Source organism: Aricia agestis, chromosome 12 (assembly GCF_905147365.1).
Source record: "Aricia agestis chromosome 12, ilAriAges1.1, whole genome shotgun sequence".
NCBI lineage: Eukaryota > Metazoa > Arthropoda > Insecta > Lepidoptera > Lycaenidae > Aricia > Aricia agestis.
The window spans coordinates 1,615,069-1,687,157 of NC_056417.1; the positions used below are offsets into that span (position 1 = coordinate 1,615,069).

General features: G+C 37.4%; 1 long non-coding RNA gene and 1 other non-coding gene across 2 annotated transcripts; both read right to left on the minus strand.

Moving 5' to 3' along the window:
- Nucleotides 1-14,622: 14,622 nt before the first annotated feature.
- Trnav-cac lies at nucleotides 14,623-14,695 on the minus strand. The gene has a single exon. It is a non-coding gene; the product is annotated as a tRNA-Val (tRNA).
- Nucleotides 14,696-20,408: 5,713 nt separating this feature from the next.
- On the minus strand, nucleotides 20,409-45,836 carry LOC121732336. Its single transcript, XR_006036355.1, has 4 exons — nucleotides 45,414-45,836; nucleotides 29,660-29,665; nucleotides 24,909-24,915; nucleotides 20,409-20,418 (listed from the first exon to the last, which is right to left on the minus strand). It is a non-coding gene; the product is annotated as an uncharacterized LOC121732336 (long non-coding RNA).
- Between the last annotated feature and the right edge of the window lie 26,253 nt (nucleotides 45,837-72,089).

Here is a 72,089-nt window from a genome sequence, read left to right on the forward strand (position 1 = left end):
GCGTCACATCACACTAGCTTTGTCCACATTGTGCCTTTTCTGTTCGTCAAGGGCATGCGTTATATCGCAGTCAACAGCGAACGTGAGGCATGCCCGCAACGCATGCCCTCTGACCGTATGCAAAACTTCAAAAATGACAATATTGGCGTTGCGTTCCTTGACGCATTCAATTATTGAATGCGCCAATATGAAAGTTGATGACGAAAATTGAAGATGAAAGTGCACAGTGTCGACATAGCTATTGACATACAGATTCGCCATAATTACAGTGTCATACTTACACTGTAAACCGAGTAAATTTCGAATCGCTCGAAAAAATGGGAGGTAAAGGCAAAATGTTCGATTTTTCGGTTGATTTAGATAAAAAATTAGCGGGGTGGATACTGGGTAGTGGGTACCCTTGCCAACAGCCCCCTCCCCTGAATTTGCCCATACAATAAAAAGAAAGAAAAAATTATAACCTCTATTTCCCTCCAAGTTAACGAAACGGCCATCTTATAAAATCAATAGGCCACGTGGAGTATAAACAGGCGTAAATCACGCGCGTATTCGACGGCGAATTACGCGACAAGGGAACCCTTTTAACTGTAATATATGTCGCGCGCGCGACTTCACTCGGACTTACAGCTTAGCTGCTCGTTTACTATAATATCATTTACGTTTTAACATCCGAATTCTTAGTAATCATTATACTCCTTTAATAACGAAAAGTTGCTCTATTTTAATTTTAAAATGTAGCAAGTGGTCATTTCTCACACTTATAATCCTCAACTTTGTCTTGAGGCTTTCTTAAAAATTGCCACAAAACATAATGCCCGCTAAACTGTGTCACTTAGCAGCAGCTGCGACGAGCGCTCGTTAACACGAGTACTGTCGCCCACATAATAACTTTTATGTTTTAAAAGCCTGCTGTATTTTGTATGAAATCATAATGATGATAATGGTCTAGCGATTGATGATGATGAACAAATAACCCAATTTTAAATACGTTTTGTTGTATATAATATTGCTACATTTTAAATCTCGCCAAACTAATTGTTTGACGGCGAGAAGTTCACTAGTGCTCATTGCCAAGCCACTATAATAATCCATACTAATATTATAAATGAAAAGTGTGTCTGTCTGTCTGTTACCTCTTCACGCCCAAACCGCTGAACGTAGTAGTAAAGTATTGAATAGCTATGCAATATTTTGCTTGGCTCCTTTACATATTTTCATGTTTTTGGTGGGATTATATTATTATTAAGGGGAGTTAATTTTAGTCATTAGAAATATTGAGTACTGGACAGTGAAATAGACTGAATTCGACTTGCAGAGGCGGCGTAAGGCGTGGGCGACGTGTACCACCGCCTACGGCCTCGCGAGGATCTTTTTTAGGATTTACGAGTTTTGATATATCTACGTATCTACTCTTATAATATAATAAACACGTAAAGTTTGTTTTTTTGTTGTAGGAGGTAATCTCTGATACTTACCACTGGTCTGGTTGCATAACACCGATAGAAAGCTGGTGTGTTCCTGAGTGACATAGGCGATATGAAAGTCGTTTTTATTTTCCTGAAATTATGTCGTTCTTAGGATTCCACGGGGGTGCTTCACCATGGGGGTGTTGTAGGCAAAAGTTTTTTTTATAAATAAAAATTTCAGTATCAAAATATTAAAGACTCCCATCAAAGCCTGTCTTATGACATCCATCAGGGGCTCAGGATTCCACGCGGGCGAAGCCGTAGGCAAAATCAATTTTTTATGAATAAGAATTTCAATATCAAAAAGTTATTTCTCCCATCAAAGCCTGTCGTCTTGTGGCCTCGCAAAAGATATCTCGCCCACATAAAATTTAGGTCTCGCTACGCCACTGTCGACTTGTGCGCCTAAGTTACCGACATACACTTCCTGGCACCACATTATCTTTTATGCCAAATTTCATTAAAATCGTGAAGAGGTTACAAAGTAACAGACAGACTAAATGAAATTATTTTATATTTTTGAACACCAACTATTTTTACAATATACTAATTTCCCATTAATTATTAAGATTTAATTATTATTTCATCTCCATCAAGATTTCAAACCTCACCAAGACAAACTAAGATTTACTAAAAATACATTGACATTAAAGTAAAGTTAAATAAATTGTAATTTAACTGAAAATTGTTATCCAAACAGTGTTTCTATTTTATGGATTCCTAGTATTTCTTTTGGTTATTTCTTGCTCGTTGAAAGCCTTCGTGGTACTAAGTTTAGATTGTGGCTCACTTGGATGACGGGTTCGATTTCTGGATTTTAAAAATTAAATTTGATTAGGACAATGCATGCTGATCATACGATAGTCTGACAAAAAAGCTTGGTTGCATGTAAAAAGTAGTTTTTGCTTCTGATTTCTAGCCTGTCTTCCATCTCATTGGGTTTTGAGGGTAAGGGTCCGTTTCACCACTTTCTGATAAAGTGCCGAATAGGTTATTCACAGCTTTGTGCTCATGCCGTGTTATTGTGAATTTCCTTTATTTCATGCTTTGTATAATATTTTGAGCACAATAAAGCATATTCATTCATTCATTAATTTTTTGACAGATTCTCCATACTTCATCTGTCAAGTTAAGTGGTGAATAGCCTATTCGACACTTATCAGGAAGTGGTGAAACAGGCCCTAAAAGAAGAAATATTTCTCTTATGTACTGCGCTGACACTTGGACACTGTCTGGTTCAACAAGACTGGCTTAGGGCCGGGACGCAAAAACACGATACGACGTCGTGTCATATCATGACGCGACGTCGTTTCACGATGCAACGTCGTGTCGTGAGAATCTACGACGCGCGTCGTAAAAATCTACGACACGACATCGTACGACGTCGTGCGACGTCGCGTCGTAGAAACTCACGTAGAAATTCAATGACGAGTTTCATTAGAGCCCTACATTATGTTAATACATTTAACATAACATAATGTCTCGACATTATGTTATTTCTTGATGACTTTTTCCATCAAAATTAACAAAAACGGGAGTAGAATGCCATCGAAATGTTTTTAAGCTTAGCTCAGTAAATCAAAAGCCAGGCTAGCTAACATATCCTTATAGTAAAACTTTGAAACTCTACGGTAAAATACTAAAAGGAGTACCTTTTTGAGAAATTCGCCACTTGATTCCGAACCAAGTTTCAGTGTTTTTATCTACCGAGAGTCCGTACCTTTGGAGCTATCGATTGCATGGTACCTTTTAGGGAGATCGCAGACGGCACACTTTTTGTGTGATCGAGTCTGCGGCGGCCATGCAGATTGTATGTGCGCCGCAGACTCGATCACACAAAAAGTGTGCCGTCTGCGATCTCCCTTAAAGAAAAAGAAATACGAGTGGCTCTCGGGGACTGCCGTGCATTTTTATTAATTTATTCAATTATAATTCGCATGACGTTTTACTCTAAATAGTAGGCCGAAAGTTCGGTTTCGGTTTCGGTTTCGGCTGAAAAATCAGTTTCGGTCGGACACTAGTATGAAGTAACTCTTATTCTTGATTAGCGCCTTTTTCGAAATTCGACTAAACCTCAACCAATTCGGTTCTCAATTTTCATTCGTTTGAAATCGGTACCAGCCCAGAACTGAGATACTTGACATAGAACTTAGCCAGTACCGACTTCAAAAGAATGAAAAATGAGAACAGAATTGGTTGAGGTTTAGTCGAATTTCGAAAAAGGCGCTAATCGAGAATAAGAGTTATTTTATACTTTTTAGATCATATTTTTACGAATATTGTTTTTACCTTGGAAGTCGGTTTCAATTTTTTGTTAAAAAATAATAATTTTACTCTTTTTAGTTATCTACAAGATAAGGCTTCGTGCGTAAATAACCACTACGAATGTTAACTGCATATTCACATTCTCTTACTGTAAGGCGTAAGCGGAATTGTCGGATCAAGAGCCACCTTTTTTTGAATTTGCACTTATTTGTAACATATTATGTTTAAGTTGCTAGAAACCACTTCTTAACCACCATTTGATTTTTAATAAATTTCAAGGATTTACCTCGACTACTCATAGATCCCATCATAAGATCACTTTCGTAATTGTTATACAAAATTTAGATTATATACAACTATACAACACCGTGCCGAACTGAAATGATGCACGCAACGCTGCACCGACGGGAGATATTAAGTTTTTTCGTTATGGAATTTTTTGATTCGGTCGCCGCGCTATGCACAAAAGCTATGCAGCGGCTTAAAATGTTTTGGCTAAGTAGACGAAGAAATAAGTAGCCAGATTGTAAGCTATTTAATCTGCGAGTCAAGTCAACTAAAAGGACCTCTTACTATCCTAAGCTACGAAGAAATCAAGTATATTTTTATGTGTGCACACTGTACAACAATTAGCGGAATTACATATTTTGTTTTGTTTCTATCCAATCAATTTCCCATAAATTAACAGTAAAATAATATTCACATGCATCATAAAATTCCAATACGATAAAAAATATTTAGGGTTTTAACCAATCAGAACGCAAACATTATTTTGTAGCTTTTAAAATATAATATCGGACTTTTTTTAAATTAAATGATGGGGCAAACGAGCAAACGGGTCACCTGATGGTAAGCAACTACCGTCGCCCATGGACACTCGCAACATCAGAAGAGCTGCAGGTGCGTTGCCGGCCTTTTAAGAGGGAATACGCTCTTTTCTTGAAGGTTTGCAGGTCGTATAGGTCCGGAAATACTGCTGGTGACAGTTCGTTCCAGAGTTTTACAGTGCGCGGCAGAAAGTTACGCGAAAAACGCACTGTGGAAGACTGCCACTCATCAAGGTGATGAGGATGGTATGTTTTTCGCGTGGGACGATGTCGAAAAGTTGCAGGTGGTATGATTTCGAACAATTCCTCAGAGCACTCCCCGTGATACAACCGATAGAGGATGCAGAGTGAAGCTACATCTCGGCGTAATTCCAGGGGGTCCAAGCTGTTTGAAACACTATGGCAGTCAACAATTCGAGCGGCCCTTCGTTGGATACGATCCAGAGGGAGCAGTTGGTATTTTGGCGCCCCTGCCCAGAGATGAGAACAATATTCCATATGAGGCCGAACCTGCGCCTTGTAGAGTTGTAGGCGCTGGTCCGGACTGAAGTACAGTCTCGCTCTGTTAAGAACACCAAGCTTCTTCGAGGCTAATTTGGCCTTACCCTCTAGATGATACCGGAACGGCAGATTTCGTCCCTGGTTTGGTTCATCCCCCAAAAAAGCTTCTCGCCGGAAGCAGGAGGCTTACCAATCCTGGGCCAACGCAGTGTCTGCTCGGGATTTAAATACCAACTCATATAAAAAGGAGTACAACCTTGCCTCTAGGTCCCTCAAGAAAGAGATTACTCGGGCAAAGCAACAGCACATCAATAGAATTGGCAAGAGACTTAAGCGCCTCCCCTCAGGAACCCGTGCATTCTGGTCTCTGGCCAAAGCTATTGAAGGAAATTTCTGCAAACCAACCCTACCATCCCTACACGTAGGAAATGGATCGTTGGCCCAGGACGCAAAAGACAAAGCCGATCTTCTGGGCAAGCTCTTTGCGTCAGATTCGACCCTGGATGACGGGGGGCAGAAACCGCCGACTATAGTCCGACGGGTGCAAAGTAAAAAAAGTCATCTGCAATTTTGAGTTTTTCGTTTTTTTGTAGAAACTAGCTTAAAATATCATGTTCTACAACATAACAAAAACAAAAATTCAAATATCACCTTATTTCTGGTACTTTTGTCACGTAAAAGAAGACATCTACTCCTGTTTTGTGAAATTGCACGACGTAGATGCGGATAACTACCGCTGATCGTCTATACGCGGGACGCGCGGGGTTAATGTTATGCGGCATAAGCGGCTATCTGCCATATAGCTTTTTCTACGTTGCGATTGTGATTTAGATGTCTCAATTTACTTTTGTAAATTAGTATTGTTTGTTATGCTTATGAGTACCTTTCTATGTTAATTCTTATTGTTATTATATTAATTGACTTCTAATTTCTTTCTGTTATTTTTTACTGTTGTTTCATGTTCAAAAAGTCCAAAACAACTTTTTAAAGAAGTTGAAAGTTTCCAGAACATAAACGATAGATTTATCGAGCAAAATACTGTGTTGCCCGATGAAGAATTTTTGAACTTCTATAGAAAACCTTGATGTATCAGCGATGAATACAAATGAATATAAGTTAACTTCGTAAGATAAGTCCCCATGATCTGAATACTCTGGGCCAGTCACACCAGTTCACTCTCAGTCTAAAATATAAAATGATTTTGAAAATTTGGATGTCGATCTAAGCAAATTATTAAATACGCCAACGCCCTCAGAATACAATTCATCACTTCAAGTCCGCCGCGTCCATTATCAGTATTGGATCAAAATATTATGTCTTTTTTATTAAACAGATAGTTTGATCTCATATAATCTATGACCTGCTTGAGTTTATTAACTCATATATCGAGCCATCGAGTATATTATCCCTCTCAAACTGTGAATCTTCTAAAGACAACAACATTGATACTTCTTCGACAGTGGAGGCATCAAGTGAATATTCTACGCCTTCCTCGTTAAACGTTAGAAAAAGACGTCAGTTCAATATTGATCTAAAGAAAAGGCGATTGAGAAATAAAGACACGTGTATTGACACGAGACGTAAATTACGACAAAATTTAGGTAAACAATTACATCAGTCCAGAAATGGGAAATTGCAACCTGCAAAACATCATATTCCGGCATTTGCAAGTTTAACTGTAGCGCAAAAATATCTCGCGAAGTTTTCCTTTTAACTTATCTTTGACCGGTTTTAGGATCTCTGTGATCATGAAAAGCAATTGAGAAATCGTTGAAATAAAATTTCATTTTGTGTTCTAAATCGTATACATTCCTCCGATGGTATAAAACGTCCGGCGATGCTTATGATGTTATAATGAACCCATCATGATCACAATTCACAAGTGCCAAGTACAAAGACTTACTCGTAATAAGCCTCTGCCTAAATTATAATAATTTACAACATAGTTCCTGTACTGATAATGATACTGAATACTTTTTAAATTAGTTTTAAAGTAATTAAAGTATTGACACAGAATTTCATTTTTGTTGTGAGAAATTACGATTTATACGAAAGTAAATGAAGGATTCCTAAGTATATCCAAACTAATATTAAAATGGGAAAGTATGTTTGTTTATTTATTTATTTGTTTGTTTGTCCTTCCTTCACGCTCTAACTAAGAAACTAATCGTATTGTTTTTTGGCATAAGCTTATTTGAAAAGATGAAACCGCCTATGTTACTAGGCTACTTTTGGTCTTGGAATAACATCATGTTTCTAAGGGAGCTTACAGGAATATTTGCATTTTACGCGATTTTCAAATTCCACGCGAGCGAAGCCGCGAGCAAAAGCTAGTATTTCATATTTTAACTTCCTTCTAAATCGTGCACCTTCCACCGAATCGACAACGTAGAAAACGATATCTACGCAATTATGTTCTGAACTTGGTGTTTTTAAGGTGTAAAACGGGCATTAACTACATATTTTAATAATATAAAGTGTTACACTTTACGTAGGTACTGATAATCGCACTAGTAATCGGTAAAAATACTTTAATAAATATAATTTTTAATTCCCACGTAGAAACGACCAAGTGGTAGTTAACTCAGTTGTCATATTTTCAAGCGCAATGTAGATGCAGACAACTACAATATCTCGTAAATTAAACATAAATAGAAGAAATTAAATATACATGTAGATTAATTTATAAATAATTAAACAACGATGAAAATTTCAATAAATTTGATTGGAAATTGACAAAATGGGAGCATTTTTTCCTATTATGCGCTCTCCTGAAAAGTAGCTGTTTTGTAGATGACTCTTTTTACTTTGCACCCGTCGATACCGTGATGCACGAGCATCATGTCGGATATTCGGTTTCATCAGCGCTTAGTGCGAAAAGCCCTCCGTTCCCTTGATATCCAAAAATCGAGTGGGCCTGACGGAATCCCCCCTATTGTGTTGAAAAATTCTGCTCCAGAGTTGGCTCCGGTCTTGACGCGTATTTTTCGGCTCTCCTATTCAACTGGCATTGTCCCGGCTTCCTGGAAGACAGCCTTGGTGCACCCGATCCTCAAAAAAGGTGATCGCTCAAATCTTTCCAACTATAGACCAATCGCTATAACCTCTCTCTTCTCGAAGATAATGGAATCCATTATCAATAGCCAGCTTCTTCGATACTTGGACGGCCAGGGATTGCTAAGCGACAAACAATACGGGTTCCGTAAGGGTCGCTCGGCTGGTGATCTCTTGGCATACCTGACTCATCGTTGGGCTCAGGCAATTATAATAATATCTATGGACGCTTCACACCACGTCAGTCTGGCCCCGTGGTAAGTACCTGAAGGACTTGAGTTACAGGTACAACGGATATATATTTAATACTTTTTATACTATACATATATTTAAGATTTTTATTATATGATACACATATTTAATACACATCCATGACCCAGGAACTTTGAAAAACTTTTTGTTCCGTCGGCGGGATTCGAACCCGCGACCCCCGCCTTGAGCTACCAACGCGCTCAACACTGAGCCACAGAGGTCGTCAAAAAATTGAGTCGAAGGGAGAGGCATTGGCTGTTAGTTTGGACATTGCGAAGGCCTTTGATCGGGTTTGGCATAAAGCGCTGCTATCAAAGCTTCCATCATACGGGCTGCCCGAGAAATTATGTAAGTGGGTCACTAGTTTCTTAGCAGACAGAAGCATAAAGGTCGTAGTTGACGGCGAATGCTCGGAAACTCAGTCTGTTGATACTGGTGTCCCTCAGGGCTGTGTGCTATCGCCTACTCTATTCATACTGCATATCAATGACATGTTACAAACCAACGACATTAATTGCTATGCGGGTGATAGTACAGGTAATGCTGTATATACCGGATCCCCTAATATTTCTCGGCAAAATGTCACTGAGAGTCGAAACGAACTTGTGTTGGAGAGTTGATGGAGAATTCATTGGAGAAGGTCTCTGAATGGGGTAGACGTAACTTGGTCCAATTCAACCCCGCCAAGACACAAGTCTGCGCGTTTACCACTAAAAAGTCACCAATGGTCGTATATCTTCGTTTCAAGGGCACATCTTTAACCATCTCCCCTAGCATTGAGATACTTGGCGTCAACATATCGAGCGAAGTCCAGTTCCGATATCATCTAGAGGGTAAGGCCAAATTAGCCTCGAAGAAGCTTGGTGTTCTTAACAGAGCGAGACAGTACTTCAGTCCGGAACAACGCCTACAACTCTACAAGGCGCAGGTTCGGCCTCATATGGAATATTGTTCTCATCTCTGGGCAGGGGCGCCAAAATACCAACTGCTCCCTTTGGATCGTATCCAACGAAGGGCCGCTCGAATTGTTGACTGCCATAGTATTTCAAACAGCTTGGACCCCTTGGAATTGGAGATGTAACTTCACTCTGCATTATCTATCGGTTGTATCACGGGGAGTGCTCTGAGGAATTGTTCGGAATCATACCACCTGCAACTTTTCGCTATCGTCCCAAGCGAAAAACATACCATCCTCATCACCTTTATGAGTGGCATTATTCCACAGTGCGTTTTTCGCGTAACTTTCTGCCGCGCACTGTAAAACTCTGGAACGAACTGTCACCAGCAGTATTTCCGGACCTATACGACCTGCAAACCTTCAAGAAAAGAGCGTATTCCCTCTTAAAAGGCCGGCAACGCATCTGCAGCTCTTCTGATGTTGCGAGTGTCCATGGGCGACGGTTGTTGCTTACCATCAGGTGACCCGTTTGCTCGTTTGCCCCCGTTATTTAATAAAAAAAAATAAAAAAAAACTGGACTTCGCTCGATATATTGACGCCAAGTATCTCAATGCTAGGGAGGATGGTTAAAGGGACTACATCGAAACCATATCAAAACACAATATTATAAGATAACTAGCTGTCCCGGCAAACGTTTCTTTGCCATATAAAGTATTTCGCCCGTATTATATTATTGAAGTGACTAAATAAGTTCATACGTGGGAGAGCCATGCTTCGGCACGAATGGGCCGGCTCGTCCGGAGAAATACCACGTTCTCACAGGAAACCGGCGTGAAACAGCGCTTGCGCTGTGTTTCGCCGAGTGAGTGAGTTTACCGGAGGCCCAATCCCCTACCCTATTTCCTTCCCTACCCACCCCTATTCCCTTCCCTTCCCATCCCTACCCTCCCCTATTACCCTATTACCTCTTAAAAGGCCGGCAACGCACGCGCAGCTCTTCTGATGCTGCGAGTGTCCATGGGCGACGGAAGTTGCTTTCCATCAGGTGACCCGTTTGCTCGTTTGCCCCCTAAAAAAAACATGGCAACGTCCATCGCTATCCCGTCGCACAAACTCGAGTTGTAATAATTTACTATTATTTATTCAACAAATGCACTTATCAATATAACAAGTAACCAGTAGCCGATTTTCAGACCCACTGAATATACAAGATTATAAATGCGAAAATGTATAGTTGTTTATTACATCTACACGCCCAAACCGCTGAACAGATTTTGCTGTTTGGTATGGTGATACTTTGAGTCCCAGGAAAGGACATAGAATACTTTTCCCGGAAAAATGTACGGTTCCCACGCGAAAAACGAATTTTGGCGCGACGGTTTGTGGGAGACAATATCTAGTACGTAATATTATGTTTTTAATTAGTACCAATAAACCTTTACTATTAGTTGGTACAACTAATATAATTATGATGAGTTATCAACAAACCCCACCACAACGGAGTATGTAAGGAAGAAGCTGTAGTCGACTTCGGTGAATTTGAACTGGTACCCTGTGAACCACTAAGTCATCTGCCCCTTTATTTCAAACGAAACATCTATTAGTGAGTGAGCCATTATACAGTGTGTTTGTGTAAACACCGTTATCCTTGAAACCGTCAAAATGAACAACTTTTTCTATGAGAACAATGCTGGGAACTCAAAAAAATCCGTCTTCATACCCATACAAATTGCCGATCCGGGCATCGATATGGGTATGAAGACGGCATTTTTTTTTTGAGTTCTCGGCATTGTTTTCATAGAAGAAGGTGTTCATTTTGACGGTCTCATTTGATGGTTTCAACTTTCAAGGATAACGGTGTTAAAAAGAATAGCTACTTGTGTAATTTACTCACACAAGCTATCATTATACGTGGGAGAGCCATGCTTCGGCACCAATGGGCCGGCTCGACCGGAGAAATACCACGTTCTCACAGAAAACCGGCGTGAAACAGCACTTGCACTGTGTTTCGTCGAGTGAGTGAGTTTACCGGAGGCCCAATCCCCTACCCTATTCCCCTCTCTTCCCTCCCCTATTCCATTCCTTTCCTTACTATATTATCATATTCCCTCTTAAAAAGCCGGCAACGCACTTGCAGCTCTTCTGATGCTGCGAGTGTCCATGGGCGACGGAAGTTGCTTTCCATCAGGTGACCCGTTTGCTCGTTTGCCCCCTTATTTCATAAAAAAAAAAAAACAATCAAACACACTGTATTCTGTGCTATTAGACATTAGTGGTTAAAACCCCCCTATTAATGACTTTAAAATACCTCTAATTAGCATGTCCAAACAGTTTGGTGCGATCTGTAAACCGATACAGGGGGATCGGCAAACGTGTGGGATCACAAACATCGCACTGTACATACAGGGTGTTAAACGGATGTAGAGTATAACGGTCTTTGTGTATTTTAGCCGTTTTCTAATTTTCCTTTTCTGATAAATTCCTTTTTGTAGTAAATAAAGAAGGGATGGATTTTTTGTAAATTGCATTGCAATTTAAATAATAATAAATTAAAAATAAAATAAAAATCTTGCGATTAAAAATACACGCAAATAATAATACGTACATTTTTCCGGGATAAAAAGTACCCTATGTCCTTTCCCCGAACTCAAAGTACCTCCATACCAAATTACAAGAAAATCGGTTCAGCGGTTTGGGCGTCTTTACTGTCTGTCTGTTCTCTTTAGGTAACAGTTACCTCTTTAGGTAACAGACAGACACATTTTCTTATAAATAATATTAGTATTAAAGTAATAATATATGGAATTATGATTGTAAAATATTTACTATGTAAAATATTATGATTGTAAAAAAAAATCAAAAAATCTAAATATTTAATCCTAAATAGGTTAACAAAGTTAACACTTTTAGAACGTCGCGTCAACATGAGGCCTACCACCGGTTCGGGAACTAACCCGGCGAGAAGAACCGGCGTAAAAAACTCGCACGGGGCAACCTTTTACCAAAAAGGTTAAAAATAACAATGATAGCTTGTGTAAGTAAATTAGACAATTAGTAGCTATTCTTTTACCACCATAGGTCGATGACGGAATAAAAGTTCAATGGACATTGGATAGCTTATTACGTCGTTTAAACCGGTAAATCAAAATGGAGGTTAGATTTTTTTACATTCAAAATATAAAACATTCTAAACATTTTGCTCCACTTTAAAAACAGTGCAATTCAGTCAAATAGTCAACCTATTTTCATACATAAAAATATTCAAAACTGCTTCTAACAATGGAAATTATTTGAATATGTTCCGGTACACAACTATGTAGAAAATTCATGTTTTAGAACGGTTTTTATGTTAAAATTGCCTTTTCATAAAAACCATCAGCCTGTATAAGCCAGGTCGCGGCGTATTGTCACTATGGCGCTTTGTATACAGAGTGTGCTATTTATTCTACCTTATAATATTTATTTTCATACCGTATGCGATTAAAAATGGGCTATTTTAAACGTAAAAATAAATATTCCAATCAATTTAATTACAATAAAAAGCAAAATGCAAAGCTAATGTCGTACTCTATTTTCGTGTACTATCGAGATAGTGGATTCCTAGGCAGATGGGGAACCTAAGTAGTTTGGCCGCGATAGGGTCAGGCCACAACACTGGGTTGCGGCGTCGCATCGCTAAAAACTACATTGCTTTTCAAAGGTTGTTTTTGCGATACGACGCCGCAACGCACTGTTGTGGCCTGGCCCTTACGTCAAACCCAGCCGACAGATCACAATTAACATTAAATTGACATGATCCGACCAAATGACGTTGGTCTGCCAATTGCCTAGGAATCAATTTCCTTGATGGTACCTAATCCTATTGTCACTCTCAAAACAAAGGGTGAGTTTACATTGCAACGTCGCGAGGCAAACGTTTTAATTAATCAGCGATTCAAAATTGGAACTTGCAACCCACGCCAAAGAAGACAAGTCTGTCAATTCAATGTGTAAATTCTTGTGTAGAAAAATAAGTTTAAGCAATACTCAATTGCAATATGAACTGACTCTTAGTCATCAGAATAATTCCGTTCCTCTGTTATTAGAGCTTATTACAGACACAACTCTTTTATTCAATAAACAAAGTGAATGCGCTGAAAAGATCCAAAGTTTTCAGCTAAATAGGTAAAATCCATTGTCTTGAACCATTGAAAAGTTGAATCGGCCACATAAAGGATTCTAGAGAATGCACTTCTCATTTTTCTCTCAGTTGATAAATTGCGAGAAAGACTTTCATAGAAAACAATACGTAAAAAAGACTCCGATTCGAAAGTTTGTGATTTATTCTTTCGCTACTTCTTTGGAGGAATTGAAAATCGATTGTTGGGTATGGCGTAAGACGAATTGCCGGCGACTGGCGTTCTTGTTGCCAGCTTTGTTTGGGCTAATACGTGACTAAGTTTAGTTTTGTTTTTTGATACAGCCATTTTTCATGCCATTTGTAGAAGTTGTCATTATTAAAATGTCTTAAAAATATATCCATATCTATACTAATATTCTAAATGCGAAAGTGTGTCAGTCAGTCTATCTGTATGTCTGGTACTTTTTCACGGCCAAACCGCTGAACCGAGTTGGAAAGTATGGAGGTACTCTGAGTCCCGGGATAGGACATAGGATACTTTTTATCCCGGAAAAATGTACGGTTTCCGCGCGATAATATTATTATTTCATTCGTCATCTAGTAATAACATTATTATTTAATAATAATTATGTTACGATGTATACAAACCTTATTAGTTGGATTAGGATAACATAACAACAGTGGAGATAATTTTGCATCTCGTATTAACATAAATCCCCATTATGTTAATTGTTGCAAGAGAACACAGGTATAAGCTGACTGCAGCCAAGTAAATTGTCTTAGCGAAGGTAAGATGTTTAGCCAGATAAAGTATTTATGTTTAAGTAGGTTAATATGAAATATGTTTTCAGGACAAATGTTTGTAGACATTTTTCCAAAATTTTCTCTTGTTTTTTGTATCAATTATCCTTTGTCAAAAATATCAAAAACATATTTTACTGCCAACCAAATTTTATTAAAATCAGTTTAGTGGTTTAAGTAGGATTTGAAAATAGTAAGGATTAATATTTAAATTATGTTTATGATCTTAGGTACATAAACATAATAATGATTAAATTATTATGTTTATGTACCTATAAACATCATATTAATGATTAATTGATTATGTTCTTAGTATGATGCGTATTTTGTTTACGCTAACAATAAAAAATAATTGAAAATTACATTATGATTTATAATAATTAATTAAAAATTATGCCGCCAAACAATTCATTGGAAGAAGGTGCAAAAAGAACCGCTGTTTCCGCCCGGGATCGAACCGGGGGCCTTGTGCGTGTGAAGCACACGTGATAACCACTACACTACGGAAACTTGAGAACATGTCGCGAAATTATCAATCTAATACCAAAGTAATTAATCTAGCAAAAAGCGTATTATAAGTGATTTGCGAAATAACAATATTTTTTAAATTTAAATTTTATCTTTCAATTGATAAGCCCTAATCTGGGTCATTTTGTCAAAGTATCGTGCCTTCTCTTTCAAATATATTATGAAGAATGAGAGAGACAACCTTACCATTCATTTTAATCTACGAATAATAAAAACTAAGGAATCGTAACTCCCATACTATTACCGCTTTAAATTTGGTTCCTTTTGATCTGTCATGTAACGTCAGCCTAGTGCCGCTCAAGGTCACCTAAATATTGCAAATGTATTGAAATGTGTACCTAAGGTGCACTTTTTTGACAAGTATTGTGGAGCATGTTTTTTGACGGAGTTACTTTCCCTTAGTTTTTATTATTCGTAGACTTTAATCCAGTTTTTATAATCAATTTCTTATCTTCCTATAAATATTTCTTATTACAATAGCAATAAAAACCAAAATTGCATTTTTGAACCGTAATATTATACAAGCCTAAATTACGGTTTCGAGTACCTACCTACTTGTATATTGAAAGTGGATCACACCAAATATCACCAATACGTTCCACTAATTGGCTTTTTACCCGACAACTATTGAATAATATCGGCGAAGTGCGAGTCGAACTCGCGCACGAAGGGGTACCGTTATTGAGCAAAAATAGCCCAAAAATTGTGTTTTTTGTATGGGACCCTTTATTATTAAGTTTAATTTTATTTTATTAATAAGGCAAGTGCGCAATCCATACTTTTTCGACGACCTCTGTGGCTCAGTGGTGAGTGCGTCGGTAGCTCAAGCCGGAGGTCGCGGGTTCGAATCCCGCCGACGGAACAAAAAAAGTTTTCAATGTTCCTGGGTCTGGATGTGTATTAAATATGTGTATGATATAATAAAAAAAATATCTTAAATATATGTATAGTATAAAAGTATTAAATATATTTCCGTTGTCTGGTGCCTGTAACACAAGTCCTTTAGGTACTTAGCACGGGGCCAGACTGACGTGGTGTGAAGCGTCCATCGATATTATTATACTTAAATAAGTATTATTATTATAAGTCATTGAGATATATGCATGTTATAAGCATGTGCTATTATATATACGGAAGTCCGTCTGTCTGTTACATCTTCATACTTTTTATCCCGGAAAAATGTACGGTTCCTTTGAGACGAATTTAGGCGCATCGGAGTTGCGGGCGTCATCTAGTAATAATTCCATAATGCTGATTGGAAATCTCCACTCACTATACGCATTTCCTTACAATTTAACACCTCTATTTCCTGTATTTCCTCCTAAAACAGGTATTTATTTCTCCAATAGCACCACACAGTGTGCCAAATACTGCTGGCAGAATAATTATTTGACCAATCCTCCTACAAGATAAAGCTTTTAACTTTATCAATCTCTTGGCATTCGCAGTGTTACTTTTTGTTGGAATAGACTTTAAAATATTTTCTGGAGCCTTCTTCTACAGGGGTTAAAGTAGGTCCTCTGAGGTATTATACAGGATGTAACAAAACTAAGTTATAATACTTTAGGGTGTGTATGTTCGCGCTGCTACTTTCACAGTGAGAGTTCACTGTGAAAGTAGCAGCGCTGAAAGACCATTTTTTTCACTTTTGTATGGGAAAGCTTGTGACGCTTGGGCGCTTGCCCATACAAATCACAAAAAAACAATCTTTCAGGGCTGTTACTTTCACATTGAACTAAAAGGAACTCATACAAACCCCAAAATATTATTACTTAGTTCTGTAATCTGTTACACCCTGTAGAGGTAAAGTCAGGGCTATCCAAAAATATTTATTAGTCTTACGATTCATTTTTATTGCATTTTATGTTATAACATTTTTATATTATGTTTTTAATGTTTGTTTTGGCTATGAGCGCATACACATACACTGCCAATAATTATTATATTCTTTCTGACTTCGCTGCAATTGTGATAAAATTGACAAACTTGAATCTAATAGCCGTAACTCGTACTTAAAGAAATTCAATAATTACTGAATATTAAGTTAATAAAGCGTTTGACCGAAAATGTATGAAATTTATGTCAAATCTATATATATATATATATATATATATATATATATATATATATATATATATATATATATGTATATAACGGATTTTGATGATTATATCCGTGTTAGATAGCCCATTTATCGAGGAAGGTTATAGGCTATATTTTATCACGCTAAGACTAATAGAAGCGAAGAAGTAGAGGAAAATGTGGAAAAAAAAGTGGGGAAAATTATTTGAAAGGGCTAACTTGAACGCGCTAATCTCAGGAACTATTGGTCCGATTTGAAAAATTATTTCTGTTTTAGATAGCCCATTTATTGAGGAAGGCTATATGTTATATTTTATGACGCTAAGACCAATAGGAGAACGTGGAAAAAACGGGGGAAATTATTTTAAAGGGCTTATCTCGCGAACTACTGGAGCAATTTTAATGGTTTTTGGCACAGATAAGAAGTAGACTACGTGAAGGATCCATGGGCGTATATAAGGGGAGTGTCCTGGGGGTCTGGACCCCCCCATCTTACTTGTCCAATTTCGACAATGATATATTATGTACCTCGCCGATTAAAATCGGTGCGGTACATGTATAAAAACAATATTTTTGATTTCCTAAACACGTTGCCTATTTGCTGCTGCGGAACCCTTCATGGGCGATTCCAACTCGCACTTGGCCGCGTTTTTACGTTAGAGATCCCCCCCTTATCAAAGCTATATATACGCCCGTGGAACGATCACAGGCTATCGATTTTAATCATTTTTTCAGTGGCTTTATATTTTTACCCGTGCGACGCCGGGGCGGGTCGCTAGTCATATTATAAATCTCTCTGAGTGTGGCTGTAGACTTCAATAGATACTGCAAGCTATACTTACTCAAGCACTCTACGAACAAACCTCCCCACAACTTCTGTATTCCTGGTACAATTAAATTGGCATCGATCTGCACTATCAGGTGGGCGTCAAAGTGTTTGCGACCACAAAGACCTAAGGAGATTACGATATCGATTGAGGGCGTCTATTACATAACTCCGTCTTCCGTACTGTGAGACTAATGCAATAATATGACGTTATTGTTTTACGGCAAAATTGTAACGCTGCCTAATATGTAAATGAATCCATACTTCCATACTAATATTATAAATGTGAAAGTGTGTCTGTCTGTTTTTTTTCTTCACAACTTTTCCATTTTTATCTTTTTCTTTTCTTTTTTTATGTAATTTTTCTTTTACTACTTTCTTTCTTACATGGCTATTATATCGCATTGCCTTTTTAACATAATTCTTTGGTTTTCTTATTTTACATTGTGTCAGATAGCCTATGTAATATAATAATTTCTAATGTTATAACTTCTACTCTGTCTGTCTGTTATCTCTTCACGCTAAAACTGTTGAACCGATTTTGCTGTTTGGCATGGATATACTTTGAGTCTCGGGAAAGGACTTTTATCCCGGAAAATGTACGGTTGCCGCGCGATAAATGAATTTTGGTCCAACAGGGCATCATCTAGTTATAATATAATATGCATATCAGTGTGTATTTCTGTTTTTTTTTGTCAAATTTTGAATACAAATTATACTTTTAACACAACGCCCTTTCTCCAGCAAATTTGTTCCTTTCTTTCAAAGGTTGAATGGAAGAACTTGCTGTTAGTAATAAGACCGCCTTTGTGTAAGCTATCTTTATTTTATGCTACGTTTTCATTTTATGTGTAATGGAACTGTGATTGTGCACAATATAGTACATTACGCACCTAGGGCAGGAAAATAAGAAATGTGGCAGATCATATGTAATTGTTGGCCGAGGCGAAGCCGAAGTCAACAAACATGTGATCTGAGGCTTTCTTATTTACTGCCCATGGTGCGTATACTATTTTTCTCATCGACGGAGGCGGAAAACGACAACATCGGTGAAAGCAGCGGGAAGAAAGTTGACGTTTTCCGCCCGGAGGTGTACTATTTAATTCATTATGACATTTTTATGAACACAGCAGAACTTACAGAACCAACAAGTATCAAAATAGTTTATGATATCTCTAGGCTCAAATTTGATCAGGCTTTTATGCTCTTGCTAGAACCAAAGGAAAATACTAGAAGAACATTTCCCTTCTTTGACGTATTTGGGTAATTACCCTAAAGCCCGTCACAGACTTAGCTATAATATATATTAATATACCGTACTTTAATATATATTTGAGTAGTTACCAGAAATATATTATAGCTGAGTGTGCGGTCGCGCGAAAATTAGTATAGAAAATATATAGTAATATGCCTAGCTATAAAAATATTAATATATATCGACCTATGCAAAGAACAAAGTTTTATTTGAAAATATTACCAAAGTATTTTTATTGCATTTTTTACGGTCAACGGACCTCTACATTTCACAAAAAAAATGAAAATTTAAAAATGTTACGTAGTTCCAAAGATAGCAGTCGAACAAAATCCTATTTAGTTTGGCTGTCCGAAAAACAACGTCCCAGCTCCATATGTGTCGTTAACCTCTGTCCGGTGCGGCGCGAACGCAGCGCGCGGGGTGGGGGACATCGATAGTTGTGAGTATGTTCTATGGAGAGAAGGACGCGCGCACGCTTCTGCGAAAATTAGCTGCTTACGCATTTATAACTATATTTAATTATTTAAAATGAAACCAACACGCTCGAAACGCATGCTAAATATGCTATTTAACTCGCTTAATGATAATATTAACCGTGTTACGACAAACTCCGCTGGGATAAATAATGGAGAAATCAATATTCCTGGTAAGTAAATTAAACTTTAGTTATTTAGATTAATAGTTGAATTACATACATATATATTGATTATTCTAAAAAAAAATTGTGATATTTCTTGCATAGATATTTTTTAAATCCAAAATAGTCAGATGCACGGTTCCATATTCAAATAGAACTTTTTTCTATGGAAATATTAGCTTTTATTGAAAAGCATAAAAAAAGAAAATTTCAATTCATTCAGTCTTTAAAAAATTATATTAAATAACATGATAATCAATAAGTTTTGTGTATTTTTATATGCTTGTTACTTTATTAGTCGGAAGTTATGTATAAAATATAGGGTCTATATGCAAATGTTACTTTGTTTGAGGGAACTCGTTTTAAAATCGAGAGGTCTATTTGTAAATGAAATCTTGTTCTTGGTTATTATATTAAGATAAGCCTTTGTTCTACTTAAAAACTGTTTAAATCTCAATAAATATTTATATTTTTTATATGAAATATTAATATGCAAAAATTTATATCCATTTGCACTTTTTTGTTTTGTTATTTGTAACGATGTTTTATTTTCATACATTTTTGTTTTCAGAAAATGATCCTGAAGCTGCTTCAACGTCGTGTCATCAAGCACGGTCATTTTCTGTTTCACCACTACCGCAGGGGGCTATACGAATGGCGTTTGCTAGTTCGCTGGGCGAAATGTACAGATTATCCTTATGAAGTCCGAAATATGACACAAAATAAATTTTTTGAACTAAAAATGCATGTCAATAATAAATTTTGGGATAAAAACACAGAAGGAGTTAAAGTGTCGTGGAATAGTTTAAGAGAAGTATTCGTGGATAATTCAGAACCTAACAAGCTGTTGTATAAATATGATCTTAACGAAATAGACTACAAAACGATTTTAATATGCTCTAATACTCGCCGCAATGCCGTTTCTTCTGTACCAATCTTACAGCAAGCTTACAAAAAGCCATTAAATTTATCTGAAGATAAACACAAGGATCTGATAAGTTTACTTGATTCGGGAATTATACCTGCTCAATATGCGAATTATTTCCGATCTCTCCCTTATTCAGGCGACAATAATAACGCTAATGATAATATAAGTAGTGATAGTGAAGAAGACTGATATATTTTGATTACTTTTTTGACCTATAATTTTATTGGTACTTAATTACGTTGTGAAGAAACAATTTTTATTTGTATTTTTAATTATTTTTTGACCTTCAGCTGTGTCATTTATTGATTGCATTTTCTAAGAAGGAGCTAAGCATAATAATAATAATTATGTTAACGTTTTGATCTCATAAAATATATTGATCTCATAAAATAATGTTAATTAGTAAAGATTTTTAGCAATATTTATAATTTTTATGTCATTTTTATACTACCCTACCTAGCCTACCTAGCCTACCTACCATACCTACCCTGCCTACCCTTCCTAGCTTACCTACCCTACCTACCAACCCTTCCTACCTTACCTACCCTACCTACCAACCCTTCCTACCTTACCTACCCTACCTACTCTACCTACCCTACCTACCTTACCTACCCTACCTACCCTACCTACCCTACCTACCCTACCTACTCCACTTACCCTGCCTACCCTAGCTAAACCGTGCCCCTAAAAATGTCGTGACCCAGGGAAATACCATTTTTTATAATTATGTACCTAATTAGTTAAAGCTCGTTGATTTTTTAGTTCCTTTGAGATTAGGTAATATCCTAAGATTTTTTTATATAAAAATAATGTTATACTTACACGACATTCAGTGTTATTTTGTTGATTATTATTATAATATAATATTTTATGTAACATGGTGTTATAAAAACAATTAAAAAATTTAATTACCTATGATTATTATGTTGCATACTGTGATTACTTAATAAATGTTTATTTTTTCATTTCTTTGTGTCTTTTTATGCCCTTTAACAAATAAAACCTCTTAGCGCTCAGAATTTACTAAGAACAAAGTTTTAATTACACTTGGTACCAGCACCTACCAGCACTCTTTCCAAGAACAAGGTTTCATTTGCATATATGACACACATTTGTACAGTGATTTCCGCAAGAAATGGTCATATGTGCATATATAAACTACTATTTTTTAAAATATTGGATTTCAATTTATTGTTTTGATAAGAATCAATGCATAATACTATTATATACGTATTTTAAAAGAATCAAGTATAAAGAACTAGTGGAAAAAAAGTTGTAGCTAAATTTGAGTAAGACAAACTTTATATTGCTCTCCTGAAAAGTAGAGAGTTTGCAAATGTGACTTTGTTCTTTGCATAGGTCGATATTATAGCTAAGTCTGTGACGAGCTTTACATCCTATCAATGTTTTCACGTATGGTATTTAGGATAGTATTGTAGTGGTTGACTACAATACATAGTATTTTTATTTCACAAAATTTTCAACAGCATTGGCAGAATGTATATTCTTTTTCTATTCTGAATTAAATAAATCTAAAAAATATTCCGACTACAACTCAAAACGGAGCTTTGTTAAAGCAAAAAATGGAGAGAATGCGGTTAAATATTTGAAGTCCGACTCGTATTGAGAATCGGGCCGCACTACGATCCGTTTATTAACAATTCAGCGATTTTAAATAGAATCGAAAACGTGCCAACTTGCCCGTAGCTTGTACAGCGAGATGTCATATTATATTAATGTTGGCGCCCTATTCTGGGTGGGATCTCGATGGTAACGCGATGTAGGGGGTGAGAAATGTTAGCCGCGTAAAGGAGTAAGCCCATTGAGACGGGCCGTGCCGGGGCTCAGCGTGCCGGGGCTCATCGCAAAAATCCGCCTCCATAAATTTTGTATGGAAGCGAATGCACGTATCGCAAAATGTGTCGAGGCGCAGCGGATTTCCGTCAATGCGGCAAGGCCCGACAACCCGCTGCGCCCCGGCAACAGTGTGACCACACTTCACATAGATTTCCATTTTTGGTAGATTTGAGGTCAAATGAATGACGATTTAGTAGTCCAAATTTTTTTGTAAATTTTAGTAGAAGATAGATATTTTATAACAAATAATATAAAAATTTAAAATGCATAATGAAGACAGTCCATATAAACATTTTAGTTTTATTTTAGTTTCAACCACGTAGAATACATTTATTAATAACGGCAGATTTTCGGTAGAAGCTAAAACACGGTCTAGTAGATTTTAGTAGAATATAGCAACGTTTTTGATATATCGAGTCACGAGTGATTTAAGAGTGGTCACACTGGAGCTATCCAAAGTACTCAAAATCCGTCAATGCGATTTATTATCGCATTGACGGATTTTGTGTGCTATAGCGCATTTTGCGCTGCGCTGAGCCCCGATCCACCCCGGTGAGCCCCGGCACGCGCCGACAAACTGTGCGCGTACCTTAATATTACTAGACTACAAGCCCATGAAGAAAATTAACGGGTGATATGAACCAACGTGAATATCGCTTAGAAGGCTGTTATTATGTATGCAAATAACGCCGTACATTTTTTCTAGCGCAGTGGCTGAAACCTCTGGGTCGCAACCACAGAAATCAAGATAGAACGGCTAAGCGGGTGGAGTACGCGTGTTTCAATCTTGCACAAGTGAGCAAGATTTGTTGAAAGTTCATTTAGTCAGCGCGCACGTCTCGACTTGATTACACCGAAGCGGTTGCGTAAAAATGCCTCATTGTGCAGTGTCTAATTGTAAAAACAGAAGTACGAAAGTGGTTCGGTCAAAAGGAGGTATTTCTTTCCACGGGTTAATTATTTGTTCTAACTAAAAGCAAAGCAAAATTGACACGATCGATTCCTTAGCAACGCACGTGCGTCGCCGTTCTATCTTGATTTATTTTTGTGGTCGCAACCCTATAAGGCAACCCTCACCGCGTACTACCTGTACCGCTCAGAAATTACGACATAGTGCTTAGAGTTATTTTAAGACAAAGTAACAGCCTCCTTTTAATCGATATTGTCATTGGTTCATTTCACCTGTTAATTTTCTTTATGGGCTTGCAGCTAGCTTGTAGTCTACAACTTTATTGAGCTAACAAATTCTATATTGGAGTTGTGTTCTTTTTTGGGATGTTTAAAAATGTCAAACTTGTGTTTAAATATATTATGCGTTTGAGGCGCACAATGCTTAAAAAGCATAATTATTATCAAAAAATAAATCATACAACATAAACTTCTAATTTCAACGTCTTACAAAATACATTCATTTCCGAGCGTCTTTACAAACTAACTCGACGCTCTCGTATCTTCATTACGTTCGAGCTAACAGAATAAGCTCCCACGTCTTACATATGAACGTGCGACGTGCCGGAGTCTGCTGGCCATAAATTTAAAAATGTATGCTGCTAGGTGTAGTTTTAGTGCTGGCGATTTACACCTAGCTCACCCGGCTACTGAAATTGTATACTGGGCACGGGATAAGAATCTACCCTTGTATCGATGACTTAGATCCCTAAGGGCCTATTTCACCACTTACTGATAAGTGTCGGATAGGCTATCCACAACTTATCTGACAGACTCTATACTCCATCTGTCCTGTCTGTCAGATAAGTCCGGCACTTATCAGTAAGTGGTGAAACAGGCCCTTAGTGTATAAAGAGTTAAATGTAACACATTATATTTTGTGTTACATAACACTGTTTTTTGATCCTACAGTCGTTATCATTTATCTCCTGTACCAAACTCTTAGGGCCTCTTTCACCACTTCCTCATAAAGTGCCGAATAGGCTATTCACAACTGTTTTGACAGATTCTCCATACTTGATCTGTCAAGTTAATCAGGAAGTGGTGAGACAGGCCCTTACAATTTTATAGTCCAATCTTATATTTTAATTTGTCGTGTCCCGATATTTGTTGCCAAACTTCATCTTGCTGAGTCGATTTTGTTGAATTTTATGAGCTTGTCGGGTAAGTCTGAAGGCAGCTCTGACGGTGCATATTACCCATCTGGATAGATTCATTTAACAATACAAGAGTGAAAGAGAGCAGACGGCCTGTGCTATCACAGCAGGAAGCTAGCCCCAGAAGACATACCCGAAATAACGGGCTTTAGAACAGGCACTGCAATTTAATATGTTGACTGTTTCGGGTCAGATATAATTATAAGTAAATAAGAAAAACTGATGTAGACATAATATATAAATAAACTGTAGAAGTCAGATAATGTGAAGATTAATCTCAGAGCTGCTATTCAGAACCGAAAATATAAAAGTTACTATAACGTACTCAGGCGTCATATTAAAAAAGTCCCCGGGCGAGCTATTTGAGTGTAAAAGTCTGGATTATCATATAATTACAAAGTTTATAATGCGGCGAAGTTTGAAGGAGGTGATGTGTCCCGACTCCCCGCCCTGCGACCTAATGTGTTGCGCGCGTTATCTAGCGATGGGCCATCCCAGGTGACACTTTTCAACTTTACCCCGTGTGCCCAGGAAAATGGCGGATGCTGTTGAACGAGGCAATATAATTTTCTTTATCTTCAGAGATGAGCAGAGATAGTGTTAAGCATCACTATCTCTGCATCACCCTAAAGTTTGGCTGGAAGAAAATGCCACGAGGCATGTGCAAGAATTTTAAACAAAAATAAATTAATAAGTAATGCACTCGGTTTCAGTGACGGTTGTCAGTTCTTACAATGAAACAGGTAACTGCAGAAATACAAACCAAAACGCGGGAATGATTTAATAGCGCCCAAGTGTGTACGCAATACAAGAGTGCACCTTCTCCCTTTGAGACCCAATGGAATGGTTATAAAGATAGAGAGAGTAGGTTTATTCAAAATATGAAATTAATTTGAATTAAATGAATAAAAATATAAAATAAAATGCGTGGAAGATTTTATAAAAAAGGACAATATCTAGTTCTTACAAGTTTATAATATATTTTTAAAAAACACCAAGCATCTGATTTCATTATAATTTAACCCTAAGGGTGGGTTGCACCAGAGGCGTGGTTAAAGTTAAAAATATGGTCATAGTTATGGTTATAGTTAAGGCTAATTTTAACTTTAACCTTAACTTTGACCACAGAATTTGACAGATGACAGCTAGTCCGACAAGGCTTGAAATGAACGTGGGCGGGGGCGCTGCTGGCTGTGTATAAAAACTGGCCAAAGTATATTTGGCCACTCGAAATGTATAGACAGAGTTTTGTAGACAATACAGTAAGGCTGGTACAAATAGTCAGGACTTAAGATGTGAGTCTCGAGACGCGGTTTGGCTCAGCTGTGATTGGTCAAAATTTTGACAGCCAACCAATCACAGAGCCTGAACCGTGTCTTGAGAACGAGATGCATCTTGAGTACTGACTATTTATACCAGCCTAAGAGTATTTTTTAGTGAGGCAAAGTAGCGTAGTTTTATACATGTGTGCGTAAGCGCGTGAAGAGGCTTTATGTTCGTCAGGTTCATCACAACCATTTCAATATATTTTGCTTTGAGACAGGAGGACATTTTAATTTTATATATTTTCTTATTATTTTTCATTTCATCGTATTTTCATATATTTTCATTTCATAGCCTTATACTCGTATAACACGAAAATTATTAGGTACTTACTATTTAGTAAGAACGTATTAAGCTCCTAGTACATTTACTTGTTACAATTATTGTTTTCTTATGGATAATTTATGGTGGTATAAAATATTAAGTATATTTTCAACGTAATAGCCCCTAAATAAGCTGCAACCCTTCTGCGCTCGTAAAATGTTTATCAAGGATGGAATTTTATTACTGCAAGATTATTATCAAAATATAGCTGGTATGGTGTTTACACATAAAAATATTATGCAGTCAGTAGTAAGATGCAAAATAAAATTATTAATTTATTTACCTAAACTGTCCCACTGCTGGGCAAAGGCCTCCCCCAAAGACTTCTCTCTCTGCGCCACCGCTGGCCAGCCTGGCTGGTATTTTTTTAACGGGCTTTGGCCCACCACACATTCTCACCACTGTATCTCCTGTGTCGCCAGGATCGACAGCGGTATCCAACCACAAAAACCATTTGATATGATCTCAGGGAGCCCGAGGGACATGCTAAACTGTCTTGGGAGTTGAGACCCGCAACGAAATTAATCAGAAGAAAATAGGAGGAGTAGGAAGATTCTAGTTTCCCTCCCCATGAAAGCGGGAGACAGCACAAAGTTGCAATGACCGAAAGTTAAAGAACTTAAGGGGGACCACGGAAATAAGGTTAATAATTGTGACTCCTAAGCTATGCCTCCAACTCATCACGCCATCTTTTTCTAGGCCAGCCTCGGCGTCCGTCTTAAGGTGCCCACTCTGTTGAGATTCTTGCCCAGCGGTCGAAATGCATACGGCCAACGTGACCCGCCCAATCCCAATTCAGCTGTGCAGCTTTGACACATCCTTGATACCTGTTAGAGCGCAGTGTGGTATTACTTATTTTGTCCAGAAGTTATACTCCTAACATACCGCGCTCCGTTGCTCTTTGACAAACCCCGAGTTGGGACTTTTGTGAATCGGTCAACGACCAAGTTTGTGCACCGTAGGTTAGGACAGGCATAATGCACAACCTAACCTCTGGCAACAACGGTGGTGTCGATGAACAAAATACGTATATGTGGCAAGACTTAAAGGAAGATCTTCCGAGTTTTGTGCTATTCTCAGTCAGGCCGAAGTCCTGTAGGTATTTCAGACGTGATTTACGCTAATTTTTCCGCCTGATCTGCTAATATAGCTGTAAAATTTACTCTCAATAACGTACACTGAAATAATAAAACCGGATCAAAATCAGTTCATCAGTTTTGGAGGGTGTAACACTGTACATAAAATTATACTTTCCTACTTTTAGAACAAACAATATTTTTGAAGTCTCATTTTCAAATATAATTAGTTAATGACACCACTTAGAATAGGAACCCCTAATTTAGAGCATATTAAAAGTGGAATAAAATCTTGAACGTAAAAAAGTTCTTATTGTCAGTAATAAATTTTGTGGGCCGTTCCTTCTTTTATATCCTTTTCGTTGATGTAAAAAACAAAGTAAACTTTTTAATCTAAGACACATTCCACAAATAGATAGCGATTTCGTCACAATGGAACAAGTTATAACGTTTTATAATACACATAGTAAAAGGGGCAAACTACCCAATCGTTGGCAGAAATCCTATTAATATTGGTACCTTAGGTTATATTATATGTGCTTAAAATAACCTGCAAAAAAATTATAAGTACACTGAGAAGTGGAATTAAATGTTTGCATTGTGCTTCGCTGAGTGAGTTCAAACCTGGCCCTGTAGACAAGTGGCAAGCGATTATCGTAAACGGCAACAAAATGTATAGGATTTGACATTAGTACTCGCTAGCGAAGCGATTACTTATGTTAAATCGCATACATTTTGTTGGCGTTTACGATAGGCGCTTGCCATTTGACTAGTAGGTCTTGTCAGTTGTTACCTACAAATTATCATCAGGGAAATTATAAGCAGACTCCGCATTTACGCCCTTTAGTTGGGTAATATTATTTCTACGTGCGAAAACAACATAATTGTGTATCTTCTTGCTATGTATTTATTCATATTGTCACTAAATTACTAGTTTCCGGAATAAAATAAACAAATAAAATAAATAAATATTAAGTCAATGATGACTAAACGTAAACTGAAACAATGAGTGTCAAATAGACATATTATTATCATGACACACGACAGCTATATCGTGACATATGATAGCAGTTTGACACGATAGACCCGACGGCTATATCGCGGTACCTGCCCTAGTACTCCTAGTAGACAAGTGGCAAGCGATTATCGTAAACGCTCACAAAATGTAGGATTTGACATTAGTATTCGCTAGCGAAGCGATGACTTATGTCAAATCGCATACATTTTGTTGGCGTATACGATAATCGCTTGCCACTTGTCTACTAGGGCTGGTGGCAAAAAAATTTCAACAACCCTCATTATATGAGTATTTCAACTGCTCTATTAGAACAAAGACGAAATACTATTATTACTAGGTAAAGCATGAAAAGGTCACATATTAGTTAACACAGCAGACCTTACCATTAGTAGCAAAACTAGCTGTCCCGGTGAACTTCACTTTAAAACGACTTCTACGAATATTTTAAGACTAAAATTAGCCCAATCCGTTCAGCCTTTTTCGAGTTTTAGCGTTACTAACACAATTGAAAATCTATTTTTATATATTATATAGATATGGAAAGAGCTATTGAGTCGCTCCTCTCGTGGCCACACTGGTAACTTTTCGTTATTTTCCGTTGACACGTCGAGTTCAGACGTCGGGGCCCCCGGGTGTTTTTACCGACTTTGCTTCACAGCGGCCGCCGGCCGGTCAGATGACGGTGTGAAAGCTAAAATAGTTTTCACATTATTCAGATTATGATGATAGTTTTTGTTGGAATTTTTTTGCTAATAACAGATATTTTCGTTGTTATTTTTGTTATTAATAAAGTTATTCTAAACAAAATGTTACCCGCTTTCTTAATCGGAAACATGTTATTCGGTAGGATGAACCTATTTTATGCCCTTTGACCTTTCCCGGAGTCTTGAAGTATTCTTTTTACCAAATTTTATCAAAAACTATTAAGCGGGTTAAGCGTAAAAGGTTACAGATCGGAAATTAGTCCATAATTTAAGTTTTGGATCTAAAACATTAGAGAATAATTATAAAGACTATGAACCGTTATAAAAAGCATTTTCAAATCAATTTATATAATGTAAGGAAAATTCGCTTCCAGTCCGGCGGCCATTTTGCGAGTTATTCAATCTAATCATGAATTCTTAAAAGGCCCGGTTGGATGATCGATTTAAAATAAAACAAACACTCAATTTCGCCTGCGATAAAAGGCAGCACTAACTCGACATAGCGATTAAATTTGCTGGCCGCAAGCTCTGGTCTAGGTTACAGGCGGAAAGAACGTTTACATTTTAAAACCTGGGTACTGGATTCCGCGATTGCAAGAGTAATAGCAGGTAATGCACTATTACCTGCTATTACTCTTGCATTACCTGCTATTACTCTTGAAATCGCGAAAATATGTTGAGATTGTTTTATGACTCTCATAGAAAATACTTTATGTGCCATGTTTGTGGATAATTTAAATACATCTACAACTTTGGTCTAAGTTACCCTAACCGAGAAAACTATAAAAACCTTTTGACCTTCAATAATGACAATTAACTTTTAGGTCTTAGGGCCGCGCCACACTAGAATGGCAGCGGCGCGGCGAGCACTTTCAGTGTCATATTTTAAACTATACTGAAAGTGCTCGCCGCGCCGCTGCCATTCCGGTATGGCGCGGCAATTACGGTATCGATGGGGGCTTTTGAAGCATTATTATTCTGACGGAAAATAAAGTCTTGGCTGTGTCCAATTTTTGCTCTTTGACCAATACACTATTAATGTTTAACTTGATTGATTGATGACTGGATTACTAAGAGATTGTGATTTATTACCGTTTTGTTTCATATGTGTAAATAAAAATAAACTTATCATATTAACCAGTTTATCGCTCTCGCATGCACCTTGGACCACACAGAAACACTCACTCGGAGTAAATAAGATTTCCTACAAAAAGTCCCCCCGAGATTCCCACTTGAATTAATCTTCAATGGTTACCATCTCCTCTCATTAAATAAACGATCTGCAAAGTAATTAGAGGTAAGATTGTTAGACTAATGACGTATATAACGTGTAACAATACTAAGAGATAATACTTTAGGGTGTGTATGTGTCCCTTGTATAGAGTTGACCGTGAAAGTAGGTGAAATAGCAACTTTTTTGTCATTTGCGTCATGAATTTTTCTATACAAAAGAAAAAACAATTACTCTTCTAGCGTTGCTACTTTCACAGCGAACTGTATACAGGAAACCCATACACATATCACTTAGTTTTGTTACACCCTGTAAAACCCAAAAAGCATTAAATAATAATGGTTTGCACTCTGGTAGTGCTAGCAAACCTAAAAAAAAACAAAAACAGTACAGCAGCGCGCGTTGTGCTTTTTTTGGAATGGTTGAAAATGTTAAACTCACGTCTAGACAAGGCCCTATTCTCGTGACTAAAATATCGCCATCAAATTCATTTGAGTCATGAGAATAGGCCCTTAACCAAAAATTCGTAAGACTGAGGAAGATTAGAGAACACATTATTCCTTTGATTCGTTTCTGTGTTCTTCCTACTCCTCCTAATTTCTTCTGATTAATTTAGACGACCTCTGTTTCACACACACACACGCACACATACAGACACACACACACCTACATTGTAGTCCATTGTTGAATACGTCAGCTTAAAATACTTTCTTTAAAAATGATTTGTATTTGTTTTTTATTTCTAATTATTGTTTTTCTTTCCTTTTTATTTTGCAACTGCATTTTTTATTAGCATTAAGTTTCTCAAATATGTATTCATTGGAGGGATGAGCGAGACAACCCCAACACAAATTACTAACTTAATGGGGAGGTCTCATGTTTTGATGTAATGGCTATTTTGAGAAAATAAAGATATTTTTTTTTTCTGTGGCTCAATTGGTTGAGTGTGTGGCAGCTCAAGCCGAGTGTCGCGTGTTCGAAACCCGCCGACGGAACAAAAAGTTTTCAATGTTCCCGGGTCTGGTTGTGTATTAAATATGTGTATGATATAATACAAATCTTAAATATATGTATAGTACAAAAGTATTAAATATATTTCCGTTGTCTGGTATCTGTAACACAAGTCCTTCAGGTACTTAGCAGGGCCAGACTGACGTGGCGTGAAGCGTCCATAGATGATATTATTATTATTAATTTCGTTGCGGGTCCCAAGACAGTTTTAGCATGTCCCTCGGGCATGACATCATATCACAGGGTTTTCGTGGTTGGATACCGCTGTCGATCCTGGCGACATAGGAGATACAGTGGTGGGAATGTGTAATGGGCCAAAGCCCGTTAAAAAAAAGATAAGAGAAGAAGTCATATCCCCACTCTATTTTAATCGCAATGTAAATGTATTCCTGCGCCTGCTACTTCGTTTTCACTTCTGTGGCAACTCTGGGAGTTCATCTCGTTTTTTTTTTAAATTAAATCTTACGTTAGTTAGCTGGCTTGAGACACATATCCGAAATTAAATTCAAAGAGGTTAAGGAAAGTTTTAGACGCTATTTACTGAGGAGCTCGCTGAACGCACGTTCGTACCCGCCTTATGTGTACTACAGAGTAATGAGCGTTGAGAGACTACTAAAGTTACAAAGAAAGCGTCTCTCGTTAAAGTTATCTGGCTACATCAGGGTTATAAAGGTTTTTCAGTGAGCTGAAAGGTTTATGAAATTGAATGAGCTGTGTGGCTGAGTGTGAGAGTTCGTCAGTTCGATTCCCACGTCCAAAATGTTATCATTTCGCTGAGGACAATGCAGGTGCTAGTTATCTGCTTGTATGACAATAATTTATTTATTCATAATTTATTGCGCACAGGAAAACATTACAATAATACAACAGTTTACATAGAAAGACGACATAAAGGATCTGCTTATTTCTAAAAAGAAATCTCTTGCAGCAGCCCTACGGAGAGAGATAGGATAAAAATAGCAGATAGGACGTGCACGAAAACATACAATAATAGTATATTATTATGCTCGTTAAAAGTAAAACTAATACTATACTAAAACGACAAAAGATAATAGAATATACAAAAAAAAAACATAAATACTAAATATCAATGTAATTTAAAATAATAGTCTGGTCATGTCGGTCATCTGTCCCAGTGGATTACGAGAGTAAAGGCAGAAAGAGTACTCTTGTGTACTGAGCTGGCATGATTTCAATGAAACCAGCCATCGTCTGAAACCAGCGTCGTAGACTTAATTAAACAGGGTGTAAAAAATAAGTTATAATATTTTAGGGTGTGTATGTGTTCCTTGAAGAGAGTTAAAAGTAAAAGTAGCAGCACTGAAAGACTTATTTTTGACTTCTATGAGAACCGCGCCAACATCCTACATTTGCTCATATAGTCTTTCAGCGCTGCTAGTTTCATTGTCAATTTCTCATATGCACACCCTAAAGTGATATCACTTTTTTTGTTACATCTTGTATATTATACAAGGTGTAACAAAAAAAGTAAAGCGACCATAATTATGGTCAAGCATTTGTGTACTAACCCACAGCTTTTTTGTTGAATTTTGAATGCAGTCTTGTTCCGAATGATCTAAAGAAAATATTAACTGCATTTATAGCTCAATACGTTTTTTGTGAGTGATGGTACATGAATGCTTAACAGCGCCCATGTAAGGGACATGTACACGCCCTAAAGTATTATAACTTATAGCCCGTATAGTCTGTGCGCGTCTACTCTGTAACGCTGCAAGTGGTTACGCTTCGTTACGTCAGTTTTTGCGACAGACGATCTGCACTTGTGCTGGTGTTCTCGTGTTTGACGCCGCTAATTATGTGTGCAGTGCAGTGCAGAACAATGGAATAAGGACGTTGCTTGGAGATTAGTTTCTATATTTAAGCGATACTAATATTCTAAATGTAAATGAGTCTTTGTATGTCAATATATCATCATCGTCATATCAGCCTATATTCGTCCACTGCTGGACATAGGCCTCTCTCAATGAACGCCAAGATGCTCTCGCATCCAATCTCCTGCTACTCGCATCCAACATGGGCCCGCAACTAAACGGAGATCGTCGTCCCACCTAGTTGGAGGTCAACCTACACCCCGTTTACCCAGCCTTGGTCTCCATTCCAGAGTAAGTTTGCTCCAGCGATCGTCTGTTCTTCGAGCTACGTTACCAGCCCAGTTCCACTTCAGCGTACTGATTCTCTGCACTATGTCGGTGACTTTAAAGGGGTGACAGACGTGCGAGTAAGTACGCGGAATTATGACTTGACGATCTTAATCGCCTGTGTGTCATCTAAAAACCGCGTACTGAAAGATTGCCGCGCAAGTTCGCCATCTTGAAATTTTACTCGTAGCTCGTCTCGGCTCATATGTCTGGCAAGACTGCGAGCCGAAAAGATGTTTGTGTGTATATTGTAGTGTGTGTAATGTTTTATTTGTTAAAAAAATTATGATAAAATCATAATCTCAAAATAATATTAGCTTGATGCACTCCATCACCATATAAACTATAACAGTGCAAAATTTCATTCGCCTACGTTTCCGCATTTTTTGTCCAAAGGGATCCAAAATTTTTCGCTCGCGTACAACGAATAACAAAAACAAGTATTAATAAATTATATATGATGATGAATGATGATATTCACTATTTATTAATTTTCGTTATTTTTAGTTGTAGTACGTAGTCAATAACATATCTTGCTAATTTCTCAAACAGATATAAAAGCACAATTTTAATTACGATAGTCTACCGTGAATAGGTTGGGAACTTAACAATAGGACAATTTATGCAAAAACCTTACCGTTGGATTCTCTAGAGTCACATTATACACAATACCCAGTATTATCACATTCAAATATTGTAAGGATACAACCTTTTGAAGTTGCGTTATGCTACGGTGATTTAATTAATCACTCACGATACACGTATCACTTTTCAGCATTGCTAATAATAATTCGGATTTCCAAAAGTCGGATTCTAAAAGCCTTTAATTATTATGATGATGCTATGACATCATATTTCATGACTAAAATTAGCCAAATCAGCTAAGCCATTTTCGAAGTTTAGCGAGACTAACAAAATTTAAAACCGAGTGCGCGCACGTACACACTTACATACACAGACACACACAACTGTCTGTATCACTGCATTGCAAATTCAAGAGAGCGACTAAGTTACACTACTGTTTAAATTTATACTGTACCAACCCTTTGTCCCAAGGGCAACACTAAAATGCAAAATACACTATAAAAGTGTCACACGCAAACTGTCGGACGACGTAAATCTCCGGGGATATGGAAGGGGCAAAAAACTGTCAAATTGACGGACCGGCCTTAAAAGATGGCTGGCGATGGGCCAACTTACAGTCCGATTCCAATTATATTGGTCAATCAGATAGTTTTTATCTGGAATGGATAGATCACCTGTTGAATAGGCTACTAAATAACTGTAGCAAAAATCACAGGCCGAGGCAATTTCATGATATCCATACTAATATTATATGCGAAAGTGTATGTCTGTCTGTCTGTTACCTCTTCACGCTCAAACCGCTGAACCGATTTTACTGTTTCGTTTGAAGATACTTTGAATCCCGGGTAAAGACATAGGTTACTTTTTATCCTGAAAAAATGTACGGTTCCCGCGCGGTAATCGAATTTGGCGCAACGGAGTTGCGGGCGTCATATAGTATTTTAAATTTTTCGTCACGACCTAGTGCCTAAATAGCTGGCCACATTTGATCATAAAAGGATCAATAGATTTGTCCTAGTCATGGGTACGTTTACAGCTTGTCCCTATTCCCTCGGGTACCAATGAGAACATAATATCAAAGGGTTTTTGTGGTTGCCACTGTTAATCTTAGCAACACAGGCGTTGCAGTGCTGGAAACGTATGGTGGGGCAATTGATAAATCAACAATTACGAACGGCAATAAACGAATTATGAATAATAGAGAAAGAAATAAATCAACGATTACGAACGGCAATAATCGAATTATGAATAGAATAATAAAAGTGTCGAGGTTAAATCAAGGTCAAATATCTTTCTGTCTAGCCTTCGAATTTACGCCGAACGCGCGATAAGGAACTTCGTTCCAATTGGTTGGATTATTACGAGTAAACTAAGATAGTAAATTCTTAGTTCTATGGTTCAAGCTGATGATGAACCCAGTTTAGTTGGGGCAAGTATTAATTAAATGAGAACATTTGATTGATGTTTGACCCGCTCCTAATTAACTCAATTATTCACGTCGTCGGCGCGGAAGTTGGCTTTACATGTAATTATATTACACTAGATTTGTACACGTTCCCACTTCCGACTCATTTTTTACTAATTTATGACAAAAAACCGATGAACCGATAAAAATTTACATGTATTGTTGTATTTTTATTGTTGTAATAAAAGTAGTAAATAGAGACTTTAAGACCCGAGGAAGGAAAATGTGCCTTTATTTTCAAACAATGTACGGTTAACGCAATATAAAAATAGTAACCGAACTCTGATGACTAGTTTAAGCGTGTCCCTCGTAGCATACTCAAAGTATGCTGCGAGGGTTACGCTTAAGCTGGTCTATCTATAAGTAGACACTTTCTAAAAGTAAATTGAAATCACCCCAATTTCATATATTTTTTTATTTTTGATAAACGATTTTTTATATAAAATAAGAGGGCAAACGAGCAAACGGGTCACCTGATAGAAAGCAACTACAGTCGGCCACGGACACTCGTAACATTAGAAGAGCTGCAGGTGCGTTGCTGACCTTTTCAGAGCGAATACGCTCTCTTCTTTTTCTTGCGCGAACAAAAGAGACTGGGCATATTTGTATGGGAAGTGGTCCGTGAACCAATACACATATCGTTGATGTATTTAACAAAAAAAACTATTCAGGTGGCAAATGAATTTTTGGCAGAAAGTAACATGTACTGAACAAACAATTGCAAAAACATTTTGGAATTTGAAAAAAAACCTAAAAATCTGTATAATTATAGACATTTGAGATGGCAAGTGACTTGCAGAGAAAATAATAAGACTTATAACACAGTCAAAAATATCTTAGTATAAAAATGGTAATCTAAAGTATTTTTTTCTCAAAACAAGGGTTAGATTTTGATGCCCCTTTGCACAAGGATGTAGTTGAGGTATCCCTACAACAATACATCATCGGTATGTGTATTGGTTCACGGACCACTTTTGCTCAGTCTCCTTTGCTGGCAATTTCTAGTATTATTATGGCATTAAGCTAAAACTTTGCTAAAACAAATTAGACCCGGCGAACTTACTTAATATTCATATGCGTAATTATAAGTTATGCTCAAACAAGGACACAGCGTGAGTACCTATTTATACTTATTAAAGCAGCAAACAACAGCGCAGTGCGAAAGTTCAGTTTATTCGCAAGCGAGTTTACATAGATTTAGCTGAATGTTACGACTGTTTCGTTTGTAAAATTTAGTTTCGTTTATTTATTTAAAGAACATCATAATATAACTGGTTGTTGGCGATTTGTTATATTATAATATGTTACGCTCAAAGACCGAAAACGCTCAGTGAGCGAAAAAATAGTTGACAACGCGTTGTGGTCATAGCGAAACAGCCACGACGCGAAATTCGCGTTGTGGCTCTAAAAACGGCTACGACGCGTCCTGGCAATCACAAAATGACCAAAACGCGAAATTCATGTCGTGGCTGATATTTTTCTTGATTTGTTCTTGATTGATTAATCATCCATAGGTATAGAAGATTATAATAATATCTGAATTACCACGCGTACTACAAAATATTTTTTCTTTTACTAAATCACTGCATAACGCGTTTATCATTATTATTTATTAAATATCCATAGTTACGTTTGTTGTTGATTTTTTTTAATATAAAGTAATCTGTTCTTAATAAATAATCAAAATATATTTTATTTTTATTTATATAATTTAAATACAATACTACTAGTTGATGCCCGCAACTACGTTAAGTTTAGATATCTCTATATCTCTAGCCTTTTTCCCTCCTTATGAAAAATACCTCTCGACGTAGGCTGAACTAATACAAGATTGCGAACGTGTATAGGGGCATAGCTGTCAACTAATGCTATGGTTAAAAGAGATAATGAATATATTTTGGTGGTGGCTATTAAATACTTTGGCCCAATTTCATTAACGTCTGATAGGGTCAAATCAGACTGCAACGCGACGAGCAGATGCATTTCTTTTGTACTGAATTGACAGATTTCAATTGCATGAGACTCTGACTCTCTCTCTCTCTTAGAAATCTGTCAAATCCGTACAAATTTAGAAATGCATCTACGCGTCACGTGGTAGTCTGAATTGACCCTGAGTGCTAACAGCTTGTTAAAAAGACATGTCTTCTCTTTAATTCGTATGAAAACGAAAGAGGTAACATGATACTCATTCGAGCATTAACTTTAACAGTAGTTGACATTGGACCTTAACATTATAAATGCGAAAGTGTGTCTGTCTGTCTGTATGTTTCGTCGTGAAGCGTTAAGCAGACAATCTGCTTAACGCTTCACGACGAAACCGACTGATTAAAATATTCGGTATGGAGATAGTTTGAGTCCCGGGAAAGGAAAAATGTACGGTTCCTGAGCGATAAACGAATTTCTGTGGAAGAAGTTTACTAGATATTTCCAAAATGTTAATCAACAATCGATCGCCTTACGATTGATAAACTTTCGTAATATACTCGTGTAATAAACTTGCCAACTCACATTCTACGTAATTTATAAGAAATGGCCTTATAAGATTTTCTCGTAAAAACAATGAGTAACATTAATCATTCTGGTCATGTGAGACAACAAGTTAGACCGTCGCTTAATGTTGTGGTAAGGACAGGTCAGCCATAAATTAATGTATTCAATAAATACGTACTAGCATTATAAATTCGACAGTATGTCTGTCTGTTACCTCTTTACGCCCAAGCCGCTGAACAGATTTTGCTGAAATTTGGTATACTGCAATAGTATATTGCTGAATATGGAAAGGACATAAGCTGACACTGTTTATCCCAGATGAAAATGAACGGTTTCCGCTCGATAAACGAATTCTAGAGCTCCATTAAAACATTTAAAAAGAAATCAATATACTTATACTTGTTTCCTGTATATTGGTAGCCTACTTTTGATAATAATAAATGAGCCTTTGATTAACATTGACTATTTGAAAACTAAGGGCAATAGCTTTGATCCGTCGAAAATTACTTGGGTTGAATTGGTCCCTTCTAAAAGTTTCAGATTATATTTTGCTTTGTGTGTAAACAAGTTCTCGTTATGTTTACTGTGATAAATCAAAACGCATTATTGATAAAACACATCTTAAAACTAACGCGTATACGAGAAATCAACTCGTACTACACGTACACGCATTCTAAGTTTAGTCCCACAACAATTAGGCTGCAGGTGCTCATCCTTACTTCATAAATCACGTCAGAAGTCGCGGGTATTGGAGAGATTGTATTTATCTATATTTAATAACAGCGCCTTAGTATTCCGTACCACATTCCAATATGGCCGTACACCAATCACACGAGACTATATAAAATTACTTCGGGCGCTATTCTGGGAAAATATTACAGATTTCTTGTGTTTTGGAATAAAAGAAACGAAGAGTATGAAAGTCACCTACAGTGATTTCAATGACGGTGGCTGCCGGCATCCAAAGCGGCACAGCTATAGGTGGCTATAGCTTGTCAAAAACACATTAAAAGTATAAAACTGAAATCAAATAAAAATGTGTCAGGGTTATATTCATAAACCTATAATACGACAGTATATTTTAAGTATATTACGACAGTATATATATATTTTTTTTAATGAAATAAGGGGGAAAACGAGCAAACGGGTCACCTGATGGAAAGCAACTTCCGTCGCCCGTGACATTCGCAGCATCAGAAGAGCTGCAAGTGCGTTGCCGGCCTTTTAAGAGGGAATAGGTTAATATAGTAAGGAAGGCAATGGAATAGGGGAGGGAAGAGAGGGGAATAGGGTAGGGGATTGGGCCTCCGGTAAACTCACTCACTCGACGAAACACAGCGCAAGTGCTGTTTCACGCCGGTTTTCTGTGAGAACGTGGTATTTCTCCGGTCGAGCCGGCCCATTCGTGCCGAAGCATGGCTCTCCCACGTATATGGTTATATTATTGTACACAGACAAAAAAAACACAATTTGATCGCGTCGTGATAACGTTTAGAAAATTTATTTTAGCGTCCCAGTCTTTCTTGACAAACTGCACGTCATATAATTTTATACTGTGTGTGCGCAAAAACAAAATGTCCAGTAGTTTTTGCATCAAGCAGGAAAAGTATTATACAGAGTGTAACAAAAATAAGTGATAATAATTTAGGGTGTGTACGTGTTCCTTGTAGAGAGTTCACTGTCAAAGTAGCAGCGCTGAAAGACCAAATTTTTTTTTTTCACTTTTGTATGGGCTAGCACCTCAGCGCCACGAGTTTCTCCATGCAAAAGTGAAAAAAATGTTGGTCTTTCAGCGCTGCTACTTTCACAGTGAACTCTCTACAAGGAACACGTACACACCCTAAATTATTATCACTTATTTTTGTTACACCTTCTATACATAAATACATATTTCCCTTTTTAGAATTTTTGAAAAAAAAAATACAGATTAGAATTTTATACAGACATGAATACAGATTAGAAAAAAATGTTTGAAAATAAGAGGCTTACAATTATTTGGCTGTGTTTAATTTACAGTTTTCCTCAATACAGAATTTATAATACAAAAAATACTCTGTAAGTGATTAATAAGGCACGTGTAAAGGATTCCAATAAACAGTAATAAATAATATCTTATATTATCTTTAAACGAGCAATTCTTATATATGTCGTAGGATGATTTGATAAATCCGTGTTTTCGCGAAATCCCTAGAATTTTCGCAAAAATTCGATTTATCAAATCATCCTACGACATCGTAGGATGATTTGATATTTCATTATTTCATATTTCATAGAAAATTCTAGGGATTTCGCGAAAACACGGATTTATCAAATCATCCTACGACATATATATATATATATATATATATATATATATATACACATCGTATTCCATAAAAACTGCATCGTATTCCCTCAACTTCGACTCAAAGTGTCTTCATACATAATTTCTTCATTGTTAGCGGTTTAAATGTCTAATCACAATGCCGAATTTCCGCGGCGGAAATTCGGCATGATTACGTCAGCAAAATCAAACGCATATAATATTATATATATATATATATATATATATACATCGTATTCCATAAAAACTGCATCGTATTCCCTCAACTTCGACTCAAAGTGTCTTCATACATAATTTCTTCATTGTTAGCGGTTTAAATGTCTAATCACAATGCCGAATTTCCGCGGCGGAAATTCGGCATGATTACGTCAGCAAAATCAAACGCATATAATATAAGTTCTATAACGCGACGGAATTTCGGCATGGTGTGTCTTCGGTAATTTAAAATACATTGCAGGCGGAATCAAGCCGAACTTCCGCCGCGGAAATTTAGCAGAGTGTGTTTAGACACTTAGCAAGAAGAGGTAACAGATAGACTGACAGACAGACATAATATTGACAGACACACTTTCACATATTAATAAGTACCTTTTTTATGAGATAAGGGGGCAAATGAGCAAACGGGTCACCTGATAGAAAGCAACTTCCGTCGTCCATGGACACTCGGAACATCAGAAGAGCTGCAGGTGCGTTGCCGGCCTTTTAAGAGCGAATAGGGTAATAAGTTAGGGGAGGGTAAGGAATGGAATAGGGGAGGGTAGGGAAGGGAATAGGGTAGGGGATTGGGCCTCCGGTAAACTCACTCACTCGGCGAAACACAGCGCAAGCGCTGTTTCACGCCGGTTTTTTGTGAGCCCGTGGTATATCTCCGGTCGAGCCGGCCCTTCCGTGCCAAAATATGGCTCTTCCACGTATTAGTGTACCACGTACCTATAGACTTTAACACAGTATAAGTATGGATTTATACCTTTGTTACACAGAAATAACTCGTTAAGGGTTAACAGAAATAACGACGCCGCAGAAACGATAAACAGCGATTGTATTTACTTTTAATAATTAAAAAACACAATCGTTACCGCGCCGCATCGACGCCGGGTAAAATATACACGGCCTTATTAATTGTATTAGCCATTTTCATTACATTGAGCCATTTTTCATACTATAATAAACATTTACCTTCATAAACTGTTGCATAGCTATTATCGCGACGATCGAATGGAGAAATTGCGTAAGGAAATAAATTTAACACACCCCACTGGGTGCGGTGTTGCCAGACTTCGGCACGGTGTTTGTGTGTGTGCGACTAGACGTATGCGTTATATATATTATTTAATGCGGCAGTCTCCGACTGCCACACGTATTTTTCTATATTATATTTAAAGCATATAAAAATATATATAACTGGTCGACCCAGCAAACATTTCGGGTATTGTTGACTGATTTCCGTACCTACTCGATAAGCACATTTTTTTTTATCACAATCGGCTCTGTGGTCACGGAGGAGTTTGTCGAAAACATCTTATTTGTCAACAAAATCGGTACAGCTATTAAATGATGAGACATACAGAGAAACACTTTCCCAATTATTATAATAAGAATGGATCATGAAAATAAAAATTTATCCTTTTTTACAGCAATCTAAATTCCTAAGTATCGTCAATAATGTCCCCAATTCTTATTTGTCTTTTTATTTATATTTTGAAGGCTCCCGTAATAATCCTTCGGTTGCCAATTTGTATGCAGCGCGCGGCGTCTCCCGATAGATTTCGTTTCTTACGTTATTAATATTGAACCTTATTTTTTCATTAAATCCCTCCGCTGTTTCATTTATCTCGGCGGGTCCGTCTGGGAATGATTGGAGAGGAATTAAAGAAAACTCTAGCTAATGATAAAAATCTGAAAGATATCAATGTACTTATATTGATATCACACACACTGAACACATCTGAAAAATATACCCACAAGCTATTTAAACATCAACTCCGTTTTTTTTATGAGATAAGGGGGAAAACGAGCAAACGGGTCTCCTGATGGGAAACAACTTCCATCGCCACTTCATAGACACGCGCAGCATCAGAAGAGCTGCAGGTGCGTTGCCGGCCTTGAGGGAATAGGGTAGGGAAGGGAATAGGGGAGGGTAGGGAAGGAATTAGGGGAGAGAAGGAAATAGGGGAGGGTAGGGAAGGGAAAAGGGGATTGGGCCTCCGGTAAACTCACTCACTCGGCGAAATATTTACGCTGATTTTCTGTGAGCCCGTGGTGTTTCTCCGGTCGAGCCGGCCCATTCGTGCCAAAGCATGTCTCTCCCACGTAAAAATTCACCAAAATTAGTTTATTGCGCCGGAACTACACATTTTTCCTGGTAAAATATGATTGGAAAAACGGTACGGTTAGACTTATGGTTCCCACGCTATAACCGAATTTGGACACATCATCTAGTAGAGATATATAATTTTCCAATGAAGTCTGACATTAGCATAATTATAATACTGCCTTGCATCCCAAAGTGTACGGTTCTAGCATGTCAGGAGAATTTTGGAGCAGGCAACATCTTGTAAATTATAATTGAAACGTTAAAATATTCGCCCAAAACATAGCTTCAGAAAGTTAATCGCAAAGTGAATTTATAATGTAGGGCTAATTGAAAGCTTTTTTGTAACAAAGGCGGGGTTTTCGACGGACAAAGTCATAATTTCATCTGCTTATGCCCAAGTGGCTGACACAAAAGTGAGTCCTTGCGAATTCTTCATAATGAGTCGTTTAGGAAATCGTGTCAGGGTCGCTGTCTGTAGCCTTTGACGCCAATTAAAAATTGCTTCATATTTTATGACAGCATTTTGTGTAAAATGTTTTAACTGTGAACAATCAGTAACTTTTTACCTTTTTTTTATGTGATAAGGGGGCAAACGAGCAAACGGCTCACCTGATGGAAATCAACTTCCGTCGCCCATGCACACTCGCAGCATCAGAAGAGCTACAGGTGCGTTGCCGGCCTTTTAAGAGGGAATAGGGGAGGGTAGAGATGGGAAGGGAATAGGGTAGGGTAGGGAAGGGAATAGGGTAGGGGATTGGGCCTCCGGTAAACTCACTCACTCGGCGAAACACAGCGCAAGCGCTGTTTCACGCCGGTTTTCTGTAAGAACGTGGTATTTCTCGAGCCGGCCCATTCGTGCCGAAGCATGGCTCTCCCACGTATAAAACTGTCACTTATCTTTATTTACAATAAGTAATTAGTTATTTCTTTGTTCTTTCTTTTTTTCTGTCTATTATTTTTACTGTTGTAGTCATAATTATTTATTGTTTATCCCTGCATGTTATGTTGCGAAGTCACTCTTTGGCCCCTGCAGAATACCAGTGCAGCGGGCTTGCTTGCTGCGTGTAGCTGAGCTGGGGCCAATTTTTGACATCACATAACATATACCTATAATTTTAATTGTATATAGCTTAAGTCCTTTTTACTTTTTTATTTTATATTCTGTATAATATGTTGTGTGTTGAAAAAAATGAACGTATTCCATTCTATTCTATTCTTTTATACTTTGTTTCAATTTTTTTTGATGTATTGATGTAACTTTTAACAAAAATTTGAACTTGACCAGGTAATTAATGTTATGTTTATGATATTGTGGAGATTACTTGACACTTTTTCTAGCATTATAGCTATCTATTTTACAGAGTATTTAAAGTAAACTAAGAAAATAAAATAATTTGTTATTAAAATAGAAACAATCAGGCAGATCAAAATTAATCAAAATCAAAACTGTTTTATTTCTGAATAAATTTAAAATAAATATTTTCTTTATTAACATTAATATTGAAATCCTCCAACGTTTTCAATCAAAACTTATTCGTATGATAACAGACGCACCTTGGTATATAACCAACAAACATCTCAGAAAGACTAAAATCTTACGCCAAGCGTATTGAAAATCACCCAAACCCACTAGCAAACCGTCTAATGCAAAATCAGACAAAAACTTTTAATGGAATAAAGAGGAAACCACCCTAAGATTTATTATAGAAAATATAAATATTGAACTAGTCAAAGGGCTAGAATCTAGACCAGGCAGATTGCAAGAAAATAAAAGCCTTAAAAAAATATTTTCAGAATGCCTACATGGTGCCTACCACCGGTTCGGGAACTATAACCCCGCCGAGAAAAACCGGCGTAAGAAACTCGCACGGGGCCCACTTTTTACCAAAAAAGTGAGAAAAATTAATATTTTTTAAATAACAATGTTGTAACTTAATTTGATAATTATGGGTTTTATTTAAGATCAATTAACATAATATTATTGTCCATATATGATAGAAATGTAAACACTAAAATACTATCTAAAATATACAGATATATTATATATACAAACTATAAATATAAAACTATAAAAAGAAAAACTTGCCCAAGTCGTCCCCATCTGGCAGAGTGCCCAGCAAGCTGACAGCATTGCTACGTTGGATGGCAATTGCTATCCGCTGTGCCAGGTAGCTCCCAGCTCTGGGGTCTCGGGTGGCTTCAACAAGCTTCTTAGATATTCCTCTAAAAAGCATATGTGCCCCCGGACCCCATGCGCCTAGAGTTTCCACCCCAAACGGTTCAAATATAAGGTCTCCGCTGAGGTTCTCATATTTGCGCCGCTTGAGGTTCTCTGCTTGGTTTGCGGCTGCGCCCGCACAGCTCGAGGTGCTCTGAATATGGGACGAGGCGAATGTGTCGACACAAGTAGCGTCCCACACAAGGGCCCGACCCACATTCCAGGGCACCAGTGTCATTCCATCGGGTCTCTTGCCATCGTCGCGCGCCAAACCGGAGGGCTCCAGTATCGCTGGCACGCCGGCAGTGACAAGAGCCCGACGAATGAGGTCATTCAGGTTGTGATGCCGTGAAAAGCGTCCGGCACTTCGCGAGCAGCACAACCCGTGGTGACCATAGCTGTCAACGCGCGCGCCGCAAACACACTGATGGGGGACGACATGGAGGACACCAAGACGCAGGGCAGTGGCAAGACGGAATGTATTACGGTCCAGCAATGTTCCTGTGTTTTTAGATGGCAGTGCCTGCAGCCAAGCTCCCGACTCCCACCTCTCCACGGCCAAAAGTCGAGCCCGTTCTACGGCGCTGGTAGACGTGTTAAACAGTTTATTACGCACCAGTTCGCAGATGGGCTCGTCCCAGAGCCTTTGGGAAGATGTGTTCTTGGGAACCTCGCTGCCGGCACTAGCAATGTCCCAGGCATCCTTGGCCTCGTCCGCAAAGGGAATGACGAATAGGCAAGATGAGGGCTCTAAGATTTTGGCTATTACTGCGCGATTTGCGTGGACCGAGGACAAGAACGCCGGTAAAGCTGTGTCCGATGTTTTTCGTATTCCCAGGCCACCGAACCTTACTGGTAGTGTAGCTTGGGTCCAGGAACGTTCATCAAATTTTATGTTTAAAATTGTGGAAAGCGTATGCTTTAGGGTGTCATCTAAGCTATGGAGAAGTTCTGGGAACTTCCAGAGCTGACAACACCGCAAAGCATACGTAAATTTTGGAACGAATAAACAATATCGAATCAGAGTAAATGCCATGTGACTGTTAATTTGGAGAAGACGATCTAAACTTTCACTAAAATTCCGTGTTTTTTCATTTATATAGTCCGGAAAAGAATCGGCTAGAACAGGTGAACCCAAGAGAAAAAGTGCACTCTTCTCAATCACTGATAATTCTGGGGCGACGGCCTTGAAACTGGATATTATCTCATCTCTATCCCCACAATCATCAGGGACAAAAAGTTCACACTTCCCCAGGTTCAAATCTAGGCCTATAATTTTGAATTCGCGAATCAGAGTCTGAAAATCCGAAAGAACTGTAGATGCGTCGCTGGCAAGGGTCCCGTCATCTAGATACCACACGTTGAATTTGGAATTTAGGAGTTCGATGACCGGGTGAATAGCTAGACTGAAAATTGCCGGACCTAGAGGGTCGCCCTGTTGACAGCCAACTTCAGACTGGATTAAGTGGTTCTGGTAAATGAGTTTAGTGGGATCTCGGTAGCACTGTAACATGAAGGGTAAAATGGTGGGGGCTTTGGTTTTTATCTGTGTTAACATGGCGACCCTGTCTACAGAATTGAAAGCGTTTGAAACATCCACCTTTAAATATATACTATTTTTTGAATTTTGAACATGAGTGCGAAAAGAGTGAACGGCTGCCTCACAGCCACCTTTGCAGGCGAAACCAAGTTGCTTGGGTTGGAAATATGATGACAGAGATTTTATGGACCTGCAGGCTATCTTGGCAGTGAGGCGCCGGTATGTTGAGCCGACAGCGATCGGTCGTAACTAACTGTAACTTAATTTTATATACAATATCAACAATCAACATACATAATTGTAAGTCATATAATAATGTAGAAGTAGCCTTGCAAGAAGCCATCCAAAATGTGCCATCGGATAAACGTTAACGGGTATTATTTATTAATCTCTTCAATTATGTAAGGATCTTTTTATAATATACTAATTATTAATCTAAAGATCATCTTGGTATCAGTAGATAATGTAATTTTATATTATCTCTGATGTATACAGAGAATGAAAGAGAACATTAAATATAATGTTAATAAACCAACCTTAACTTAATCCAGATCAGCTTAACCGATTTTACGTATATTATTTACCTTTTCCCTGAGCATATTAAACGCTACATAACCTCGTCCAAGCAAATTGATAAGCTGTCAGTTTTGAACCCCCCTCCCTCCCCCTGCCTATGTTTCGACCGGCACTGTTCTTGACACATCTGCAGGGTAAATTCGGAAGATATTTCCTTGAAGTGTGTTACTACGTTAGATAAATAAGTAAATTGTTGCTATTGCTACTTTTGTTTTTGTAATGGTGTGCTGTAGTCTTTCGTAATATAGTATCTTCTTTAACAGATAAACATGCCTACATAATTTAAAATAATATATGTAGAGTTTACTTTCTCTACATATACCAGTCAGCTTTGTCCGTAGATTACCGTAAATTACTTATCTATAAGCACTAATATAGTTAATTATCATTAGTGCTTATAGATAAGATTAATAATAATTGATTAATAGAATGGCATGCCGCGTCAGTGGTCTAGCGGTTAAGAGCGTGGCTCTCGACTCGGAGGTCGTGAATTCGATTCCCGCGTTGGAAACATGTTATTTCCAAGTTTGGTTAGGACAATGCAGGCTGATCACCTGATTGTCTGACAAGTAAGATGATCCATGCGTCGGATCGCATGTAAAAAGTCGGTCCTGCGCCTTATCTCTCGCCAGTCGTGTCTGGGTTATGAGAGTGAAGGAATAGAGAGTGGTCTAGTGTACTGCGCACACACGTGAGCACTATAAACCACGTACCTGGCCTGGTTACAATGAAACTGGCCACCGTCACCGAAATCGGTGTGATGAATATTATTAACAGAATGGCTATTGGACTAAAGGTTTCAGCTTCACGCTGGTTTTTCAATTAATAACGCTGAAAATTCTTTTAACTTCATGTGTAATTTGTTAAACAGGTAAGTAAAAAGTTATACTAAAGTCCGGTTTGAGAGTAACTCGGTCGTTGAACTGTATTTGCTCGTATTTCATAGGTACACACATCTTTTTGTATCTCCTTTCTACACACTCGTTATTTTCGTTCGCGTGAAAGAGACAAAAAAAAGGACAAAGAGAGCTACAGTTCAACGGGTCAATGAACTAATTACTCTCTGGCGATAGAACTTTAGATAAAGCTAACCAACTGAAACTATAATAGTATCTTATTAGTCCCTAGGTCTTGCTTAACGAAAACTCTCAATTAGGTGCTAATCGAAGCGTTAGTGTTCTCCGGCGGATAATTACCGCTACCTACTACGCGGTGATTCAAGGCGACAGCGACCTTTCGTACATCGCTCCTATACCAAGGTCAATGACCGCTGATGCCAAACTTCCCCATTTTGACTATACTCAATTCAATAAATACTTAACTCAATTTACTAATAAAATATTAACATGGAAAAATCAATGTTGAAAATAGCAGAAAATAAAAAAGTGAAATTGTTAAGTTTTAAATTATCCAAAGTTAAGCTGACTTTGTTCAATCATAACAAAAATTAATTAAAACTGTAAAATCTCGAGAGAGAACGTTACTTTACATTCAATACAAAAATAATATTTATTTTCACAGCACAATATTTTGTAGGGTAAAGAATTAGTAATATATAAAAAATGAACTAAAATATATTCATTGTAAAATTGGGCTGTAAATCCCTTCTGGGTTAGCGATGAGGAGCCCAAAAGTTTCGCTCTGTCCGTCTGTCTGTCCTACTCTTGTTACCCTTCAATAACAGCTTTGCCCCATAAAGTTAGTATACCTAGCGGAATAGAGCAACAGTCTCTAGCTGTCAAAGGAAATGAACTTGATTTACATCTGTGCGTAAAAATATGTGTACGTATACAGTTTACACAAGCATCTTTCTATGGGATTAAATTGTCAACGTGCCGATAAGTGCCGACTGGACGTCAAAAAAAGAGTTATGCTGTCTTGTATCACACGTCTCTTTTTACCACGCAGTGTTACTGATAGTGACATCTCGCTTGCTCAGGCCTTTGTTTCTCTATTCCGTTAGGTATATTAACAACTTTATGCTTTGCCCATACCAATGTTTTGAATGAGAGATTGGGTCTATCTGTGTATTACCATGACGTATCTTTATCAGTGTCAGTCAGATTCGAATGGAAGGCATAAAAGATAATAGTTTAGGTCTAAGTCATAAAAATAATTCCTTGCTGAACCAGCGCTAAAAATTCCTAATGAAGATTCCACAGATTTGAAGTCAACAAATTATTTTAGTAAAGTTTGGTTACCCTGCATACGTGGGAGAGCCATGCTTCGGCACGAATGCGCCGGCTCGACCGGAGAAATACCACGTTCTCACAGAAAACTGGCTTGAAACAGCGCTTGCGCTGTGTTTCGCCGAGTGAGTGAGTTTACCGGAGGCCCAATCCCTTACCCTATTCCCTTCCCTACCCTGCCCTATTCCCTTCCCTTCCCTACCCTCCCCTATTACCCTATTCCCTCTTAAAAGGCAGGCAACGCACATGCAGCTCTTCTGATGCTGCGAGTGTCCATGGGCGACGGAAGTTGTTTTCCATCAGGTGACCCGTTTGCTCGTTTGCCCCCCTTACTTCATAAAAAAAACCCTGCGTTAAGTTTCACACAACTGACGATAGTTAGAAGAATTTGCTTCTATAATAATAATAATATTGAAACTCAAGCCATATAATAATGTAAGTATATATTTTTAGCTGTTAAGATGCATTTTTCCAAATTATGCATATTATTCACTTCTTCATAGCTGAAATCATAAGGTATCAATTAAAACTCAAGCTAAATTGTAACAGTTTATAATACATTTTTCCAAATCATTCATTCCAGCCAACTACCGAAAAATATAACATATTTTAACTTCCACAATTGAAAGTCAATTCAAATGCTTACAATTTAAGGTGCATTTTTCGTAATTCTCGTATGCACCTCCACGCTTCATCGGTATGCGAAGAAACTGCGCACCCCGGAGACATTTACAATTCCTTCTATCAGTTTCGTTTGCAACATTCTGTATCTTTCCGAAAATTTATTCGAAAATTTCACGAAATTCCGTAAGTATCGAGATCGCAACTCGGACGGAGCGATTTTATCTCTAAATATTGCACTGAAGGAATATGTTATGGCATATGGCATACCAAATAAAACTATTGGCAATCTTATATTTAAACTTTTTATACTGATAAACTTTATTACGTGTCTACATACCCATCTTACTTAAAAAATCGAGGAAAGCAATTATTATATTTGGTAATTTTGGATTAGTTAAAATAACAGCTGCACACAATATGAACAGAATTACTCACACTAAAATGCATGTTATATAACCTCTGTGAAGCTATCTAGTATCAATACTAGTAGAACTATATACCCAAGTCACAGAACTAAACTTAATCAAATCGCACGGAAACAAATAAAACTCCATGCCAAATACATAATATATTGTTTCAACTCCAGCGTTATTGGCATAAAAATCGTATATGGGTAATAAATAGTATTTTATTTACAAACTTTTGTCGAAGTCGGCCATCTTGTTTCGGAAAATTTGGCGGGAACATTACACCGGTTTATATAACCTGTTATAAATCACATAAAGGATCAACGATATATTGCTATGGCGTAAAGTTTGCTTTAGAGGGAATAGAGCGTCATGTACTGGTATGTTTTTGATTCCTTGAAGTACTCCTATACTGCAATATATCCATACTGATATTATGAATGCGTAAATCTGTTTGTCTATTGTTTGCTGTTTGGCATGGAGAAACTTGGAGTCCCGAAAAGGACATAGGATACATTTATCCTATGTCCTTTTCTATTACACGTTTTACCGTACATTAAAAATGTACGGTAAAACGTGTAATACATTTTTAGATAAATTTAGGTAAGTAAGTAGTACGGTGAAGGAAAACATCGTGAGGAAACCCGCACATAGTTGGTCCCAGACGTATTGACTAATAATTATTATTCTTTCTTCTTGGCCAACTATGTTGCGAGAATTCCGTATGTGCTTGGGCAACTTGTCCTGTCCCAGGCAATACAGTATTTGAATAGTGGTTACTTCGCTCTGAAAATACTGTATAAATCATCCATAACGGATGTAAAGGCCTGAGTGCGGCAGTTACAGAATCTGCGTTAATAATGTATTGAAATTAAGTACTACGATCTAGTTACAGCTCTGACATTTTGTTAAACTATACAAAAAATACAGTATGTATTGTATACGTATGTGATGTGTTACGTAGAGTTGGCATAAAAGCCTATTAGCAGTAAATCCACGCGATACGCATACTAGGGGAGCATAAGTTATCCGGTATCTTATCTAATATCTACACAACCTCTTTGTTGAGACAGTCAAAATGAATTTAATTGTTTTTATTGGATAGGCTTTTTAAGGAATCTGATTACCCAATAACAAACAAGGCACACTCAGAATTTCAAAATTTAAATTAATTTTTGTGTGCTCTCTGGGCCATGGCAGAGTAGACAGAATTAAGCGCCCTACTCACATATCTGCCGCAGGGGCAATCTAGGGTGTAGGAGTGGGGATGACCCTTAATTGCATCCTTAATTGAGATGTGTGTAGGTATGCAGGGGCAATTTAGAGGATTGGCCCTGCGGCAGGGCGGCAGGGGCGCGAGACCATCCTTGATCCCTAAGTCGTCCCTGCCGTCGCTGCGTGTGTAGCGCAATTGGAGCAATTTCTCAGTCAGTTTCAACAAGTCTCAGGAATCATTGTTGACATCAATTGTGGTGATATGATACAACTAAATTTCAAATCCTCGTAGGTTTGTCCACTGGCCAAAAACCGGAGCGTAGCAATTAATCGTTCTCTAGCGCTTACGGCATTCCGCATCAATGTATTTTTTTTTCTATAAATGGTGCCACCATTGCAAGAAGCTCTTCAAAAGAGTCAAAATCCATCAAAAGTTATTGAAGTCATCTACTTCCCGTTCTTTTATAATATTCATGTGCCATAACTCACTTCTTTTCAGTAGCCATTTCTTCACCCAGTATCTCCTTTTCCTTTTTTTTGAGGTAGCGCCACAGAAAGCACCAAGGCTACTACAATCTTTTGATTGGTCGATAATACGGGTGCCATTCTCAAAACGTGTGCTCAGCTCAGCTTCACGGAAACACTGCACGGCAGGCAAGTGTGTAGAGATACTCCCGATATCACCACAACCGCCATGCACCCTAGATTGCCCCTACGGCAGGTGTGTGAGTAGCGCTCTTTATAGAGTATGCCGACTTAGAACTGATGTTGAAATTTTTAAATTTGACGTATTATGACGAAAATCGTCGCTAGGGTTGTTAACTTCTTACCTAAGAATTTAAAACTATGACATATTCGCTGGACGTGTTCCTCTTTGGTCGTATTGTTGTTCGTGTTTTGGCACATGCGATTAAAATTGTCAGAATCCAATTTTAAAATCTTTATTTTAAATATTTAAAAATAAATTATATCAGCCAGCGCGGGGCACATTCCGTTCATAATCCTAGTGAAACCCGACGAATTTGACAGATATTGAAACCTGTCCGTTTCTTTGCAGTCGAACTACTGGTAGTTATGTCTATTGTGGCCATGGTTTTTTATGCACTAGTTGACGCCCGCAAGTCCGTTGCGCAAAAAATAGTCTATCACGCGTGAACTGTACATTTTTACAGGATAAAAAGTATCCTAAGTCCTTTCCCGGGACTCAAAGTATCTCCATACCTAATTTCCGCAAAATCGGTTCAGCGGTTTGGGTGTTAAGAGGTAATAGACAGACAGATAAACATACACACTTTCGCATTAATAATATAATTATTACGGATATTATAAATGCTAAAGTATGGATTACAATACCGGAAATGTAAAAGAACGTTTGTCGGCTCTGCTGGCAATATTCATTTAACTACATGCTATAATAATGTTACGTGCTAGGGTTCGAGGATTTGGAGAGAAAGACCTGGTGACTCTCTTGAAGACTTTATTAACACTGCACTAAACACTAGGTCACAACACTTAGCACTAAGTCCAAACACTAATCACTAGGTCCAATCACTAAGCACTATCACTGTCCTAGGTCGTAGCCAAGTCGCAGGTTTCACTGTTTCACTCACTATTGATCACTTGTTGTCGCCTCGAAGATCGCTCAGATCGAACTGACTCGCCGGGCCTGCCTGCGGCTTTTTATATGGCGAGATGAATTCCAGAAAGTTCCCGATTCACGTAAACAAGTAAACAACCGTGGGAACTTTCTAGGAGGCTCGAGCATGTACCACAATAAACGTAAACAACTAAACACGTAAACAAACATTGGACCTTTCTAGAAGGTTCGAATATGTACTTGCGCACCTCATGCCATCTAGTATTGAGTAGGGGATTTATGTTACCTGTGCTCCCTCGGTAAGTTTCGCTGGTTTGTCGCTAGATGGCACCACGTGTCCGTATACCATGTACCGTAACAATAATATTACGATGATGATAATAACAGTATAACAGTGGAGAACCTTTTATATGGTCATAACTGAAATATTTTTACGTATCAAGTTGATGCGAGACACGGGAAAGCACTCACTGGTATATGGATTGTTTTATGAATTATTTGTTATTTTATTTCGCTGTAAATTGTAGAAATACGAGTATTTTCTGTTATGGTAGAATTTCAAAGTATTGCTAGTGCATTTGCATACAAAGTGTGAAATATTTTACTTTAACTCCCAATATTGTAGAGGTGTGTATGTGTTCCTTGTATAGAGTTTATTGTGTAAGTAGCAGAGCTGAAAAAGTTACTTTTTAGGGTTCCGTACCCAAAGGGTAAAAACGGGACCCTATTAGTGAGACTTCGATGTCTGTCCGTCTGTCCGTCTATCTCCAGGCTGTAACTCAAGAACCGCTTCAGCTAGACTTCTGAAATTTTCACAGATTGTGTATATCTCTTGCCGCTATAACAACAAATACTGAAAACAAAATAAAATTAATATTTCAGGGGGGCTCCCATAGAACAAACCTGATTTTTTTTGGCCTTTTTTGCTCTATATCAATAATGGCAACCGGTAGGTACTTGAATTTTTGTCAAAGTTCTTAGTTATATCTGTTCTTTAATATTTAATAATAATATTAAAATAAAATAAAAAATTGAGGGCTCCCATACAAAAAACCCAACTTTGGCTTAATTTTGCTCTATACTGGTACGGAACCCTTCGTGCGCGAGTCTAACTCGCACTTGGCCGATTGTTATATTTAACGAGCTTTTGCCCGCGGCTTCGCTCGCGTTAAGAAGGATTATTATATACAAGCTTTGCTCGCGTTAAGAAGGATTATTATATACAATCTTTCATCCCCTATTTTAACCCCTTGGAGTTGGAATTGATCAAAATCCTTTCTTAGCGGATGCCTACGTCTTATCATCTACCTGCAAGCCAAATTTCAGCCCGATACGTCCAGTGGTTTGGGCTGTGCGTTGATAGATCACTATGTCAATCAGTCAGTCAGTCACCCTTGGGTTTTATATATATAGATGGGGAAATTTATATTACTTTTCGGTATCATATATACCTAATATATCATAATATATGTACTCTTTCAGTTTCATATTGTTCAGTTCGCTGTCACTTTCATATTGAACTCTATGGAACACATACACACACTAAAGTCACTGTTCGTTTTTCGTTACACCCTGTAGAGAATATAGAGAATTAACATATTAAGCGTTTGCTGACATAAATTTGACTACGACTATATGTCAATACCATACTTTTAGGTCGGCGGATGGCGATTCTATAGAAAAGCGATGAAAAAAACGTGTTGGCTAAACCCTCCAACTACAAGGATTACAAAGGCCTACCTTTAACTGCTGCAAAGTGTACAGTTCTTTCGAGAAACCCTATAGCGCGAACACCTTATACAGGGTGTAACAAAAATAAGTGATAATACTTTAGGATGTGTACATGTTCCTTGAAGAGAGTTCACTGTGAAAGTAGCAGCGCTGAAAGACCAACATTTTTTTCACTTTTTTATGGGGAAACTCGTGACGCTCGGGCCCTTGCCCAAACAAAAGTTAAAAAAAATTCGTCCTTCAGAGCTGCTACTTTCACAGTGAACTCTCTACAAAGAACACGTACACACCCTAAAGTATTATCACTTATTTTTGTTACACACTGTATAAAACGCTTGTCATAATGTCCCAGTGTTAAATCCGACCCCTTTCGCAATACAATAGGCAATCGTTCGTAAAAGTAGGAATAAGGGATTCGGCGCACGAACATGCAAATACTGACAACAGCTACTTTGTGTTTATAGCGGCGCTGAGAGAATAACAAGCGATCGAAATACTATGATCGAACTTCGACCGTGTTTGGATTTCAATATTGGAACGAAGTTCCTTATCGCGCGTTCGGCGTAAAGGAGGCTAGACAGAACGATATTTGACCTCGACACTTTTTTATTAGTACCTGCATGGTAGGGGCAGAGGGCGTTGATAGTATTCCTATGCGTCAACTAGATGGCGTTTTTTGAGAATAAACAGTGACGCGTTGTATTCCTGGGCGTCAATAGATGGCGTTTTTTTAATATATTTTTTTATTATAATGTATACAGGTTTTTTGAACATAAGAAATAACTTCGTTCCATTCGGGTGTCCCTTGACACCTCTCAAGTTTTTGTATATAGCTTATATTTAAGTACTTAATTCAACAGAATCAGCCAGGCTATCCAGCCGTGGAGTAGAGCAAGGCCTCAGAAGCGATTAATATGGAAGATCCTGGGAGAGGCTTTGTCCCGCTGCAGAGTAAAGAGCTCTGCAGTAGGGCAGTATAAGTTCAGAAAATAAAACTATAATAACTGCTGCACGCAGCTTCGCCCACCTAAATTAGGATTCCTGAGATGCAAACGCTTATTCCCTATTTTAACCCCTTATGGGTGTAAATAAAAACTTGTTCTCTTAGTGGTTTCCTGAAAATTCCTCCTTTTTTCGATGTATGCTTATCGGCAAGGTCTAAGAAGCGGCATATTTTTTTTCTTACCCGACGTAATGTAAATGGCAAAGTAAGGTTAGCCTAGCTTGTTATACAAATACATTTCTCACCCAACAATCAGAATCAGAAAATTACATTTTAAAACCCCATAGCAGATAGATAAAACTACAATATCGCGTACAATAACAAGAGCACTTTGTAACTCTTATCTGTGGACAATTTGCGCGAACTTTTATAATCCCAACTATCTGAGGATCAGATCTGCCTTCATTATTGGGGTCTTTGTTTAAGGAAACGACTTCCTTAGTGGCCTTACGAGGGTAAAATGGCCGCCCGCCCATTTCCGGTTTACAGAATTAGTATCCGCCGTATTATCGCGGTCGTATTCGGTAAGGGTTAGTTCACATCTAGGAAAATAAGGTATAGACCGCGCGCAACTTTATGAATGCTTGACGAAGATGATGGGGAATTATGGAAGATTTTTAAGTCCGTTTGGTGGGGCGAGAAGTAAACGGTGCAAGCATGAGGACATAATAATATCATTATTATAATATATTACTAGCTGCCCCGGCAAACGTTTCTTTGCCATATAAAGTATTTCGCCCATATTATTTTATTGAAGTGACTAAATAAGTATATCAACCATGGCAACGTCCATTGCTATCCCGTCGCACAAACAGTGGTCGCCGTCAGTCTCGAGTTGTAATAATTTACTATTATTTATTCAACAAATGCACTTATCAATATAAAAAGTACCCAGTAGCCGATTCTCAGACCCACTGCATATGCATATAAAATTTGGTTAAAATCAGTAAAGCCGTTTCGGAGGAGTACGCGGCCTAACATTATGACACGAGAATTTTATATTTAAGATGTTATTTTTGCAGTAGATCCTAAAAATTCTGAGTGCAAGGACAATAAATGTTCCCTTCAATTTCATTTATTGTACGTAACCCTACATTTTGCGGGAAAACTATGTCCCCTCTGGGACTTAAATATCTTTGTTCTTTTCAAAATCGGTGGGCCTTGTACAAAATAAAACTCATAGATAGTAAGGCAGACAAACTTTCGCATTAACAATATTAGTATGGAACTATAGTAACCAAGAAGTATTACTTAGTGCCCAAGTGAATCTGCAATGTTATTTGGACGCTGCTAAAGCATTCGTGTACTAACGTAAACTAATAAGTGAAATGAAATGAAATGAATTGAAAAATATTTATTTCTAAGTAAGTTAACAAAGTAAACACTTTTAGAACTTCAAAGTGAGAAACAAGTGATCAAAAAGTGATTCTTGTGGAACCTACGACTTGGCTACGACCTAGGACAGTGATAGTGCTTGGTGTTTGGACCTAGTGATTAGTGTTGGACTTAGAACTAGTGAATAAAGTCTTCAAGAGTGTCAGTATCTACAAAAGATTACGTATCGAGTTGTAAATGCAGTTATGTTATTTGGATCATTTAGAATAAAAAGTTTTGTGGGTGAGGACACACATATGCTTCACAGCGACCATTTAAATTTCCATAATTTCTGGACCCTTCGTGTGAACAGGCCCTTACTGTGTATTATCGCGATGGTATTGGTCCAACCTAACTGGCCGTTACAAGCCGCAAAGTATACCGGATTAGAAATAATTACTTGTTGACAGAATTAAATTAATATTTATTATTAAACTTAATGTTGCCCGTAAAGTTACTTAGGAAAGGTTCTTTTTTAGGGTTCCGTAGCCAAATGGCAAAAACGGAACCCTTTTAGATTCGTCATGTCTGTCTGTCTGTCTGTCCGTCCGTATGTCACAGCCACTTTTCTCTGAAACTTTAAGAGCTGTACTATTGAAACTTAGTAAGTAGATGTAGTTTGTGAACCGCATTAAGATTTTGATACAAAAATGGAAAAATTATTAAAAATTGTAGGGGTCCCCATAGGTACAACTGAAACAAAAAAAATTTTTTTTCATCTAATCTATGCGTGTATATCTATAGGTCTTAAAAAATCATATTGAGGTTTTTATTAATATTATTTTTCTCTAATCTGAATAGTTTGCGAGAGAGACTCTTCCAAAGTGGTTAAATGCCCCCCCCCCCCTCTAACTAGACCAAACTAGATTTAAAATAACAAATTAAAAGCCACGTCACAATCGATAAAATTATCCATGTGTTTTTTCCCACCATAGATTATATTATTTATATTATGCCTTTCTTGTCAAACTATTTTTTTTTTTTCTTTTGTATTTTAATTGGCAATAATCTTAGTTCTTATGCTTGTACATCTGTCACGTATCTTTATTTATAGTAAGTAAGTAATAAGTTATTTCTTTGTTCTTTCTTTTTTCTGTCTATTATTTTTTACTGTTGTAGCTGTTGTAGTCATAATTATTTATTGTTTATCCCTGCATGTTATGTTGTGAAGTCACTCTTTGGCCCCTGCAGAATACCAGTGCAGCAAGCTTGCTTGCTGAGTATAGCTGAGCTGGGGCCAATTTTTGACATCACATAACATATACCTATAATTATAATTGTACATAGCTTAAGTCCTTTTTACTTTTTATTTTCTATTCTGTATATGTTGTGTGTTGGAAAAAATAAACGTATTCTATTCTATTCTATTCTATTCTAACTTCTAAAGTACATAGCATGATAATTCTAAAAAAAATATATGATGTACATTACTATAAAAACTACCAACCACAATTGGTTTGAACGAGATCTAGCAAGTAGTTTTTTTATACGTCATAAATGGTTAACCTTTAATTTAACTTTCATTAAATCAACTGAAATATAAAACTAAATCAAAAACCTTTTAATTTCATAGAAATAAACCTTATTGCTGCTGCGGAACCCTTCATGGGCGGGTTCCAACTCGCACTTGGCTGGTTTTAAGCTATTGCTTTTATCACAGGTTTTGAGCACGGCGAAAAGTGGCTGTAGTTTAAAAATATGAACAGCAGGGCTAAAATGGTCACATTTAGAAATTCCTCTCAATCAATTCAGCATATGAATTGTCAAAACTGTCATAATATGATTCTCCAAAGCGACCATTTTAGCTCCGCTGGTTTGATTCCGCAAAAAATCTAAATAGGTTAGATTACAATAAAAGTTGAGCATTGCAGGATGATGATGATGATGATTGATGACAATTAAATATGCGTGGGAGGAACCTGGTACTTCCAAACCACTAGGATCTCATAACCACATAGTAGGTGCACAATCGGACTTTACTTATCTCGTAAATCGTGATCTTGTATCCTACTGCATACCAGAGTACTGGGATCTCATAACTGCACAAGGACTTTGCTCGTCTCATGATCTTGTACTAGTACCAGGATCCCATAACGTGCACAGTAATAAATCAGGCGGCCATCGGTGTGAAATGTGGCGTGAAGTCAAGAGGCAATCCCGTTCCCCGTATATTTACGGGAATATTATTATGACTCGCCAATTTTCCGGAAAATAAAATTCCGTGCCAGCAGCTCTGGTGATTGCGTCTCAATATTTACCGTCATCATCATCACTACGCCCCCACTTCTGGGGAGAATTCTTCGATTGAAGAAAAAAGGGTTCTCTGAAATGTGCTAACGAGAATCGTAACTCGTAAGAAAAAGTAATATTTACTTTTTAGAAAATATTAAATTATTAAATTTAGATTTTATTCAAATTCTAATCATGAAAATACTAGATGACGCCCGCAACTCCTTTGCGTCAAAACTCGTTAATCGCGCGGGAACCGTACATTTTTCCGGGACAACAAGTATCCTAATATGTCCTTTCCCGGGACTTGAAGTATCTCCATGCCAAATTTTAGGAAAATCGGTTCAGCGGTTTGGGCGTGAAGAGGTTACAGACAGACAGACAAACGGACAGACAGACAAACAGACACACTTTCGCATTTATAATATTAGTATGGATTCTTTTTCATACAGTAAAAAGTAAAATGCTGTATAAAATAGAATAAATCTTGGTCAACGCAATTATGTGTTACATACATATGCGGTGTAATATTGCATTGTTTATATACTTCAAGTTATTTACGTTTATTGTGTGTATGCGCCCGTTTTAAACAGCTTTAAATGAAGATTATCTACTTAATTATATTTTTTTATAATATAAACATTAAACATTCTTTGGTCACGGCTAGATCGACTTTGATACTGAGTGCTTAAGCGGAGTAGACCACAAGGAAGATGTGCTACATTTTATCGCAGAAAAATGCACAGTTCGCATAAAATTTGCGAGTATCAATTCCTGGGGAACAGCTATTTATTTTGTCCAATTAGCAGTTAGCACCATCCCAGACTAGACTAGCACAATACCTAACGGCCAGTCTACACGGCGCGTTGCGTCGACGCAGCGCTGCCGTTTGACGCATAGCCGGCCACACGGGTGCTGCGTCATCGCAGCGTTATTACGAAGCAGTCCTAACGTCAACACCGGGTACTGCTTCGTCTCGGGGGCTGCTGTCCGTCATGTGTGCGTTGCGCGCTGCTGCCACGACGCAGCGCGCCGTGTGAACAGCTCGGTTATTTTTATGTAAGGGTTGATTCAGACCGCAACGCGATGCGTAGATGTATTTTTAAATTTGTATGGATTTGACGCTTTTTCAATTGCGTTAGACGTCTTGCGAATCTGTCAAATCCATACTAATTTAGAAATGCATCTACGCGTCGCGATGCGGTCTGAATCAACCCTAAAACAACGCAACGACAGCGCTGCGTCGACGCAACGCCGACGCAACGCCCCGTGTGGACTGGCTCTAACATGTCTGTCCCTCGTTACTGTACGTGTGAGTCGAGCGTTGATTGCCTAGGGTTAAACTTCGGTTTAACTGAACCAAGATGCTAAATAGCGGCTATCACTAAACGCGTATATGTCAAGGCAATGTAGGTTACTGTAGTCCTGGCAGATTTTAGTTAAAGCCATGAATAAGCACTAAACTGTATTGAGAAAAATAGCACATTTTTTTTATATTACAATTATAATTAGGAAGTTTACTTCCTCATTTTAAATGGCTTAATAGGTTTACTTTCATATGATCACATGGATACTTAATATTATTATTTGAGAAAATTAAATATTGTAGTGTCATCAAGAAATGTTAGGTAAAAAATAAAAAATAAAAGGTCGGGCAAAACAAAGATATTTTGCACGCGAACTAAGCTTACAACATCCTGCGTTGTAGAGTAAATTTTTTACAGACTTCCTTTTTTATAGACAAAGGGAGGAAGTTCTATAATATTCCATTAACCAACTATTTATTATTCTATATAATCATGCTGATGCGTACAAAAATAATATACAGATTGAACATTTCTCAGTCGCAATTTCCAAGTTATGAGGTATGGCCGCCGAGGGAAATCTTTTATCGAGTTACGCCATTACCGAAACCCTGGGGCAGGCCTGTAGTGCATCGACAATGTAATAAATATTACTTTCGACTTATGTTCGCCTGGTACTTCGGAAGTTTCAACACAGAAACTGAGGCAGGTTCAGATAGACGATGTTACTCTCAACACCAATTTAAATTCTCTCTCTTCTTCACACATACATGTGTGTGTGATTTTTTTTAATCAAGCGTTGGCCCACCATACATTTCCACCACTGTATCTCCTATGTCGCCAGGATCGACAGCTGTATACAATGACGAAAACCCTTTGATATTATGATCTCAGGGAGCCCGAGGGACATGCTAAAACTGTCTTGGGACCCGCAACGAAATTAATCAGAAGAAAATAGGAGGAGTAGAAAGAATTCCAATTTCCCTCTCCAATCTCCATACAAAGCGATAGACAGCACAATGTTGTAATGACTGAAAGTCAAAGAACTTAAGGGGGAGCACCACGGATATAAGGTTAATAATAATTGTGACTCCTAAGCTAAAGCTTAGTTAATATTGGAGTTTGTTGTATTAGACTGTGTGTATTTTTTCAATTTATTTCGACGGAATTTTTGAGTTCTAGAAAAAGATTAAGGATAGTTTCTATCCCGAGCACAATATACGGAACTTTGGCGCAAAAAGTTGCGGACTGTAAAAAAAAAATCTGAATTCCAAATAAATTCTAGGTAATAAATAAGCCCACATTATTTTAAGGTGGCCATAAACGGGACAATTATCGTAACGATTTACCTCCTCGATGTTAAAATCGAACGACAAATTGTACGTGTGTAGCAATATCGCAAACGATTTTACGTTCAAAAGATCGATTGGACGATTTTCTTGACGATCGATCGAAACGACAGATTGTCCCGTGTATGGACACCTTAACAATTAAACTCCTTAAACGTTAACAATATAAAAATATTTACTATGATAAAAATTATTTTAAATAATTTTGTTAGCCTTCCCAATAACGTACTATCTTTCACATAATCCTATCTTTCACATTTTCAAGGAATTCAAGGCAGTTTTATATTTTATTTTACATTCTCGCTACAAGAACTTCAGTGTAACTTAATTAAAAATCTTAAAATTCTTCATAAAGCACCTGATATAAAAGGTTTTCGTAGTAGACCTTAGTCCAACTCCAGACTCCAGACTTTGATTCTTCTACTTTAATTCAACATTGATGACGTCTGTGGCTCAGTGGGAGCGTGTTGTCAGCCGGGGGTCTCATGCCGGGGGTCGCGGGTTCGAATCCCGCCAACGGAACAAAAGTTTTCTATGTTTTTGGGTCTTGGATGTGTATTAAATATGTGTATTGTGTATGGTAAAATAAAAATCTTAATTTTTTTTTATTTATTTATTTTATATCAGGCTACATAGGCCCATACAATATATACCTTAATGACTAACATACATATAAATTATATACACTTAATAATTACACTTTATCACGATGTTATCGGCGACGTGACGCGCGCTTCATTCCGGAGCCTCCCCCGGAACCTTATATATTATGTATAGTATTAAATGAGGGTCGAGCGCTTGGAGTCCCGCCACAAAGTGATTTTTAGCTCCTTTGTGCTGAGGGTCCCGACGCATTATCTACTGACCTTCGAGAAGGAGGAGTTCTGGCCGATTGGAGTCGTCTACAGGAGGTTCCGAGGACGACTTCCGAACACGTCGCGCCCCACGTCGCAGACAATACGTGTTTAGTGTTAGTGTTAGTTTTAGTATGTATGTTAGTTTATAAGGTATTTATAATATAGGCCAAGATGCCTGACTTATAAAAATAAATAAAAGTATTAAATAATTATATTTCCGTTGTCTGGTACCTGTAACACAAGTCCTTAAGTTCAGGTACATTAGCACGAGGCCAGACTGACGTGGTGTGAAGCGTCCATAGATATTATTATATTATTATTATTTATTAATGCGGCTTTATTCCTTGCTCGATCCTCTCAGATCAAAAAATGATATTTTAATGATCATCAAACCAAAGTATATTATAGTTACTTTCTGACCCCTGAAAAAAAGAGTAAGTTTGACGTGTCTGTCTGCCTGTGTGTCTGGCTGTGTGTGTGTCTGTCCGTGGCATCGTAGCATCCAAACGGCTGAACCAATTTTGATCTAGTTTTGCTGGCTTGATAGCTGACATTATCAAAAGTGTTCTTAGCTATAGTTAATCATCATCAGCCTGCTCAAAGCTGAGAATTTTTGAGATTTAGGTATTTAGAAATATTAAATAAGAGGTTGTTTTTAATATTCACAATTTAACTTTTAATTGTAGACTGTTTTTTTGTTTCTTGATTATGTATTTTATAAACTACAACAGAAAATGGACCAGAACGAACAAAGAAAAAAAGCTGCATCACATTTTAAAGAACATGATAGAATAGGGGTTTGCATCTCAGTTTTTAAAAGTTTCAAGGGAACTAAGAAAGTTTGTCATTCAATTTTCCCAGGTTCCCTGAAGAGCTTACAGTACTTTACTTTTAATATAATATTAACTTAACTTTTTAGTAAATTACTTGTAATAAAATTAAAATTTCTATTTGATCTCTAAAATAAAGTTAAAAATTAAACTAGTGTCTTCAGATTTGCGTATAGAAAAATTGTCTTATCTGGAATCTAAGAATTATTTTTATGTTATTATGTACCTATAGACGGAAAAGTAAAAAAAATATCCCTTATTTTGTTTTCTAATAACATTTACTGTTAACATAAGACAGATGCTATTATTATGTTTTAATAATAAAATTAATTGCTAAAGGTACAATTCCGTGCATCGGGACAGTCGTAAGCCGCGCGCGACCTACGACTGTCGTCGGTCGCTCGCGACAATAGTCATTGTATGAAAATGTATGGCACCGTTTCTAACTTTGACAGACGCGCGCGGCCGACGACAGTCGTAGGCCGCGCGTGGCTTACGATTGTCGCTATGCAAGGTATTGTACCTTAAGGGTCATATTGCAACGTGACGAGGCGATGCAATGCGTATGTACATATTTTAAAATGAGTCATTCAAAACAGATATTTATTAACTACACAAGAAGATACAAATTTAATTAACAGACTTGCCTATTCCAATTTTTAAAGGCTTATTCAAAAACACTCCGCTTCGTCAGGTTGCTGTATTAAACCAAAAATTTCATTTGAACAAAAAAATATCCATCGGGCGCCGAGATAAAAACAGAGGTTTTCATCTGTAAAAATCATAGTAAAAACATAATCCACACACATATGCTTCACAGCGACCATTTAAATTTCCATAATTTCTGGACCCTTCGTGTGAACAGGCCCTTACTGTGTATTATCGCGATGGTATTGGTCCAACCTAACTGGCCGTTACAAGCCGCAAAGTATACCGGATTAGAAATAATTACTTGTTGACAGAATTAAATTAATATTTATTATTAAACTTAATGTTGCCCGTAAAGTTACTTAGGAAAGGTTCTTTTTTAGGGTTCCGTAGCCAAATGGCAAAAACGGAACCCTTTTAGATTCGTCATGTCTGTCTGTCTGTCTGTCCGTCCGTATGTCACAGCCACTTTTCTCTGAAACTTTAAGAGCTGTACTATTGAAACTTAGTAAGTAGATGTAGTTTGTGAACCGCATTAAGATTTTGATACAAAAATGGAAAAATTATTAAAAATTGTAGGGGTCCCCATAGGTACAACTGAAACAAAAAAAATTTTTTTTCATCTAATCTATGCGTGTATATCTATAGGTCTTAAAAAATCATATTGAGGTTTTTATTAATATTATTTTTCTCTAATCTGAATAGTTTGCGAGAGAGACTCTTCCAAAGTGGTTAAATGCCCCCCCCCCCCTCTAACTAGACCAAACTAGATTTAAAATAACAAATTAAAAGCCACGTCACAATCGATAAAATTATCCATGTGTTTTTTCCCACCATAGATTATATTATTTATATTATGCCTTTCTTGTCAAACTATTTTTTTTTTTTCTTTTGTATTTTAATTGGCAATAATCTTAGTTCTTATGCTTGTACATCTGTCACGTATCTTTATTTATAGTAAGTAAGTAATAAGTTATTTCTTTGTTCTTTCTTTTTTCTGTCTATTATTTTTTACTGTTGTAGCTGTTGTAGTCATAATTATTTATTGTTTATCCCTGCATGTTATGTTGTGAAGTCACTCTTTGGCCCCTGCAGAATACCAGTGCAGCAAGCTTGCTTGCTGAGTATAGCTGAGCTGGGGCCAATTTTTGACATCACATAACATATACCTATAATTATAATTGTACATAGCTTAAGTCCTTTTTACTTTTTATTTTCTATTCTGTATATGTTGTGTGTTGGAAAAAATAAACGTATTCTATTCTATTCTATTCTATTCTAACTTCTAAAGTACATAGCATGATAATTCTAAAAAAAATATATGATGTACATTACTATAAAAACTACCAACCACAATTGGTTTGAACGAGATCTAGCAAGTAGTTTTTTTATACGTCATAAATGGTTAACCTTTAATTTAACTTTCATTAAATCAACTGAAATATAAAACTAAATCAAAAACCTTTTAATTTCATAGAAATAAACCTTATTGCTGCTGCGGAACCCTTCATGGGCGGGTTCCAACTCGCACTTGGCTGGTTTTAAGCTATTGCTTTTATCACAGGTTTTGAGCACGGCGAAAAGTGGCTGTAGTTTAAAAATATGAACAGCAGGGCTAAAATGGTCACATTTAGAAATTCCTCTCAATCAATTCAGCATATGAATTGTCAAAACTGTCATAATATGATTCTCCAAAGCGACCATTTTAGCTCCGCTGGTTTGATTCCGCAAAAAATCTAAATAGGTTAGATTACAATAAAAGTTGAGCATTGCAGGATGATGATGATGATGATTGATGACAATTAAATATGCGTGGGAGGAACCTGGTACTTCCAAACCACTAGGATCTCATAACCACATAGTAGGTGCACAATCGGACTTTACTTATCTCGTAAATCGTGATCTTGTATCCTACTGCATACCAGAGTACTGGGATCTCATAACTGCACAAGGACTTTGCTCGTCTCATGATCTTGTACTGGGGAGAATTCTTCGATTGAAGAAAAAAGGGTTCTCTGAAATGTGCTAACGAGAATCGTAACTCGTAAGAAAAAGTAATATTTACTTTTTAGAAAATATTAAATTATTAAATTTAGATTTTATTCAAATTCTAATCATGAAAATACTAGATGACGCCCGCAACTCCTTTGCGTCAAAACTCGTTAATCGCGCGGGAACCGTACATTTTTCCGGGACAACAAGTATCCTAATATGTCCTTTCCCGGGACTTGAAGTATCTCCATGCCAAATTTTAGGAAAATCGGTTCAGCGGTTTGGGCGTGAAGAGGTTACAGACAGACAGACAAACGGACAGACAGACAAACAGACACACTTTCGCATTTATAATATTAGTATGGATTCTTTTTCATACAGTAAAAAGTAAAATGCTGTATAAAATAGAATAAATCTTGGTCAACGCAATTATGTGTTACATACATATGCGGTGTAATATTGCATTGTTTATATACTTCAAGTTATTTACGTTTATTGTGTGTATGCGCCCGTTTTAAACAGCTTTAAATGAAGATTATCTACTTAATTATATTTTTTTATAATATAAACATTAAACATTCTTTGGTCACGGCTAGATCGACTTTGATACTGAGTGCTTAAGCGGAGTAGACCACAAGGAAGATGTGCTACATTTTATCGCAGAAAAATGCACAGTTCGCATAAAATTTGCGAGTATCAATTCCTGGGGAACAGCTATTTATTTTGTCCAATTAGCAGTTAGCACCATCCCAGACTAGACTAGCACAATACCTAACGGCCAGTCTACACGGCGCGTTGCGTCGACGCAGCGCTGCCGTTTGACGCATAGCCGGCCACACGGGTGCTGCGTCATCGCAGCGTTATTACGAAGCAGTCCTAACGTCAACACCGGGTACTGCTTCGTCTCGGGGGCTGCTGTCCGTCATGTGTGCGTTGCGCGCTGCTGCCACGACGCAGCGCGCCGTGTGAACAGCTCGGTTATTTTTATGTAAGGGTTGATTCAGACCGCAACGCGATGCGTAGATGTATTTTTAAATTTGTATGGATTTGACGCTTTTTCAATTGCGTTAGACGTCTTGCGAATCTGTCAAATCCATACTAATTTAGAAATGCATCTACGCGTCGCGATGCGGTCTGAATCAACCCTAAAACAACGCAACGACAGCGCTGCGTCGACGCAACGCCGACGCAACGCCCCGTGTGGACTGGCTCTAACATGTCTGTCCCTCGTTACTGTACGTGTGAGTCGAGCGTTGATTGCCTAGGGTTAAACTTCGGTTTAACTGAACCAAGATGCTAAATAGCGGCTATCACTAAACGCGTATATGTCAAGGCAATGTAGGTTACTGTAGTCCTGGCAGATTTTAGTTAAAGCCATGAATAAGCACTAAACTGTATTGAGAAAAATAGCACATTTTTTTTATATTACAATTATAATTAGGAAGTTTACTTCCTCATTTTAAATGGCTTAATAGGTTTACTTTCATATGATCACATGGATACTTAATATTATTATTTGAGAAAATTAAATATTGTAGTGTCATCAAGAAATGTTAGGTAAAAAATAAAAAATAAAAGGTCGGGCAAAACAAAGATATTTTGCACGCGAACTAAGCTTACAACATCCTGCGTTGTAGAGTAAATTTTTTACAGACTTCCTTTTTTATAGACAAAGGGAGGAAGTTCTATAATATTCCATTAACCAACTATTTATTATTCTATATAATCATGCTGATGCGTACAAAAATAATATACAGATTGAACATTTCTCAGTCGCAATTTCCAAGTTATGAGGTATGGCCGCCGAGGGAAATCTTTTATCGAGTTACGCCATTACCGAAACCCTGGGGCAGGCCTGTAGTGCATCGACAATGTAATAAATATTACTTTCGACTTATGTTCGCCTGGTACTTCGGAAGTTTCAACACAGAAACTGAGGCAGGTTCAGATAGACGATGTTACTCTCAACACCAATTTAAATTCTCTCTCTTCTTCACACATACATGTGTGTGTGATTTTTTTTAATCAAGCGTTGGCCCACCATACATTTCCACCACTGTATCTCCTATGTCGCCAGGATCGACAGCTGTATACAATGACGAAAACCCTTTGATATTATGATCTCAGGGAGCCCGAGGGACATGCTAAAACTGTCTTGGGACCCGCAACGAAATTAATCAGAAGAAAATAGGAGGAGTAGAAAGAATTCCAATTTCCCTCTCCAATCTCCATACAAAGCGATAGACAGCACAATGTTGTAATGACTGAAAGTCAAAGAACTTAAGGGGGAGCACCACGGATATAAGGTTAATAATAATTGTGACTCCTAAGCTAAAGCTTAGTTAATATTGGAGTTTGTTGTATTAGACTGTGTGTATTTTTTCAATTTATTTCGACGGAATTTTTGAGTTCTAGAAAAAGATTAAGGATAGTTTCTATCCCGAGCACAATATACGGAACTTTGGCGCAAAAAGTTGCGGACTGTAAAAAAAAAATCTGAATTCCAAATAAATTCTAGGTAATAAATAAGCCCACATTATTTTAAGGTGGCCATAAACGGGACAATTATCGTAACGATTTACCTCCTCGATGTTAAAATCGAACGACAAATTGTACGTGTGTAGCAATATCGCAAACGATTTTACGTTCAAAAGATCGATTGGACGATTTTCTTGACGATCGATCGAAACGACAGATTGTCCCGTGTATGGACACCTTAACAATTAAACTCCTTAAACGTTAACAATATAAAAATATTTACTATGATAAAAATTATTTTAAATAATTTTGTTAGCCTTCCCAATAACGTACTATCTTTCACATAATCCTATCTTTCACATTTTCAAGGAATTCAAGGCAGTTTTATATTTTATTTTACATTCTCGCTACAAGAACTTCAGTGTAACTTAATTAAAAATCTTAAAATTCTTCATAAAGCACCTGATATAAAAGGTTTTCGTAGTAGACCTTAGTCCAACTCCAGACTCCAGACTTTGATTCTTCTACTTTAATTCAACATTGATGACGTCTGTGGCTCAGTGGGAGCGTGTTGTCAGCCGGGGGTCTCATGCCGGGGGTCGCGGGTTCGAATCCCGCCAACGGAACAAAAGTTTTCTATGTTTTTGGGTCTTGGATGTGTATTAAATATGTGTATTGTGTATGGTAAAATAAAAATCTTAATTTTTTTTTATTTATTTATTTTATATCAGGCTACATAGGCCCATACAATATATACCTTAATGACTAACATACATATAAATTATATACACTTAATAATTACACTTTATCACGATGTTATCGGCGACGTGACGCGCGCTTCATTCCGGAGCCTCCCCCGGAACCTTATATATTATGTATAGTATTAAATGAGGGTCGAGCGCTTGGAGTCCCGCCACAAAGTGATTTTTAGCTCCTTTGTGCTGAGGGTCCCGACGCATTATCTACTGACCTTCGAGAAGGAGGAGTTCTGGCCGATTGGAGTCGTCTACAGGAGGTTCCGAGGACGACTTCCGAACACGTCGCGCCCCACGTCGCAGACAATACGTGTTTAGTGTTAGTGTTAGTTTTAGTATGTATGTTAGTTTATAAGGTATTTATAATATAGGCCAAGATGCCTGACTTATAAAAATAAATAAAAGTATTAAATAATTATATTTCCGTTGTCTGGTACCTGTAACACAAGTCCTTAAGTTCAGGTACATTAGCACGAGGCCAGACTGACGTGGTGTGAAGCGTCCATAGATATTATTATATTATTATTATTTATTAATGCGGCTTTATTCCTTGCTCGATCCTCTCAGATCAAAAAATGATATTTTAATGATCATCAAACCAAAGTATATTATAGTTACTTTCTGACCCCTGAAAAAAAGAGTAAGTTTGACGTGTCTGTCTGCCTGTGTGTCTGGCTGTGTGTGTGTCTGTCCGTGGCATCGTAGCATCCAAACGGCTGAACCAATTTTGATCTAGTTTTGCTGGCTTGATAGCTGACATTATCAAAAGTGTTCTTAGCTATAGTTAATCATCATCAGCCTGCTCAAAGCTGAGAATTTTTGAGATTTAGGTATTTAGAAATATTAAATAAGAGGTTGTTTTTAATATTCACAATTTAACTTTTAATTGTAGACTGTTTTTTTGTTTCTTGATTATGTATTTTATAAACTACAACAGAAAATGGACCAGAACGAACAAAGAAAAAAAGCTGCATCACATTTTAAAGAACATGATAGAATAGGGGTTTGCATCTCAGTTTTTAAAAGTTTCAAGGGAACTAAGAAAGTTTGTCATTCAATTTTCCCAGGTTCCCTGAAGAGCTTACAGTACTTTACTTTTAATATAATATTAACTTAACTTTTTAGTAAATTACTTGTAATAAAATTAAAATTTCTATTTGATCTCTAAAATAAAGTTAAAAATTAAACTAGTGTCTTCAGATTTGCGTATAGAAAAATTGTCTTATCTGGAATCTAAGAATTATTTTTATGTTATTATGTACCTATAGACGGAAAAGTAAAAAAAATATCCCTTATTTTGTTTTCTAATAACATTTACTGTTAACATAAGACAGATGCTATTATTATGTTTTAATAATAAAATTAATTGCTAAAGGTACAATTCCGTGCATCGGGACAGTCGTAAGCCGCGCGCGACCTACGACTGTCGTCGGTCGCTCGCGACAATAGTCATTGTATGAAAATGTATGGCACCGTTTCTAACTTTGACAGACGCGCGCGGCCGACGACAGTCGTAGGCCGCGCGTGGCTTACGATTGTCGCTATGCAAGGTATTGTACCTTAAGGGTCATATTGCAACGTGACGAGGCGATGCAATGCGTATGTACATATTTTAAAATGAGTCATTCAAAACAGATATTTATTAACTACACAAGAAGATACAAATTTAATTAACAGACTTGCCTATTCCAATTTTTAAAGGCTTATTCAAAAACACTCCGCTTCGTCAGGTTGCTGTATTAAACCAAAAATTTCATTTGAACAAAAAAATATCCATCGGGCGCCGAGATAAAAACAGAGGTTTTCATCTGTAAAAATCATAGTAAAAACATAATCCCAGCGGATAGACGAGGTATTAAACGTATTTCTAACTTAGCTCTTGTAAAATATTAAATTTTAATCACTCAGCTACTGGGTTAGACTCTAGAGATAGTCTGGCAACGCTAAATCTTCATTTAGCTAATGCTATATCAGAGAATAATAAAATATTTTTATAATTCTGCTACGCTGTAAAGTATTTCAGCAGCTTGTAACTACATACGAGTACTCGTAACATTGTAATAATAATATACATTTTTTTTGTCACCACACAACACATGTAAAACACAATACATATGTATAATATACATATTGTGTGATGCCGAAATTGGCCCAAGCTCAGCTGTACGCAGCAAGCTAGCTTCGCTGCACTGGTATTCTGCAAGGGCCAATGAGTGACTTCACCACAAAATAAGGGGGAAAACTATACTATACTCTTATAATTATAACTTATAATAAAAGCTCATAATAATTTAAACAAAAAGCAAAAACACTAATAGTAAATTAAAAAAAAACAACTAAAAAAGAATAAAAGAAAAAAAACATGGTCTTTGATAAACACTCCTCAGTGCTCATTACTAGCTATTCTGTCGATAGAAAATTGCTAAGGCCGCCATGATGAAAAAAAGAAGAAGAAGATATTTTTTAAGAATAAACTTTTTACAGACAGATGAGGGACGTACAAGACTACATACAACCCATACACATCCAAACTCACACATTAATACATCACATACAAACAGGCTGATCATAATGTCTATGTACGCTTCACACCACGTCAGTCTGGGCCCGTGCTAAGTAACTGAAGGACTTGTGTTACAGGTACCAGACAACGGAAATATATTTAATACTTTTATACTATATATATATATTTAAGATTTTTATTATATATTGATACACATATTTAATACACTTTTGAAAACTTTTTG